This window comes from Talpa europaea (assembly GCF_964194135.1).
Source record: "Talpa europaea genome assembly, chromosome: 10".
In the NCBI taxonomy this organism is placed as follows: domain Eukaryota; kingdom Metazoa; phylum Chordata; class Mammalia; order Eulipotyphla; family Talpidae; genus Talpa; species Talpa europaea.
This window is the reverse complement of record NC_140077.1, coordinates 103,236,548-103,308,636: the sequence shown is the minus strand read 5'-3', so window position 1 is coordinate 103,308,636 and position 72,089 is coordinate 103,236,548. Positions and strand designations below refer to the sequence as shown.

Sequence of the window (72,089 nt, the reverse complement as noted above, 5' to 3'; positions counted from 1 at the left end):
TACAAGAACTGGGGTACAGTCAGAGGCACGGGAGGGTGAGAGAATTCACCAGAGACAGAGCGGGGAGCAGAACAGGCAGATGGACCGAAGACACTGCTGAGGGGAGCAGCGGGCGAGACAGGAGAGGTCTGTCGTGCCATGTGGGAAATCGCCCTGGCTGGGGCTAGGAATCGAACCCATGCTGCGGAGGCTGTGGACAGCCTCACAGCACTGCGCTCAACCTGCTGTGCCACCAGGGAGGCCCAGCTTTTCATCTTTGGAAACATTGTAAGGTTATAAAGAAGTAGAGAAGTGTTTTTTAATTGCTGTGCTGCATAGCATCTCTTGTGAAACTGAGTTTTTGTCTTTTCAATGAATGGTCTAGCAATTTGGCCACAGAGTAGATTTCTGGGGGCAGGAGGGGGAGATGTCCTCCCTAATTTTCTAAGAACTGTTTTTTGAACTGGCTCTGAGAAAAGTAGGTCACTAACGGTGAAGGACAACTAGCTTCCACTTTTTTTAGGAATGTAAGGCATTCCCAGATTCTGGGTGTGATTGTTACATTCTTCATACATGCAACTGTTTATTATCAGCCTAACGTGAGAGATGCAAAGTTGCCTCATACTCAAATTTTAGTTTACAAAAACTCTCCCTCATTCATGAAACACATTCCCTCATGAAAACTCTACAGCTAATTTGAAAAGGAATTGGAAGAGAATCTTTTACTTCTGTGTTGTGAGGCTCTTTTTTTTTTTTTTTTTTACAAATTTAGAAATCATAGATGAAAGGATTTTTATATTGTGAATAACAGTTGCAGTGTTCTATAAACTGTAAGTCCATTTAATTAGTAGCTATTACTAGTTCTTATGCTTTTTCTTCTATGGTCTGTTTTGTTTTTTTATTTTGTTGATAATGTTTTTCTTTGCCAAAAATTAATGAAATGCCCCTTTTAATTTCTGGGATTCCAGTATTCAAACAGTTACCTAACCGGCTTTTTAACACTTTTTTTCTGGAAATGCAGGACATTTTCCTACTGTTGAACATCTCCTGAGATGCCTCCTGCCCTGAGGGGCAAGTGGAGAAGAACAGAACATTAGACAAGGAGCTGCCTGAGAAAATCTGCTTGGAGTGTGTGTGGTGTTTGGGGGTTAGGGGTAAGGGTGTGTGCGGAGGGAGATCCACAATGATTCTCTGTTTACCTTATTTGAAAATTACTGGGGGAAAAAGCAGCAGAACTATATCAAGACAACTTAACTCATTTACCTACATGTGTATTATGTTACGTGTATTGTTATGTGTCTGTTATGTGTTTGTGTATTATTATGTGTCTGTTATGTGTATGTGTATTCAATGAGAAGACAAAAACTCAGTTTCACAAGAGATGCTATGCAGCACAGTAATTAAACATAATACATGTGTATTATTATGATTTCTGTTATGGTCAAGCCACTTATTTCATTGGCCTGAAAATGTCTCAGTTTGATCTCTTACCACATTAAGATTGTGTGTTTGCTACCCAGTGTCTTACCAGTTTAGTAAAAAGACACAAATCATGTTTGACATAAAAAAATACCAACATCTGGAGTTTCATAATTGCTTAGATATTATATGAAAGTGTGGATAGAAATAATCTTATAGCCAAGGTGGTGTCTTAAAATACAGTGCCCTTGTTAAAAAAAAAAAAATACACTGCCCTTGTATACTCTATCCATTCAGAATTTAGAGATCTAGTTGTCCAGAACTATATAAGCCCTGTGAGGAGGTCCCAAAAAGCATATATATATATATAGTGTTATATCCAGAAAAGGAAGTTGAAACTAATATGTGTAATAAAACTCATGAAAAATGGAGTAGTTAATTGCTCATTCTAATCCTGACCAAGCTGAGGTAGAGAAAATTGTAGGCAGATGTAGCAGTAATAATAATCATCGTAATACCTTCCATTTATACAGCATGTATAAGAAAACAGAGTACTTTTGCATGAAAGACCTCATTAATGCTTACAAGCTGAGGATTCCCATGGAAGAGAAGTAGGTGGTCTGCAGAAGTTAAATGATATACTTGTGGGTCACCTAACTAATAAAAGATGGATCCAGGATTCAAACATAAATGATTACTTTTGAGTAAAATTAGTTTTCTAAGAAAAAAGCACATATCCAAAAGGCCAAACCTGTCTGTTAGCTCCCTGGTCAGGGACGGGATTGAACTCATGATGTCCCAGTGGCTGAGGATAGCTTGTTAAGTGCCAAGACTTTAACCTGTGTGCCATCAGGGAAGCCCTAGATTTTGACTCTTAAGAGAAGTTATCATTGGCAAACTTTATAATGGTGAATTGTAGGCACTGAATTCACCAATAATAAGCGCTAAATTCTGTTTGCCCAAGATTAGAGAGGTCTTTTTTCATCTAATTTTAGAATATGTTATTGTTATTGGTAGCGAGTTTAACACTGTTCTTGACCTTTAATCCTAGATGATTTTTATGAGGTTGCAATTCTCTGTGATTTTTCTCTGAAATGTTCTGTATCACAAAGATAACTGCTGTTATTAACTCAGTTGCTTAAAGTGTCATCTTTGCCACTATTGGATGAGGAATCAAGAAATGAACTATTAGCATCTTCAAGAAGCATCTTAGCATCTTCTAGTTCTTCTGAAGATGGAAGATAACTAGGAAAACGGTGCTTTGCTGTTTGGTATAGGTGACTCTTCTTAGGTTTATCTATGCTTTCTAACATTCTTAAATTTTATTTTACAGTTTTGTGAGAATGTGAAGATAATTATTCGTGATCAGAGAAGTGTTCTTGCTTCCGCAGTCTTGGGATTGGCGTCTATAGTCTGTCTGGGCCTGGCATCATATACTACACTTCCTGCGATTTTTATTCCATTCTGCTTATGGATGGTTGGGTAACTTCATATCCCTGTGTCAGTGTGTGGATTCTCTGTGTATATATGTTTATATTTATAGTGCACAAATCAGTATAAGCATTGTTGAGAAAAATATGACCTGTTACACTGTGTTCTAGATAAAATGTGATTAAGAATCACACAAAGTACTTATGTAAGCCCAAGAACAAGGCATTCTGAATCTTCTCAGGCAGTTCTATTTGAAAGCAGTGTGAAAATCTTGGGAACAGGATAACTTGTAATGCCTCATCATTACAGAAAACCAGTCCCTAGGAAGATGCCCATGCAAGGGTATGTGTGTTATTCTTTCTCCTGTAATTGCTTCTTTTCTTTGGGCCTGAATTTGAATTTTGGGCACTTAGCAAATGAGATCACAAATTTTATTGTCAATGTATCCTGTTCCATTGAAAAAATTATACTGAAAGAATTTCCCTCTTTCAGACAAAAACATGTTTCGTGATTGGCCCCCAAAAATCCACAATCTGTTTTTTTTTAATGATTTATACATAATTCTCGATAACAGAATTATTTTCATTATTTGAAACCATACTGACAAAGATTAAGGTTTGATACCTGACCAGAACAATAGAAATCTGTGTCTTCCTATAGAAATAGCTATTTTAGTATCAGTTGAACAATTTGTTTGGGTTTTACTTATTAGGAAGCCTGGCAATCATTTTTTTCTCCCTTTTATGTGGTTACTTTAAACGATTCTGGGAGTCAAGTGAATACAGGGTTAAAGTAAGTGAGGGAACCTGGAGTGTGTATGTGCAGTTAAATTTATGTATATCCATATACACATTGACTGATTTGTTCCTGATTGGATTATTATTTACCATGCCAGTGTGTTTTAATAGAGCATTTGTAGAGGTGAATGTAATAGCAGGTTCAATCCACTTTTTTTACACCCTTGCACCTGTGGAGTAACCTGCATATAGTCACTGGATGGTTTTTCTTTAAAGCACTTACTAATGTATACTTTTTGAAAGTTCTCAGATTTATTTCCTCCATTTCATTGCTCAGTAAATATAATCTTCATCCTTAAAGGGGCCATCACCACCGTATATAACCCCAAACAAACCCCAAAGATAATTGTTAGAAATCATTTGTAAGTGTCTTAGTACTGACAGGTAGATGCAGTCCCCAGGCTGTTACAATTCCAGAATTGACATGGAACGGTGCGAAGCAAGCATTTTGGTACTTTTGCAAAATGACCAAATTCTGAAAATCAAACCACAAGCTAGACTTGAATTTCAGGTATTAACATTACTTTTTTAAGCTTATCAAGAACCACAAAATAATATATCACATGAGTGGTATGAGGAGGGGTGGGGTTAGGCACTCAGATCCAATTAGAAAAATGTTAGGAGTAGATTTTAGTGTAACCAATGTTTTATCACCTCTAATTTACCTATAAGTTCTGTTGGAATTTAGTAATTTAAGCTTTGTGTTTACTCAAATGTTTTAAATAATTACAACCTGAAGTGGTAACTCCATAGAATATAGATGTTCTATGGGCCTATTCAACCACTACACATTACTCTAAGTCTGTATACATAAGAGCACCCAAGAGAACCCCATTGTATTAGTGGTTTTTCCCCTTACTGTGTATTACCCTTGTAGCAATTGTTTAAATAAATTCATTTTTTAAATTATGGTGTCCTCATAAATAATTAACATCTTTTTTGCAGACTTTAGTATTGCAGGGAGCAAAAACCACTGTCTGATGTTAAATCTGTGTTCAAAGATAATGATCCCCCATTAAATGCCAAGGAAGTACTTAGGTTGGAATTCACATAATTAGTCTTGACTCACCTCCTATCATTAAAACAAGATTCAATTCACCATTTGAGTGCTTATTATATGCCAGGCACTGACCTGTTATAATTTCATGTTCTCGAATTAATATAATCTCTTAAGTATTGATATTGGAGTATACACAGTGCCATGGGATCACAAGGGAAGAAGAAATTAAATCTTGCTGAAAGGCCAGAGAAATCCATCTCAAGGACACAATGCTAGCATTAACTGAGAAGTAGCAGGAAGTGATCTTATCACACTGATGAGTTCCACTAGGAGGAAGAGGGAGTCAGAAGAAGGAGTTATTAAATGTTCCACATTAGAATTTGTCAAACTTCTTAGAAGAGGAGGAGAGTTTTTGTTTTGTTGTGCTCAGGTAGAGCACCTTAACTAGGTAGAAGAGGGCCCTTATATTCCTAACGGTGGTTATGGAAAAACCCTGCACCATTAATGTGGCACTAATGCATTAGTTGAGATTCATGCTTATGATTCTGCAAGTCCTTTACATTCTGAATTTTTACTTTAACTTGTAAACTGACAAGTAGTGTCTGAGGCAGCATTTTGCTGCTTATCTTGTTCTTAAAAATGACCTAAATGAGAACAAATGGGATTGACTGTTGGAAATAACATGAAATAATGCAAGTGTCAGGTTCTACACAGATGTTATGGATGATTGAAGGCACAGAAAAAGAAGTGGTTGGTTTTAACTGATAGGGCCAACATTAGGGGGGTCATGTAATGAGACTTAGAAATATGGGGTGTTATCAGGGAGGTAGATTTTGGATAGGACATTCTATACATTGGGAACAGTGTGAGCAGATGTATGAAAACTACCTCAACATAACTGGCATTTAGATGAGGCACTGCACTACTTGTGGACTGACTTAAGCAACTGTAAGTGGTTGAGAGGTTAGAGGAGAGCAGAGCAAGGATGAGAGGGACAGATGCTGGAATAGCAAGCAACAATCAGGTGGTGCAAGTCTTATTTAGACAAAGAAGTTCAAACTTATGAATAGGCAGTGGAGATTTGGGGTTCAGAGAGGTAACTTCAAAAGCATGGAAGAAGGATGATGGTTAAAATAGGACAAAATAAGACAAAGGGTTGTATAAGGAAACTGGCGTTGACGTCAATCCTTTAAATAGGGGCCTGTTATTGTGAGTGACATGAATAACATGTCAAGGACGTATCAACAGACTTTAGCCAGATCCTTATATGTGACTCAAGAGTAACTCCTGGTGGGGTATCACCAGGAGTATCACTTCCTTTCCTAACAGAAAGTGGGTTCCTAAAAAATAAACCCCTCAACATCTGATGCCATTTCTAATGTGGCACAGAAGCTGAGATACTTTGTGATTCCACCAATAATCAGAACGAGACTGAGAATTTAACTTCAACTTTCCACTATATCAAGAAAATAAGTATGAATTTGTTACTTGGAAATGATTTTCTTTCATAATATAGATGTATTATTTTTCTATTTTCTCTTTCACTATTACTGCCAAATATCAAAAATGCTTTACAGGAATAGCAAACTTATGTCAATGGCAAAAGTGAGGTGCATAGACAAAATGATGGTTGTGAGTCTTCTGTTTTATATAATCTATTTAGAGTTTTACCAACCTAGATCTGTCGGCTTAACTAATTTTTTGTTATTTATGCATTTAAATAAAATCAATTACAGATACAGATCTCTCTTGTCTTTTAATTCGACATCCACAACAGTAGATCATGAAACATTTTTTCTGAGCATGGTAGACTAAATAATTCTGCCTCTGAAAGCTTCTTTTACTGAACATAATTTTATGTATTTGAAATTAAACCTTTATGTGGATCTGCCTTCAGACTGATAGGATCTATGTTATCTACATCTTGAAGCCTACCATGTTGATGGAGAAAGGATTCTCTGTAATGTAAAAGAACAAATAAAGCAATAATTAGAGCAATGGGGATGAACTCCATAACCAGCTGTGTAACCCAGGGCAGCCTGTACCTTTACTTTGGCAGTGGGTTGAATGGGGATAAGACATGAGTAGGAACATCTCTCAGCCCCAGTCTTGAAATGCAGCCACGCAATGCACAGGGATATAGAGGTTACTGGGTTGAACCCCTCAACATTTGACGCCATTTCTAATGTGGCAAAGAAGCTGAGATACTTTGTGATTCCACCAATAATCAGAACCAGATCAAGATCTTAACTGCAACTTTCCATTATATCACACCAGCTCCCAAAGGTCCCCCATGACTTGGACAAGCTTTCTTCCAATGACTGTATTAATGTCTTGAACATCTGTGTATTGCAAGCAGGTTCTCACAGAATGAACTAGGTAGAATCTTAGTTCTGTAGTTAGTCGAATGAGAAAGAATGGCTGGCAGAGAGATTTTGAACAAGTGATGTTTGTACCGGGTGTCAGGAGCACAGACACAGGCCCCATGCCTGCCTGCTAGGAGACAGTAAAGGAGAGGGATGTCAGGATGTTTTCTCGATACCTAATTGAGTTGTGAATATGCAAATATTTAAAGTGAAGGAGACCTCTCTTAGCAGGCCTTTGCAGGCACCTGGAGATTGTAAGCAGAAAGGTACAGTGTCATGAGAACCATAGCTCAGCTGGATCACTGCTGGCAATTAAGAACAATTACCTGTGCTCAAGTTGGTGCTTGGAGAGAAAGGTGCTCGGTACTCTCACAAAGCACTCACCATTTCTTTGAGGAACAACTGTGACTCACGTGATGCTGCAGACAAGAGGCAAGACAGTGGTAGACGTCACACGGTACATGCCAGCAGTGGCAAGAAAGCATCTCCTACATTCCAGTGGCTCTGGTGAGGCTTAGGAGTATGCAGTCTGGTACAACAAATGAACAGGGGTGGAATCGGGCTATGAGAGAAAGAAACATACGTTTTGTGGATGGAAGTTTATTTAAGAGCATGTGGAGAAGTGACAAGTACAGAGTCATTTCCCCCCCTTCAGCTCACACAGATTTTATGTTCCCTCCAAAATAACCCTAAGCAAACCTCTTCCTGACTCTAGATTCTACCTCGGATAATTCTACACTTAGGGCTGCGTACCCTTTGCTACTAACCTTCAGTGTCATTGCTTCTGCTGGGCGTGGCTCTCCTTACATCTTTGTAATTCTTTGACATCTGCTCCCCTCTACTGGGTCTCCAATTAAAATGGCCAGAGGAACTACTTAGGCTGATGAGTTATGCAATATTGGTGGACAGTGTGAACACAACTCTCTAGCCAGGCTACCTCGTGGCCCCTCTCAAATCCTTTAGGCCAAGTACCTTCCAATCAAGTGACATCCTTGGGTCAAGCGATTGTTGCCAAGTTGTACAACTGTGTTCTCTAGCGCTTGGGAATCTCTCAAGGAGTTACTTAGAATTGATTCTCTTTTGAAGATGACTATCAATTTTAGTTGAAATGGGTGAGTAACATCTCTATCATCTTATCTCTATCATCTTAGAGGGCTCATTCTGAAAAAATGAAGAGAATGTATTGGATAAGGAGATGACGCATAAAGCACAGAAGTTCTACCGATGTAGAAGTATTTCCTTATAAACGTAATTGATGTGAAAATGGAGATTTTGGGAGGCAATTTGAAAAGTTTTTGAGGTTTAGATTAGAGAGTCACCAGTTGAAAAGAGGGTCCCTAACTCTAGGCTATGCCGTGTAGATCATGAATTCTATAACCTGTAAGCAAATGCCCAGTTTTTGGTGGTTCTATGAGGTCACTGCCAGACCTGGAGAGAAAGCTCCAACACGGAAAACAAAGCAGGCCACTGCGGGAGGCTCTTTGGTATGAAACCACTCAGCATTCATTACTTTTGTTAAGACTAAAAGAGATTATAAACATTTATAAGGACTTGTCATTGCTTTTCTTTTGTGGGTTTGTCTTTTATAGAAGGTATCTAAAGGTAAGTTAAATCCAAAAGCCTGCATTTCATACAGGAAAAACACATTTGCATTATATCTAGATTACTTTAACCATTTCTATTTTGTATATGGCTTCTAAGTTTTATTCTGGCGCTTACAGATTTTTTATTTTCTCCCTTATCTTTTGCCTTCTTTTCAGTCAAAAACACCTCTTCATAGTTTATCTTTTTCTTTCAATTCATTTGGATCACCTTTTCCCATAAACTTGAAATAAACTTCTAACAAACTTTAATTTGGGATCTGCAAAAATAATTCTAGTTGGTAATAATGGTTTATATCCTCTTTTCCAGTAGTCTTGAGAAATAGAGCCATTCATTTAATTTTATATTCAGAGAATACAGCTTTTATGATATTTGAACACCCTATTAATAGACTGGATAACAAAAAGATTTAGCATCAATCTGACCAAAAGGACATACAATGCACATACTGAAGAGTCTTTAAACAACATTCTTTTATCTAAAACAAGGTTCTGGTGTACCTATTGACAAATCTTTATCTGGTTCTCCTTATACTAGGGAGGAAAAAAGAAAACTAGAAATACAAAGCCAAACTTAGGTCATTTCCAAGAACTTTCTTTTGCCCCTCACAAGAGAGGATCTCCACCTAGTGACATTTTAAGGATTCTGCAGCAACTCCCAAAACTTTGTTTACTTGTTTAAACTTTTTAGACTAATATGTCTAACACATTTTTGGCTAATTTAACTTTAAAAAGTGCATTTAAAATTAATTACTGGAAACTGAGAAGGCACTAAAATGAAGATGATGAATGTGGAGAACCTTCTCTAGAGATAAGAGTAGTCATAAAAATCAAATATGATAGGACAAAGACAACCATTGCAGTTGTTGAGGGAGAGAACTGAAATGTTTAAAAAAAAAAAAAATCAAGTAGGGGGCCTCCCCAGTGGCGCAGTGGTTGAGCGCTGGGTTGGGAAGCTGCCCGCGGCCTCTGTGGCACCGGTTCGATCCCCGGCTGCTCCCCGGCCAACGGAGGAGGGTCCCACATGGCGCGCAGACCTCCCCTGCCGCCCGCTGCTCCCCTCAGCAGTGTACTTCGGTCCTTCTGCCTGCTCTGCTCCCCGCTCTGGTGAATTCTCTCACCCTCCCGTGCTTCTGACTGTACCCAGTGCTTGCATAAGTAAATAAATAAATAAATCTTTAAAAAAAAAAATCAAGTAGGTATATTCTATCAGTCTAGGTTTTGTAGTTGCTTTGAGTACACACAATCTAAATAAGACTCATCTCACTGACTGAAGAGCAAAGAGTTTAGAGAAAGAAAATTTGTTGAGCTTCCAGTGTTTCTTACTTATCATATCACCTGTTTCTGAACTCAGTTTGAGACAGCATAGCAGGGTGGTTATGTCTGCAAGTTGGGAGCCAATCTGGAGCTATTTGCTGCCTCTCTGACCTTGAGCCAACTCCCTAAATTCTGCAAGTCTGGGAGCTGTAATCCGGATCAACATGGGGATACTATTTTTGCAAAAGTTACTGGAAGAAGCAAATGAACAAATATTCGAAAATTCTTAGGAGCGGTTTCAGGCACATATTAAGTGTTTGACATTTGTTAACATTAGTTATCATTTAATCCTCACAATGCCTACTTAATTGGATCTCAAGGGAAGTTAATTTGCTAAAGGTGTCACAAACACAAAATGGATACATGAGATTTTTGATCTGAGCCCAGATCAAAAATAGTGTCAGACTCCAGTCCTTGCTAATTCCTTAGTGTTGGAGTATGTTAAAATGCACACACGAACACTTGACTTGTTAATGTGCACAATGCACACAATCATACTGGTGAAACTTGGTTTTACATCAGCACAAAACCCGGTTCTTCAGCTCTGCTACCGCCAAACTTAAACTCAAACTGATTAATGGTAGAGTTAAGTCTATTAATAGGTCTCTTGATTGTGCCCAGTTTCGAAGGCAGCTAAACCATGGAACTTTTTTTTTTTAATGTAAGTTTTATTCATTTTATTTAGGCAAACTGGCTTACATTGCTGTCTAGAATCAAAGAGGATAGAAGCACACCATTTTCAGGCTCATTTTGCCACCTCACACCCACCATCAACACCCACACCTCTGCACCACCGTCCGCCGTGCACCACCCACTCTGCTCGCCCCACTCTGCTCGCCACTGTTCCCTTCTGGTAACCTCAATTCTAGGTAGATTTCTAGGTAAACAACATAACTTTTATAAGTCTCGTCCTATTCGCAAATCTTGTAGTGGTATGCATCTCCCCATCCCAGTCCTTATTTTTAAAGGTCCACAGTATGCACAGTTGTTGGGGCTGAACTAGCAGAATACTTTTTTTTTAAAGATTTATTTATGTATGCATACAAGAACTGGGGTACAGGCCAGAGGTGTGGGCAATGAGAGGATTCACCAGAGACAGCGTGGGGAACAGAAAAGGCGGATCAATTGAAATATACACTACTGAAGGGAAGTAGGGGGCAAGTCAGGTGAGGTCTGCTGCGCCATGTGGGTAGCTCCCTGGCCTGCCGAGGATCGAACTCGTGCTGCAGAGGCTGCGGACAGCTTCACAGGTTGTCTCTGAACCCCTTACGCCCCCAGGGAAGTCCCTGAACTAGTAGATTTTAAGACTTAAAAACCTCGTCAACTCCAAATAAGAACCTTAACAGCCAGAACACAAACCTTCGCAAGGACTACCTCTCGCCTCCGCTAAGAGAAGCACGGACGACCACACCAGTGCCCCGTCCTCAAATGTCTCACCCAAACCGCCATGGACCTTCTTTCGGCGTCACTCCACGCTTAGTAACCCACAACTTTCTCCTCGCCCCCATTGGCCGACGTGCCTGCCACTCCAAGCACTTCTGCAGCCCTGCCAAGCAGCTCCTTTGGATTTAAACCTTAGCCCGCCCACCCTGGCTCGCCCCGCCCCTGGGCTGCTCACCGATTGGCCGAGAGGCCGGCCCGCGTGGGGCTGCGAGGCCACCGCGCGGCGCCCGCTGGGAGCCGAGCCCAGGCGCGAGGACAGCGCGAGCTCGTCCGGGTGGCGCCCCTCCCCCCGCGGCGACCCCCCGCTCAGACTGACTGGGCCCCGAAACGGTGGCGGCGGTTTGTGGTCGTTGGTCCCAGGGATTTAGGACCAACATTTGAAGACCTGAAGGGGTGAGGAGAGGATGGGGGCCGAGGGGCCACTGCCGACTCGCTGGTAACGGCTGGAGACCCGGCCTCCCGGGGGCGGCGGGCACCCACGGCCCGCGGGGGCGCCGTCTGGGGGGCTCGTCCTCCGCGGGGTCGCCGCCCGCGCCCGTCGAGCGGGGAGCGCAGGTGTCCAGGGCGCTGCTCCGCGGGCCCGGGGCCATCTTTGGGGGGACAGCCCCTCCGTCCAGCCCCTCGCGCCGCGCGGCCGGCCGCCCCCCACACCTCCCCGTCGGGGCTCTGGGCGGCCGCTTCCGCCCCGCGGCGCCTGCCCGCCCCCCCCCCCCCCCCCCCCGCCTGATTTCCGCCCCCCGCCGCCTTCCGGCCCTGCCACCTGCCGCCCTCCATGTTCCTCGCTCCGCCCGCGCCGGCCGCCCTGCCGCGGGGCCTCGGCCGTTGTGGGCGCCGCGCGTCCCGTCTAGAGGCCTTGGGGCGACGCCCCGGGTACCCCGGCTGCAGGGTGAGGCTGAGCGGGCACGTCGCGGTGTTTCGTTGGAGCTCCGAGGGGGCCGAACCTCGAACTGGAGCCTGCCCTGGACGCTTGTTTCTACCCCAAGTCCTCCCTCGCGTGTGGGGGTGCGAGGGGTGGGAGACTGGGGGTGCGCGGGGAACACGACCCGACGGGCAGCGGGCAGCTGCGGGCGCTGGTGCGAGCCCCCGGGGCCGGCTCGGTGTCCTGCCGTCGGGTCGTCCTGGTTACGAACTTCAGCGCTTTACTTGGGGGTGGTGGCCGAGGACCCCCTGAGCCTGGAATCAGGGTACCTGGCAGCTTGCCCCGGCCTTGATAGTAACTCTGAGGTGGTCGTCGAAGTCCCTGGATGTGTGTGGCCGCCCTTTCTTCGTATATGACGTTAACTTAGTGCGTGGGGATGTTTCTTTGGGTCCTCCCTCTGCTTGCCCCGAGTCGGGCTCTGGGCTTCGTGTTTTATGGGGATCCTAATGCAGGTGACTCCCCGAGGCCTGGCTGCAGAAGCTGGGACAGACGTGGCTTCTCTGACTCGTCTGTCGCCCTTGGTGTTGGCCGATGGCATTAGAGCCAAGAGGCTGGGTCTGCTTGTGTGTGTCAGCGGCCGACAGACAGACCACAGGTTCTTTTGTCTAAATAAGCGGGCTTGCTTAGTTTAGGTAAGGGTTAGGTGGTTTCGTTTCAAGGATTCCTGCAGCGTGTCGTGGAGTTGAACGTGCTTGTGGTGCTTCTGGGCTTGTTTAAGGTGCTGATGGACTTGTTTCCAGGGTTCCCCTTGCAAACTTTCTTTTCAGAAGTTAGCTTGCTGCTTGCAACGCTCCGTCGGGGTAGAGGTGACTGGTAGTGCTGTCACTGCTGATTATTGGTAGGGAATGCCCTGGTGTCTGCTTAGGGCGCTGCTCGGATGCCTGGTTTTCACATACGCGGGGCGAGTATCGAGCTTGAATGTTATTGCTAAAGAATATAATACATATCGGCACTTGAAATATGAATGTATTATTGAATAGTATGAAGAATTATTAATAACAAGAATATACCCAATTTACTGGTGTCATTTTTGCTAGAAGTATTAGACATGTTTAAGGGGGTTTTGTGAACGGACATTAAATAATTGGTCCGGATTTGCATATTATTGCTGGGTGTTTCCCATTTTTTTTTAAACTTCTTTTTTTTTTTTTGACTCTGGCTTTTATTTATTATTTATTTTTATTTATTTTTACCTTTTTTTTTTTAAAGATTTATTTATAAAAGCACTAGGTACAGTCAGAAGCGCGGGAGAGCGAGAGAATTCACCAGAGCAGGGAGCAGAACAGGCAGACTGACGAAGTACACTGCTGAGGGGAGCAATGGGCGTGGCAGGAGAGGTCTGCGCGCCATGTGGGACCCTCGCCGGTGGCCTGGGATCGAACCGGCACTGCAGAAACTGTGGGCGGCTTCGCTCAATCGCTGCGCCTCCGGGGAGGCCCTTTATTTATTTTTTAAATTTTATTTTTATATTCCCCATACAATTGCAACCCCCTTATTTTGACCCCATTTATTTTACTTCTTGATGGCTGGGAAAGGGAAAGCATGAAAGTGAGAGAAGGAGGTACTGATTTTCTATGACCAAATTGTAATAGATTTCAAATGACAGATTACAGGAGCCCTATGTAAGGAGTAGTTGTGCAAGAATTTTGGTTCTATTGTGGATAACTTAAGTTCAAGGAGACTATTATACTTTTGAGTTTAAGTCTTTCTAGATTTAAACCTGCCCTCCACAGTATATCTGCAGGTTGTGGAACATCTACTAATAAAACTGTAGTGGTATATTTAACTATTGGAAATAAAATTGTGCTCTCCTTCTTTAATAAAAATAATGAAAAATGGAATTGCACTGATTCATCTATATCTTCATTTTGAAATAATTTTAAACTTACATATTCATGAACTATGGATCAGTCCTTTTCATTTTCCATCCAAGTTGGTATAATGAAGTTTGTCATAAAATGAGTTGCCACTACAAAAACTCCATTGATCTGGCAACTATGGCCTCAGTGTACCATACTCAAAATAACAACTGCATGAACAAATGAAGAATATAAGACCTGTAAGTTAAGGAATTCCATAATGATCTACTTTGCTTTCCCTAAGAGTAGTTTGATGCCTTAGAGTTTTTTTTCCCAAATATTTAGTTTTTAAAAATCATCTTAAAGTTTATAAAATGTTTTTCACAACTTCATAATTTTACAGTATAATTAGCCCTCATTTAATGTAAGCTCTTGGAAACTGACTTTTAGTGAAACATAAAGGAAAGCATTTCCTCTGATATTGAAGTGGTATTTCTTTTTCTCATCATTGTTATAATGAAACAGTTGAATGGAGTGACATTATTCAAGGACCTGCTGTAATTCAGAACATCCAGTCAATTTAAGTAGTTTGAATATAGATGACACAAATTCCTTTAGATAGATGATTTAATTTTCACTTATAGTTGGCTAAAATTAACTTGTTTTTTATTAATATTTTCTATTATGAAAGGCAATACGAATTTGAAATTCTGTATTGTATAATTATTTGTTAGATTTTTAAAGAAAGATTTTACTTATTTTTGTGTAGAAGAACTGGGGTGTAGGCCAGAGGTGGGGGGTGGGTGAGACAGGAAGGGTGTGTGACAGCATGCACCAGAGAGAGAGTGGGGAGCAGAACAGGCAGATACACCGAAATATACTGCTGAGGGTAACAGCGGGTGAGACAGGAGAAGTCTGCTGCACCATATGTGGGTTAGTTCCCTGGCGGGAGATCAGACTCGGTGATGGCACTTAGACAATAGGCCACTAGAGAGGCCCTGTTTTGTTAGATTCTGATGCTTAAAATTGATGAAGATATAGCTAGCATTTAAAGCTCAAGGTCTGATTCAAACATTGCTATTTGAATATCCTGTGATTGGCTATGCTGTCTTTTAAAACTGAACTGGAATGAAATCTTTGAAAGGCCAAAGTGTAGGATAAAAAGATTTATGCAAGCTAGAGCTTATGTATGGTACGACAACTCTTAGTTTTTTCTTTTTTGGATAAATTATGTCATTCTCTTGCCCAACACCCTCATCCCCTTGCATGGATTCCTTGGGTCAGCAGGGTAAGGAATAAGGTTTGTAGAACACTTGGGCATATGAATGCGCAACTGAGAGTGACAGAAACTAACTTGGCTGGAAGCCTCAGTTCGTATGTCGGCTTTTTCATCATGAGTATGCTATACTTCCTTGGAATTGTGCTGATTTTCAGATTGATTTTGAAACATTTTAGAATGAATGTTTTGCTTTATATGTGACTTACAAATCTCTGGTTGAAGTTCTTGAATTCTGGCTTTTTCAGAAATGTGTCTTGGTTAAATTAAGAAAAAGATATATATATATTTAAACTTTATTAATTGTGAATTAGATACGTGTATATGTTACTTTTATTTTGGAGTCTTTGAGAACGCATTCCCTTCTAAAGAGCAGATGACATTGGGTGACTGTGCAGTATGTCTTATATTTCTGTAGTTTCAAGTTTTTATAGTATTTTGATTGAGATTTCTTAAAATGTACTAAGTCTAGCATATGTTTCTTAGTCAGTCTCTGGTCATAAGACTCTGATGTGGAGATTGGTTGATGTTAATCTGAGATTCTATATGATGTCTTTGAAAATACAATTGCAGGAATAGGTTGGATTGCAGAAATGAGCCATGTAGAGCTAGCTATTATGCTATAAGCAATCAGCAAGAAATAATAACTAATAAATAAGAAATAATAGAATAAGAGCTCCTTTTTATTATATTCTACATTTTGGATTTCATGGAAGCAGAAGCTGTTTATTGCTTTCATAGGCAGTAAATAGCAAATACATGGTTGCTCATTAGACTAGAGTCTTATATTTTCCTCATTCTTTTTCCTGCAGCATGTTTGAAAAATAGAAATCTCACTCATTACTTCTCTTCACATTGTACCGACGTGATGTTTTGAGTGTAATGGGCCTGACGTGTCTGTGTGAGGTTCAGGCCATCTTGGGTCTAATTATGGGCTAATTATGAAGAAGTCAGAGTTTTTAGCTATCTGTGGGTTTGAGCCCCCGTTTTTTCAGTGATTAAATTTGTGACCTTAAGCAAGTCCTTTTACCTTATTTGTCTTTGGTCTTCCTATGTAAAATTGGAGGTGGTCTAAAGGTTCACTTGCAGTTTTCATAATTTCTTACTACAAAATCCTCAGTGATCTATGTCAGTAAAAACCTGGAGAAAAGTTGTTACATTATTTCAAATGCTTCTAATTTTAAATGAATAATAGGGAAACTGCATTTTTTGGAATGACAGTCTGAAAGTTTTCACTAATCTTTTTCTCATAGTGGTTATGATTGTCAATGAGTAATTATACCATTTTATCAAAACCTATTAAACTATATTGTTTTGTTTTATGTATTTACTTAAAATACATGATGGAATTAGCTGTTACATTAATAAAATTGTTCCTGAAGTCTAGTGGAAGGTTCACAGCTGATAATACAAACTAAAGACTTTTACCTGGCTGGGACTTCTTTCTTGCTTCCTAATTCTGCCATTTGATAAATATGTAAGGCCAGTAACTTAGAAGATTCTAAAAATGGTTAAGTAATTTGCCCAAAGTCACAGCTAGTAAGGAAGGAGAAACCAGGATTCACATTTAAGCTGTCATTCAGGTACCTGGGTCTTAACTATTACTCCATGTTGCTCTTTTATTTTAAGGAAATTAACCTGTGGTCATGAGTGTTGCAGAACATTTTCCCGTTTGTCATTTTCTATCCTAGTTTTGTGGTATTGTTTGGCTTTCAAAAATAGTTACATTTAAAAATCTGGTAATATTTTGAGACTTATTTTTCAGATGGATCCTTTTGATTCTAAAATTAAAAAGATAAACTTATTTTTTACCCTTAGTTTTCATTTTTAGTGGAAGCTTAAGATAAAAAGATACCTGTTTTAAATCACCTTCATAGCATTGTGGAAATTTTGTTTGAAGGAGACAAGACTAAACCTGAACAACAGTAGGAACCTGGCTCTAATTCATTAGGAAATAATTATGTGAGAACAGGCTGTGGAGATGAACAGGAAAAGATTGATTTAAAGATATATTTAGAAGGTAAAATATGCAGGTAGTTGTGCTTGATTAATTCTGAATCAAAGGAGGGACTCTGGGTTCCAGCCCCTTTCTGGTTGTGATGATTTGGAGAAGGGAGTATGTTTGTTGTCATGACATTTTTTTTGGTGAATGTATGAATTGTTGGGGATAAGGTAAAACAGGAAGGAATAGGTTTGGAGGATAAAATGACATTCAGATTTGGGTATGTTGAATTCAGGATATTTACTGAACATCTTGTCTTCAGCACACTCACTTCAACACACTCAGGTATTTGATAAGTGAATCTCAGTGTAAAGAAAGGTAAAGGGGCTGCTCAGTTTAGGGAAGTGAGGTGGATGGCAGGTAGAGACTGGGGGCATGAGCTACTTTCCTTTTTTCTTCAGATTTTTTCCCTGGGGACAACGTAATAATGCAGAAGGAGCTTTAAAGACTAAAAAGATTGTATATGTATGTTGTGTTCCATGTGAATTGTTCTAGCACAGTTCATTGTCATCAGAAAAATTAATAATTGAGAAAGCTCTATTGAAAGCCAAAATAGCTTTCTCAGTGCATTTTTCTTGTGGGTTTTAATTTTTGTATTTGCTTATGGTAACACCTAATGAGAGAAATATAAAATTAAGAAACAGAATAAACACAGTATCAACCATTAGGGTCAGTTTTTCTGACAGCCTTAGTGGCTAGTCAGTAGGTTTATTAAAAAAAAAATTAACAGGCACATTTTGATGGACAGTGATGGTCAACATAGATTTTGGCTCCTTTTCCTTAACTCCTGCCAACCCATTGATATGTTTCTTATATCAATTTATATATATATAAAATTATTTATAAGCTGCCTTATATCAATTTATATATAAACAATAAAAGTTTCTAGATTTCACTGTAGAGAACAACTTTGGGATAGAACTGCAGTGATGACTAAATGTACAACCACAACTTCCTTTAGAATCTTGAAACCCAAAGAAACTTTTCATAGATTCCTGATGATTCATGTCATAAACTTAAACACTTTTTTAATAAAAAAACCTTGATTTTAGGAACTGCAACCATGAACGAAGAAAATATAGATGGAACAAATGGATGCAGTAAAGTTCGCACTGGTACTCAGAATGAAGCTGCTTTACTTGCGTTGATGGAAAAGACTGGTTACAACATGGTTCAAGAAAATGGACAAAGGAAATTTGGTGGTCCTCCTCCAGGTCTGTATTTGTTTTATGTTCTATTAAATTGGATCATTTAATGTGGTCATTTACATGAAGTTTATATCTCCATAAGTATCCAAACAATAATTCCTTGTAATTGCTTTAGACCTTGCAATCATTTTTATCTTGAGGGAAAAGATGTAGATTATATATGTTATGCATGTCTTCTTACATTTTTTAACCTTTTTTTTTTTTAAATTATGTTAACATTGGTTTACAACACTGTGATTCAGAGGTACTCACCTCTGCAGATGTATATTACCACACCACACCCACCATTGCGCCCCTTCTCCTCTTCCCCTTTGCTCTCCACCTGCCCCTTCCTCCTCTGGTATTCTCAGTTTTACAGTCAGATTTCTGGGCAGTTCAGAAAGAAGTTGAGTTGAGTTTAGAAAGAAATTGGGGTTGGGTCAGTGGGAAAAATGGCCCTAGCTATAAAGTGGAGATTGTTTTAAAAGGAATTTGAAAAGAGCTGTGAGTGGTAACTAGTGTTTATATTAGAAAACCAGGTTAATAAAATTAGGTTAATATTAATAAGGGCCTCCTTGGTGGCACAGGCGGTTGAGCGCAGCATGGTGAAGCTGTCCACAGCCTCTGCAGTGCCGGTTAGATCCCCACTGAACTTGGAGCAACCCACATGGCGAGCAAACCTCTCCTGTCTCACCCGCTGCTCCCCTCAACAGTGTATTTTGTCAGTCTGCCTGTTCTGTTCCCCACTCTGTCTCTGGTGAATCCCTCTCACCGCCCCGCGTGTCTGGACTGTACCCCGGCTCTTGTATAAATAAAATAAATCTTTTTAAAAAATTATAATGTTTAATCTTTAATGTTTAACCAGTGTAATACTTTGCTTAAAACCTTTCAGTCAACTTTCACACTTAAAATCTTGGCCACTAGTTATGACAATGGTTGATGCCTACTGCTTTACTTCTCCCTCAGCTACACAGTAGCCATATAGGTCTCTGTGTTGTGTGCCAACATATAAAGCCTTTGCTTTTTCTTCTTCCTCTTGTATCCTCAAGGCTCATTCCCTCATTTCATTTAGGTCTCTGCTTAAATCTCATGTGTTTCAAGAAGGTTTATGTAACTACCAAAGATATCAGCCCTTCACTGCCTTTATTTTTCTTCATAGCAGTTATCTCATTGTCTGCTTTATTAACTAATAACTTCATGAGGGAAGGAGATTTTATTTTGTTCACTGTTGCATCACCAACACATAGAAGAGTGCATGGCACATATAGAAGGCTTACACTAAATTTGTGGAATGGATGAATGATTGGGTAATGAATATAACTAACTTAGTAGACTTTACCTGACTATTTATTTTTGTCTTTCAGGTTGGGAAGGTCCACCTCCACCAAGAGGCTGTGAAGTTTTTGTAGGAAAAATACCTCGTGATATGTATGAAGATGAGTTAGTTCCTGTATTTGAAAGAGCTGGCAAGATATATGAATTTCGACTTATGATGGAATTTAGTGGTGAAAATCGAGGTTATGCTTTTGTGATGTACACTACAAAAGAAGAAGCACAGTTAGCCATCAGAATTCTTAATAATTATGAGATTCGACCAGGGAAGTTTATTGGTGTGTGTGTAAGCTTGGATAATTGCAGATTATTTATTGGAGCTATTCCTAAGGAAAAGAAGAAAGAGGAAATTTTGGATGAAATGAAGAAAGTTACAGAAGGAGTTGTAGATGTCATTGTTTATCCAAGTGCAACCGATAAGACCAAAAATCGTGGGTTTGCATTTGTTGAATATGAATCTCACAGAGCTGCTGCTATGGCTAGGAGAAAACTAATTCCAGGTAAATTTGTCCTTTTAAAGATTATTTTCCCATATTAACTATATTATAAATAGGGAAAAATGACAGGACCTGGCAGATTAGTATTATGATAATATGTGAAGCCCTTAAAGAGGAAGAAAGATTGAATAAAATCTAAAAAGAAATAGTTCTTAGAAAGTGAGTCATTCTCTATACTGATAAGTTCAGAGGATAATTTAAAATTTTAATTCTTTTTAAAGTCCATTTTGAAGTACATTTGTTCTTTTGACTTTTAAAATTGATTCTGCTGTAAGTTTTGGCTACATTTGCCTTAGTTAAAACTTTCACATGATAGGAAACTAATGATTATATATACTGATAAGTATTTGAGGCTTCTGCTTCTTTGGAGAAAGTTTTACTTGAGATTTTTTACTTTTTAAAAAAATTGTCTTGAAATTATTCTTTTTTTTACAGGAACATTTCAGCTGTGGGGTCATACCATTCAAGTAGATTGGGCTGATCCAGAGAAAGAGGTTGATGAGGAAACCATGCAGAGAGTTAAAGTTCTCTATGTCAGAAATTTAATGATCTCCACTACAGAGGAAACAATTAAAGCAGAATTCAATAAATTCAAACCTGGTGCAGTTGAACGAGTGAAGAAACTTAGAGATTATGCTTTTGTTCACTTTTTCAATCGAGAAGATGCAGTAGCTGCTATGTCTGTTATGAATGGAAAATGCATTGATGGAGCAAGTATTGAGGTAACACTGGCAAAACCAGTAAACAAAGAAAACACTTGGCGACAACATCTTAATGGTCAGATTAGCCCCAATTCTGAAAACCTGATTGTGTTTGCTAACAAAGAAGAGAGCCATCCAAAAACTCTAGGCAAGGCACCAACTCTTCCAGCTCGTCTCAATGGTCAGCATAGCCCAAGTCCCCCTGAAATCGAAAGATGCACATACCCATTTTTTCCTGGAACAAAGCTTACTCCAATTAGTATGTATTCTTTAAAATCCAGTCATTTCAATTCTGCAGTAATGCATTTGGATTATTACTGCAACAAAAATAATTGGGCACCACCTGAATATTATTTATATTCAACAACAAGTCAAGATGGGAAAGTACTCTTGGTCTATAAAATTGTTATTCCTGCTATTGCGAATGGATCCCAGAGTTATTTCATGCCAGACAAGCTATGCACGACATTAGAAGATGCAAAGGAACTGGCAGCCCACTTTACATTACTTCATTTGGGTAAGTTTAAAACTATTTTCAATAGTATTGTAGAATATGAAATTAGGAAATACTATAGATTATTAATAAATTCACTTATTTTGAATTCAATATTAGTGGTGAGTATTTAACGTAAGTTTGAACTCCATTTGATGACTTTAAGGTAAATTTTGCTGAGACTTTTCCCCTATGTAATCTTTCTGCATTTAGCTTTGTAAATATCACTTAGGGAAAAATTGGGTTTGATTTACTTTAGAGTTCATGATCCTGTTAATTAGTTTCTGTGTTGGGTAATATTCATTTGAAATAAAAATTCTTTGTAAGTTAAGGATTTGTTATTTAAGCCAATTTATAAGAGAACCCTTGCATCTTTGGTGAAGTCTCCACAGTAATCTTGGGGGGTGGGGCAGAGACAGGGAATTGGTAAAATCAGAGGCAGTTTTAGATGGGCCATATGTGGACAGAGCAATTTGTCATTAATACTCATGAAAGATAAAAAACATCCTTAACATCATTTAAGTTAGGTTTTGCTTTCTGTTACCAGGGGTAACTTGTTTAAAAATGTTGTAAAATGGAAGAGAGAGAAAAGATGAAGGTATTCTCTTTTGAAAAGTTTGAAAAATAATTGATGCTTTTTCTCTTATGAGTCATTATTTGCAGACTGATGGACAAAATGCAAAAATAAAATTTCAGTTAAAAAAATTTGCCAATAAAGTGAGAAGTACTTTTTTTTAGCTTTTTTTAGTTTAAGAAATAATTTTAAGAGATACTTAAGTACCATATAATGATTATATTATATTATGGTGAAATCTTCATTGCAACTAGAAGAAACATAATTTTTAGAAAATTGTTCTTTTCAGTTTTAATTACAGCTCTGATTTTGATGATACTATTTCAAACTGATGTTTAAAAAATATATAATTTACTTTATAATCCATCAATACTTATTTAAGAAGTAGGGTCAACATAAACATTTTATGCATTTATTTGTTTTCATATGATCAAGTGGTAAGATGAACATTCCACTAACTCAACTATGTGTCTTTGGCCCTCTGAGAGGGTTCAGTGCTCATGAGAATGTTTTTCTAGAAACTGTATTTTTCTAAAAGACCATTGTCTGGTATTATTCATAATTCTTACCTTAAGACATACATTAAGACATACATTAAGACATACATTAGCAAACCATAATTGTTATGGACTTAGTACTGTGGGAGATGTAATTGCGTAGTATAACGAGTAACCGTGTGTAAGTGTAAGAACCTGTAGTCTTTACCAGCAACACACTGACCTTGGAATGGCAAATAAGCCATTTGCTCATTGTGGACCTCAAGGCCTCCACCTCTAAGATATCAGGATTTTATTTTTTGAATTTTAAGGACTCCTGATCACAAAAAGTTTTGATTTTGTTTGAAATATGGTCAGAAATCTTACTAGGAAGGACCAGAAATAAAACTTGAGATTTATTTATAAATACCAGGATAGGTCTTTTAGTTCAAATAGTTTAAAACCAAGAACTTGCTTTGCAACAATTAGCTTTGTCAATTTAATATCCCTTTCTTTATACAATTCAAAGCATCTGTCTAGCTAGCTCACAGCAGAATAACTGGATAGAAAAATAAAAGATCAACTGCTTTATTTACATGGAGAAGTAATATCTTTTTATTAATTTCCTCACTGAATTTATCAATTAACTGTCAAAACCAAGATTTTAAGAAACAATTACTTTTGGAAATTAGTTTTCTTTATTTATTGTATCAGAGAATCTAGGGGAAAAATGATGTGTTTAAACAGACCATATGGAAATATATGCCCCCTGCTTTTAGTTATTAACTGGCTAATATCATTATAATTTCATTTAATTTATAACTTTATTTAATCAAAACTGACCCTTTATTCTTTAATTTTTCAGACTCTTTGGCTAATACATTCCTAACATGTATGATTTGTTTATTTCATGGTTTATACTACAAACAAGGAGTTGCTGCATTAGTGAACAAGGATTGGGGAGGGAGATTGGCAGGCTTTTTCATCAATCCTGTAAAGCCTCAGAAAGTAGATTGATGATATCAGGTGTACTTTCCTTTGAATTGTTAAATAAGGAAATTATTTCATTGCCTTGCTCTCATCTGAACCTCCTGGTAATAATGGTTTTTGCCGTTATTTCAGTCTGATATTCTGTACTGAGAGTTTCTTTCCGACACAGGTTTATATATTTAACTCCCCAATACTTATATTTAGATGAGGTATGAATGAGTTGAAACAAAATAATCCAAATGGGTAATTCTTATAAATGACTTATTTATTTATGTTTATTTATGCTCTTTAAATATGTGGTTCCTCAATTCATGGAATTTAGACAGATTCTAAAGCTCTAGTATAATAGCCAACTTAGGAAAAGATGGAAGCTCAGTTTCTTATTGAGGATAGATGGTATTGTTTCATATTGATGGAGCAGAGCACACTGACTTAGAGTATTAATCTTCCCTCTGTCTTTATCTTTTTTGCTGATAATGAATGGGTAATTCTTATTTACTCCTGCTTCTTTCCATGAGAGACTTGAGATGGTTTATTGAAAATTGTAAAATACAGAATGATTCAAATTTTTAGTTGAAGGAGTTGAGGCAGTATGAAACTATGAGTAGGAAATTTCCAAGCAAAACTAAACAACATATTGTGTAGGGATGTTTGCCTAAATGACAAAATTGTAGAAAAAAGCAGCAGAGTGATTAACACATAACATGTGAACCACAATTATTTTAAGGATTAGAAGGAGAAAGTAGACAAGGTGCAAGAGAAACTTCTGTGATGTTGATAATTTTCCATTTCTCAGCCTGGGTGACAAGTAATATGTCTCTATTTTTAAGTTACATAATCTATACATACTTGTATTTTATATAATCTAAATTTGTGACTTATATAATCTAAACATTCTTCTGTTTGTATTATTTTATAATTAAATAAGCTGGCAAAGAAAGTCAGCCAGTTTTAAGAACTTTTTTTGTCAAAACCAGAATAAGTCATTTTGTTCTAGAGATTCTCAAATTAATATATAATTCAAAACAAAATAGGAAAGTTATTACTATCCACACCAAATAATTTTGTTCTGCTCAGAGTGTATCTGGAATGTTTTGTTTGCTACACCAGAGTTTGTTTAAACCTTGACTACTTGGAAACTGTAATATGAAGTGGGAGAGAGAACAGCTGAAGTATTTGGGGCTGTTTAATCTGTAAATGCCAAAAATAGGGGGGATATGATCACTGTCTTCAAATGTTCAAAAAGCTGGCACATTCAAGAAAGACTTTAAATGAAGTTCCAGCGGTTGGAATTAAGTCTAATAGATGAAGATCTCAGGGAAATAGAATATGATTTAATACCCAAAAACAATGTAAGCTTTTAAACTACTAAAAGTTTTGTATCTGTCAGTTTAAAAAAAAAATTACATTTATTGTGAATCTCCTTAAGTTCATTAAGTAAATGTATATAAGAAGGAATGATTCTTTACCAGACCATTGTAGCTCAGAATTATCTATCCTAACACCACTCAAAGTTTGAAGCCCTCTGAAAAATGTGCCTGTTGCAAACTTTGATTTAACAAAACTTACTTTTGACATTCTTATTCACATATGAATCTCTAATTATTACTCATTCCTTTAAGCTTTCCATTCCCATTTTCAGTTTATTAACTGGCAGCTAACTGGTCATTAATCCTTGTTAACATATATATGTTCTTTCAACAGAGACTTACTGAACTCTGTACTTTGTAAATTCCTGAGGATCACAGCAGTGAATATGACACAATTGCTACTTTCATTGAGTTTGCATTCTATTGAAGGAGATGGTTATCCATTTACAGTCCTGATAACACTCTAAAGAAGCACAGGGTGCTGTGAGGATTGTAAGCTGAGATGAGAGGGTCAGGAAACAGTATATTGCGATTGAGAAGAAAATTCAGCAAAAAAAGGAATTTAGAACTTTAAATTTAGCATATGGCATATAAGCAACATAGAATAAAAATGGCTGACGTTTGGAGCCACATTTTCTGGATTGGTTCACACCCCAGCTTCATTGCTAACTTGGAAAAGCTACTCTAACTTTCTCTGTCCTTCATTTTCTTCATCTGTAAAATGGGAATGCTAACAGTATTTATCTCATAGGATAGTTATATGAATTAAGTAAGTTAAAATTGTGAAGGATGCAGAACAGTGTCTTTTATATATTAAAATGTTCTTTTTAAGTATTAAAGAATAATAACTACACAGAAAACAATCCAAAGACAAATCCAGACTGCTCATATATATTATTATCAGTAGTAATAATATTCTTTGAGTACTTGCTATATGTTAGATACTATGCTGAATGCCTTTATACAATGCATTATTTTGACCATTCTTTGAAGTAGATTTAATGTCTGTATTTTTTTTAACAAATGAATAAACTGATAATTTACTAGATTAAATAATTTTCCCAGGATTCCCTCCTTAGCTAAGAGGCTGTGCTCTTAACTGCTAAACTTTCTAACTTCATGATCCCACCCACCCCCAAAAAATATGACCATTGTCTAATGTTCAGCTTTTGGTCAATGCTTTACCTCCTTTTCAAAAGACAATTTTGGCTTTGTCAGCTCTACCTGCCCATATACCTGACCACTTCAGTGTAGTATGGACCTAAGATATCTGGCCAAATCCTTAATAAATCATTCTAAGGCACAGAAATCTTATGAACATATTTTGTTTGCAAGGTGGCTTTGGGAGTTTTAAATGTATTCTTTGACAAGCATTGCCCACAGATGACTTGTGTGTCAAGGTGGTTGATGATACATGTTTTTCCCCCATAAGATGTTAGAATTCATTCTCATCAGTGTAAATATTACATTGAAATGATGTCATTAATGTGCTATTTCTATTAATAGAAACTTCAGGTGCTTTCAGATTGAGCTGTTTGGATAATGATTCAATGAGATTCCTGTACTTTTTTTTTTAAATAATAAATTTTATTTTTATATTCCCCCATACAATTGCAAACGCCCCATTCTGACCCCAATCCTTCCCCTCCCGCCCCCCACCCCCCAAAAAGTGTCTCTGGTTCATAGTTTTTTGTTGATTTTGATTTTCACTTTCTTATATTCATTTTCCTGGTCCCTTATTTAAGTTTTCTAGATTCCTGCTATGAGTGAGACCATCCGGTATTTTTCTTTTTCTTTCTGGCTTATTTCGCTGAGCATGATCCCTTCCAGCGCCATCCATGTTGCTGCAAATTGCATGTGTTTATCTTTTTTGAATGCTGAGTAATATTCCATGGTATATATGTACCACATCTTCTTGATCCAGTCATCTATTTTTGGGCATTTGGGTTGTTTCCAAAGCTTAGCTATTGTAAACAGTGCTGCTATAAACATAGGGGTGCAGGTGCTCTTTCGAATTGATGTTTCTGTGTCCTTTGGGTAAATACCTAGGAGTGGAATTGCTGGATCATATGGAAGCTCTATGTTTAGTAGGTCCAGAAATCTCCACACAGCTCTCCATAGTGGTTGGACCAGTTTGCACTCCCACCAACAGTGCAGGAGAGTTCCTTTTTCTCCACACCCTCGCCAACATTTGTTGTTGCTAGTTTTTTTAATATGTGCCATTCTCACTGGTGTGAGATGGTATCTCATGGTAGTTTTGATTTGCATTTCCCTGATTACAAGTGATGTTGAACATTTTTTCATATGTCTGTTGGCCATTTGCATTTCCTCTTCCGAGAAGTTTCTTTTTAGCTCTTCTGCCCATTTTTTGACTGGATTATTTTCTTTGTTGTTGCTGAGTCTCATCAGCTCTTTGCAGATTTTTGTGATCAGTCCTTTATCATTAGTGTTGGGTGCAAAAATGTTCTCCCAGTTGGTGGGGTTTCTCTTTGTTTTTGTTATTGTCTCTTTTGCTGTGCAGAAGCTCTTTAATTTGATGTAGTCCCAGCTGTTTATCTTTGTCTTCACTATCACTGCTTTGGGTGATGTGTCTGTAAAGATGTCTTTGATGTGCAAATCCCGTAGTGTTTTGCCTATATTTCCTTCTATGTATTTTATGGTTTCAGGTCTTATGTCTAGTTCTTTAATCCATTTTGAGTTGATTTTTGTGTATGGTGTGAGGTAGTGGTCAAGCTTCATTCTTTTGCATGTAGCGACCCAGTTTTCCCAGCACCATTTATTGAACAAACTTTCTTTGCTCCAATGCATAGTCTTTGCTCCTTTGTCAAAGATTAGTTGACCATAAATCTGTGGGTTTATTTCTGGATTTTCTATTCAATTCCATTGGTCTGTATGTCAGTTCTTGTTCCAATACCATGCAGTTTTGATGATTATGGCTTTGTAGTATAGTTAGGAGTCTGGGAGTGTGATGCCTCCATTTCCTTCTTTTTTTTTCAGTAGAGCTTTGGCTATTCGGGGTTTTTGATGATTCCATTGAATTTCATCAATAATTGTTCTATTTCTTTGAAGAATGCCATTGAGATTTTGATTGGAATAGCATTGAATCTGTATATTGCTTTTGGTAGGATGGCCATTTTAATAATGTTTATTCTTCCAATCCATGAGCAGGGGATGTCTTTCCATTTCTTTGTGTCTTCTTCTATTTCTTTTAACAGTGTTTTATAGTTTTCTTTGTATAGGTCCTTTACCTCTTTTGTTAGATTTATTCCCAAATATTTGATTTTTTTTGTTTTGATAATAAAAGGGATGGTTTTTTTGATTTCTTCTTCTTCAGATTTATTGTTTGTGTATAGGAAGGCTACTGACTTTTGCGTGTTGATTTTGTATCCTGCCACTTTACTGAATTGATTGATGAGTTGAATTAGTTTTTCTGTGGAGATTTTGGGGTTCTCTATGTATATTATCATATCATCTGCAAATAGTGATAGTTTGACTTCTTCTTTTCCTATTTGGATTCCTTGGATGTCTTTCTCTTGTCTTATTGCTCTGGCTAGGACTTCCAGTATTATATTGAAAAGCAGTGGTGAGAGTGGACATCCTTGTCTTGTTCCAGATCTTAATGGAATTGCTTTCAGCTTTTCACCATTGAGAATGATACTGGCTGTTGGCTTGTCATAGATGGCCTTTATGATGTTGAGGTATGTTCCTTGTATCCCAAGAATTTCAAGGGCTTTTATCATGAATGGGTGTTGCACTTTGTCGAAAGCTTTCTCAGCATCTATTGATATTATCATATGGTTTTTATATTTCTTTTTGTTGATGTGTTGGATAACGTTGATTGATTTTCGGATGTTAAACCATCCTTGTGCCCCTGGAATGAATCCAACTTGGTCGTGGTGAATTATCTTATGGATACATTGTTGGATTCTGATAGCTAAAATTTTATTGAGGATTTTTGCATCAGTGTTCATTAGGGAGATTGGCCTATAGTTTTCCTTTTGTGTGTTGTCCTTATTCGGTCTTGGTATTAGTGTAATATTGGCTTCATAGAACGTGTTTGGTATTGTCCCTTCCTTCTCAATTTTTTGGAAGAGTTTGTGAAGGATAGGCACTAATTCGTCTCTGAATGTTTGGTAGAATTCATTTGTAAATCCATCAGGTCCTGGGCTTTTGTTTTTGGGGAGGTTTTTGATTACCATTTCAATTTCGCTGCTTGTAATTGGTCTGTTTAGGTGTTCTATTTCTTCTTGATCTAGCTTTGGGTGATTGTAGAGTTGTAGGAATTTGTCCATCTCCTCTAGATTGTTGAACTTGTTTCCATATAACTGTTCATAGTAGTTACTGATTATTCTTTTGATTTCTGCTGTGTCCGTTGTGATTTCTCCTCTTTCATTTATGATCCTGTGTATTTGTGCTTTCTCCCTTTTTTCCTTTGTGAGCCTGGCTAGGGGTTTGTCTATTTTATTTATTTTTTCAAAGAACCAGCTCTTGGTTTCATTGATCTTTTGGACTGTTTTTTTAGTTTCAATTTCATTTATTTCTGCTTTGGTTTTTATTATTTCTTTTCTTCTACTGGTTTTGGGGTTTTTTTGTTGTTCTTTTTCTAGATCTTTGAGCTTCGAGATTAGGTTGTTTCTTTGAGTTCTTTCTTGTTTTTTGATGTGTGCTTCTATTGCTATATATTTTCCTTTTATTACTGCTTTTGCTGCATCCCATACGTTTAGGATATTGGTGTCCTCCTTGTCATTCAATTCAAAGAATTTTTTAATTTCTTCTTTGATCTCCTCGTTAGTCCAGTGGTCTTCCAGTAGTGTGGCTTTTAATCTCCATGAGGTATGATAGTTCCTTGCCTTCTCTTTATGATTTAATTCTAGTTTGATGCCTTCGTGGTCAGAAAAGATGGTTGGTATGATTTCAATCTTGGTGTATCTGTTGATGTTTGTCTTGTGCCCCAGTATGTGATCGATCCTGGAGAATGATCCGTGTGCTCTTGAGAAAAATGTGTACTCCGTTTTTTTTGGGTTTAGTGTTCTATAGATGTCTGTTAAGCCCAAATGCTCTAGGTCCTTATTTAGAGCTTTAGTTTCTTTACTTATTTTTTGTCTTGTTGATCTATCCATTGTTGATAGTGGTGTGTTGAAGTCTCCCACTACGTATGTGTTTTCTCTGATGTCTGTTTTCAGAGAGGACAACAGTTGTCTGATATAATTTGGTGCTCTTTCGTTTGGTGAGTATATGTTAATGAGTGTTATTTCTTCTTGAAGTATTGTCCCCTTAATCATAATGTAGTGACCATTGGGGTCTCTTTTTATTTTTTTGAGTTTGAAGTCTGTTTTATCTCATATAAGTATAGCTGTTCCTGCTTTCTTTTTTGGCCCATTTGCTTGTAGGATTGTTTTCCATCCTTTGACTTTGAGCCTATTTTTATCTTTTGTAGCTAAATGTGTTTCCTGGAGACAGCAAAAGGTTGGGTTTTGTTTCTTAATCCAGGCTGCAACTCTGTGTCTTTTTATTGAAGAGTTTAGTCCATTTACATTTAGAGTTAATATTGATATGTTAGCATCTGTATTTGCCATTATGTTTGTCTTTCCTTTGATTTTATTTATTTATTCTTTTAATAACTTTTTTTTTTTTTTTTTTTGGTCTTCTTTCGTTGTTATTCGTCCCTCTGAGGTTCTGGCTTTAGGATTCCTTGTAGTATTTTTTGGAGTGGGGGTTTAGTCGTAATGAAATTCCGGAGTTTCTCTTTGTCTGGGAAGGTCCATATTCTTTCTTCATGGAGGAAAGAGAGCTTTGCGGGATAGGGTATTCTTGGTTGGCATCTGTTTTCTTGGAGTCTGTTGACTATGTCCCTCCACTCTCTCCTTGCCCGTAGTGTTTCTTCAGAGAAGTCTGATGTCAGCCTGATTGGTTTTCCTTTGAATGTTATCTGTTTCTTCCCTCTTGTCAGCTTCATTATTTTTTCCTTGTCCTGGATTCTTGGGAGCTTTACTATTATGTGTCTTGCTGTGTTTTTCCTTTTGTCGTGGAAGTTTGGTGTTCTTCTTGCTTCTTGTATATCAATTTTCAGCTCGTTCTTTGCATTTGGGAAGTTCTCTTCAATTATATCCATGAATATTTTCTCTGTTCCTACATCTCTCTCCTCTCCTTCTGGAATTCCTATAACTCTTATATTTCCTTTCCTCATGGAGTCAGATAGTTCCCGAAGTGTTTCTTCATTCTTTTTCCTTCGTACTTCTCTTTCCTTTTCTGTTTTGGTTCTTTTTATTTCTGTGTCTTCAAGAGTACTTATTCGCTCTTCCATTTCACCTATTCTGCTTTCATTGCTTTTCCCAGAGTTCTTTAGTTCCTCCATTAATTCTTTGATCTCCTGCATTTCTTTTACTTCCCTCTTTAGGGACTCAATTTCCTTCTTCTGATCTATCACTTTTTTAATCATGGCAATTTTAAATTCTCTTTCTGGAAGGCTCAGAAGTTCTTCCAAGTTGCTGTCGTTGCAATCTGGGGAGTGGTTTTCTTTTTGTGGTGTGCTGCTTTCCTGAGGAGTTGTTAGGTTGCGTGTGGTTCTTCTACTCCGTACTGTCTGTTTTCTAATTTGTCGTATGCGTTGGGACACTGTGTTGCTCAGACTGACTGGCATCTTGGGTGAACTTCTCCGCTCCCCTCTGACTCTTCCAGGAGCCATCTCTGTCTTCTGGGGGAGCTTTCTGCTGGTTTTAGGCAGTTTTTACTGAAGAAATGTCCCTGTTCTAAAATGGCGAAGCGGGATGCGGTCCCTGCGCCTCCGGTTTCAGGCACACTCTTCTGCGCACCCGGTCTGCCCCGGACGTGGGTGCCTGCTCCCTCTGTGGGCTCAGACTGCTGGTCGGAAGGGGCCTGGCGTGGGCTAACTTCCCGGCTGGCCACTGGGTCCTCCAGAAGCCTTCTGCCCTTTTCAAGAAGTCTTAAGAAATTTCCTGTTCTATGGGGTGTTAGTGACTTTTTTTTCCTGGTCGCTAGGTGGCGCCAGAGATCTCTCCTATTGTCCTTGGGGGGCTGTTTTTCGCCTCCCCCTACCCCGTGGGACAGGGAACAGAGCGGTAATGGTAGGGTACACCTCAACAGCTTTGGGGTGCTGTGTCTGCCTTGTGCCCCACCGTTGTGGAGAACCCACGCCCTGAATTTTCGTGCCCCGGGTCTCAGTTCAAAGCCCTCAGTTCCAGGACGCGGGCTGTAGCCCAGTTCAGTGGCACGGGAATGGCGCCTTTTGCACCGCTCCTGTGCTTGGGCGCCTGATTCCTGCTTACTCAGGGAGGGACCTTCACCTCAGTGAGGACCTCCGCGCGTCTCCCCGCAAGCCTAGGTCGCAGGCGCGGGTACCTGGGCAGCCGTGATCCAGGTCTGCATTTGCTTTTCAAGCGCGCCCCGCGTGCCGCTTTTCCACACAAGCTTACCGGCAGCCCGGGCTGTGTGCCTGTCTCCCGGGGTCTTTGTTCTTCTCTAATGGCGCCCGGAGCCGTTCGCTCACCGCTGAATCCTGCAGGGTTCGCCTCAGCTCCCGTTCACGGGGTGTGGTGGCTGCAATAGTTCCTTTCCACTCCCAGTCCCGCTTGCTGCATCGTTTGTTCTTGTTGGCCGTTTTGGTTTGTTGTTTTCCTCCTCTCTGCTGGTGGGAGAGTGCCGCCTCTGTGGGCGGGGGAGGGGAGCAGGGTTCTGCGCTTCCCTCCCTTCTAGTCCTCTTTTATGGCCACTTTCTTCTTCGGGTAGTTTGCTGGAGTCACCCGTTTATCTTCCGTGTCCCAGTTCTCACTGGGACCTGCCGCTTTTCCTCCCTATTAACTTTTTTTAATGGGAGATCTTACTGGCAGCGTCTCCTCGCCGCCGTGTTGCTCCGCCCCCCTCCTGTACATTTTTTTTGGTGTGTGTTTACAGGAGTAAAAGTGGTGGGTCATCATGTTTTTAAAACTTCAGTAGATGATGCCAACAGTTTTCCATAGTGATTATACTGATGGGTTTCAGCTATACCTTATTTGTGCTGACACTTGGGTATTACCCGTCTTTCAAAATTCTGAATAGTATGTTTTGCTTAACCATTGAAATGATAGCTTTTATATCACTGTTCACTAATGACATTGAACAGCTCTTAGTGGGATTATAAGTATTAAGATACTCTCTTGATGAAGTATCTTTCTTGTTTTACGCCTTTGTCCCTTTATTGAATAGTCATACATTGATTAACAATAGGGATATGTTCTGAGAAATGTGTTGCAGGCAATCCTGTAATTGTGTGGACATCAGGTGTAATGACACAAACCTTGATGGTATAGCCTACTACACACTGAGCCTGCATGGTGTGTTCTATTGGGACCTCTGTGCAGTTCAAATGGAGTGAATTGTCATATAACACATGGCTTTATAGAGTTTTGTTTTTTCTTTATTATTTAAGGTACAAACTTTTTGTTGATTGTATTTTACAAAAATCTTTCCTTCGGTATAACTTACCTTTCTAGTCTCTTCATTATATGCTTTGAAAGATGAGAAGTTCTTAATTTTAATATGGCTCAGTTAAAAGTTTTCAATCTTTTAAAGTTAGTCCTGTTTCCTGCTCTAAGAAATCTTTGCTTACCTTGAAGTCATAAAGTATTTTCCTATGACTGCATTAGCACTATAGAATAGTGTTAATAGCTGGCAGAGACTATCTTACCACTTATTTTTTTCTTCTTCATAACAATCTCAACTTCTCAGCCCTGTATTTCCATATGAATTTTGGAATCAAACTGTAAATATATACCAAAAAAGTTCCTACTGGAAATTGTATTGGAATTGAATTGAATCTATGCATCATTTTGGGAAGAAATGACATTTTTATATCAGACCTTTTAATCCATCAACAGTATAGATCGCTCCATTTATTTAGACTTTCATTAATTTCTCTCAGACATTCAGTTAACTGTATAAATATATCTTACACATCTTTCAGATTTAGGTTTATTACAAATTTACTCATAGGTGTTTAAATTTTTCAATAACATAAAAGATGTCTTAATTTTGATTTCTAATTGTTAATGTTACATAGACAATTTTATGTGTGTTTGTTGAATGGAACTTACTTGATTCTTTTGGTTTGACTTAGGTTATTTAAATTTTTCTATATGTACAATCATACAAACTGCAAATACTGAGCTTTCTTCTTCCTTTTCACCCTTATACTTTTGTTTTTTCTCTTGCCTCTTTGCTCTGGCTAGCACTGCTTGTGCAACATTGGATGCAAATGATGATTGAAGGCATTCTTGTAAAATTTCAATATTTCTTCATTTAGGTATGATGTTTGTTGGAACTTTTATTACAGAAGCCCTTTTATCACATTAAGGATATTCCCTTCTATTCCTAGGTTGCTTAGAGTTTGGTTTTTTTAAAAAAAAAGATTATTTTATGCATACAAGAACTGGGGTGTAGGCCAGAGGTGCAGGGGGTGAGAGGATTCGCCAGAGACAGAGTGGGGAGCACATCAGGCAGATCCACTGAAATACACTGCTGAGGGCAAGGCAGGAGGGGTCTGCTGCGCCATGTGGGTCAGTTCCCTGACTGGGGATTGAACTTGTGCTGCAGTGGCTGCAGATAGCTTTATAATTTTTTTTTAAAGATTTATTTATCTATACAAGCACTGGGTACAGTCAGAAGTGTGGGAGGGTGAGAGAATTCACCAGAGTCAGAGTGGAGAGCAGAGCAGGCAGACTGACTAAGTACACTGCTGAGGGGAGCAGTAGGCAGCGGGAGAGGTCTGTGTGCCATGTGGGACCCTCACCTGGTGGTGGCCAGGGATCAAACTGGTGCTGCAGAGGCTGCGGGCAGCTTCGCAACCCAGGGCTCAACCACTGCGCCACCAAGGAGGCCTGATAGCTTTATAATGCTGAGACTTAATCCCTTGTTCCACCAGAGAGGCCCCCTGCTTAGAGTTTTTACTGTGAATGGGTGATGAATTTTATCAAGTGCTTTTACGCATTTATCTAGACAATTATATCTTTTTTGTTTTGTTTTGTTTAATGTAGAGTATTGCATTGATTGATGTTTGGGTGTTACATGAATGTTATATTTTTGAAATAAACCCAGCTTGGTGAAAGTACATTATCCTTTCTGTGTCTTATTAAATTAGGTCTTTAATACTTTATCTAAAATTTTTACATCTGTGATTTTTAGTGAGATGGGTCATACTTTCCTATCAATATCAGTTGGGGATATTTTTACTTTTGCTGTTCCATGGAAGACTTTGTGTAAAATTGGCATTATATTTTCCTGAATATGTGGAATATCATTTAAGAAATCATCTTAGAGTTTTCAGCCTTTTTAAAATTAGAGTATTATGGCTCATTTCCCTCTTAAGTACCGTTCTAACTACATCACATTTTAATGTGTTTTATGTATTAATTTCCAAATATTTTGTGTGTTGACTTTTTGAACATGTGTTCACACATTCACCTTGAATACAAGAAACATTTCTAGGCATACAGAAATTTTTGTAGTTATATTTTGTTTTTGATATTATTGTGATCAGAAAGTGTATATCATTTCAGTCCTTTTATTTTTTGATTTTTTAAATTACCAATCAAAGTAAATAATTTAGTGCCTGCTTAAAAAGACTGTGTGTGAATTAGATAATTGCAGTATATTTATTGGCTAGGGTTGCTGTATCCAAGCTGGGCTACTCAAGAACAGAAAGAAGTTTGTTGTCCTATCGTTTTGGAGGTTAGAAGTGAGAAATCAGGTTGTCGGCTTATGTTTCCTCTGAAGCCCCTATGAGAGAAGCCTTTCTTGTTTCTTTCAGTATCTAGTGTTTGCCAGCAGTTCTTGGGTTGGGTGGTTTGTACAGCATTACTCCACACTTTGCCTCTGTGTAACGTAATCATGTTCTCCCTGCTTGTTTCTTCACTCTACCACATCTAGCCATTTGATAGAGGGCAGTGAGTACTTTGCATATCATAGCCCCTCACCAGGCTGACTCTTTTTTATTTATTTATTTATATATTTTTTACATCATTGTTCATTTTTGTGCAGTGTATGCTTTCTTCTCTCAGGTATAGTCCACGTAAAATTCCCACCACCATCGATTCACCTGGGAGCCATCACCCACAGTCTCTTGTGCTCTTCCCTCCCTTGTTTTGATCCCGTTCCATCCCCCTCCCCTGCTGAATATCTCTGATTTATAGTTGCCTTATCTGTTTTTATTATTATTTATTTTTCCTGATCCCTTATTTGGGTCCTCTATAATTCTTCCAATAAGTGAAACCATCTGATAATTTTCTTTTTCCTTCTGGCTTATTTCACTGAGCATAACCCCTGCTAGTTCCACCCATGTTTCTGCGAATGGCATGAATTTACCTTTTTTGATTGCTGAGTAGTATTCCATTGTGCTGACTCATTCATTATTTACATTTTTCCTCCAAAGTTTTCTCTCTTGTCTCTTATTTTCTTGAGTATAAGAGGCATAACTATTCTTTTTTTTTTTTAAGATTATTTATTTATACAAGCACTGGGTACAGTCAGAAGCGCGGGAGGGTGAGAGAATTCACCAGAGCAGGGAGCAGAGCAGGCAGAAGGACCGAAGCACACTGCTGAGGGGAGCAGCGGGCGGCAGGAGAGGTCCGCGCGCCATGTGGGACCCTCCTCTGGTGGCCGGGGAGCAGCCGGGGATCGAACCGGCGCTGCAGAGGCTGCGGGCAGCTTCGCAACCCAGCGCTCAACCGCTGCTCCACCGGGGAGGCCCAAGAGGCGTAACTATTCTAATGTCCATTTTTGAAAACTATTATCAAATTCTTTATGTATCTATTACTAATGACTTGATTTTTCAGTCACATTGTTTTATATCTTTACATGATTCATTGTTTTTGTTTGAATGCTAGATAGTGTATATGAAAAATATGTAAAGAAATTTGAAAAGCTACATGCTGTTATCTAGAGGGGATTTAGTTTTGCTGCAGAAAGTGGCCAGGGGGCTGGCAAACCTCGACTGCATTAATCCAGACAGGAATTAAAAAGATTTAAAGTTGAATTTAATCTCTGTTAAAGTTGGTCTAATTCTTACTCACTTTTACTCATTTCCAGACATGCCTCATCTGCTCTTCAGCTCCAACTTTTGTCAGACATGCCTCATCCACTCCTTAGCTCCAACTTTTGCTCTCCTATCCTTAGAAGTTTTATCTTTTATCATCTTTCCATGGCTCATATCCTTCTTCAGAATTAGCCAATGTTTTTAGGGGAAATACACATACCTCTTTGAGTTTCCTTTGATTTGAGATCACTCTTCACTGTTAGTCATTCTCATGCTTTCAGATAAATACTTTTGCTTTAAATAGTCATCTGTCTCTTCTAATTCCAAGAGAATTGATTAAAGTTACCTATTTTATCATGTAAGTACAAATCAGAAAATGTAACTTTTTTCCTGAGTTACAATCTTTAAAATGGTTATATAAAAGCTACGGCTTTATGTGGACCATCAAACATTTCATTTGTTCAGACTTTATGCAAGTTTCTTAGCATGGAGTCAGATATACCTATCTACCAGAAAAGTTTAAGTCATATATAGAGATAACATCAAAATGACTGGATGTCCAGAGTTGTACTATATATAGTTAAATTAGACTTCATAAAGTTTAGGTGTTAGCAACCAAAATGATTTTCAAGAGTAGTAGTATTTTATCCATCTAGCTCTTGTTAAGACAGAATCACTTAGATTCTTTGGCTATTTACTTTTAGAAATTTTTTAAAAATCTTCATCAGTGCAGTACTTCTTGGAGAAACAAACAAATAAGGACTGTTTTGTACAGAAAAATCAATGTGTTTTTTTCTGATAATTTATTAACTTATATTTTTTTATTTAAGTATCAAAATGCTGCTCTCTTGGTTGAGCTTCACAGAACTTCAGAAATAACTATTTGTCACTTGCTTTTTTCCCCTCTAAATTTATTTTCCTGTTTACTGATCAGAAGGATTCCATGCACTTCCAAGATAGGGTTAACATCAATCTAAAGTCTCAATTCTTTTCTGTCTTCACTGCTTACAGACAGGGAACACAATCTCTTCAGCCTGGACCTATGTAGAAGAATTTGGAGAAAATGAGCAGGTAAGAAAATTATCTTAGGAATATTAAGTGATACAGTTAGTATCAGAAAGCCAGTTACAAATTTTCCAGTGATACTTTGTGAAATATTTTGGTTATCACAGCTTTGTTAATCGTAGACTCACTAAGCAAAGTTCTAAAAAATTAAACTGGTTTCCATATTTCATGTAAACAATATTTTAAGGTATGGAGTGACTATGTTATATGTAGGTTTTTCAGCATTTCTCAAACTTATCTGAAATTGGAATGCTTAATTTTTTTCGAACTTACTAAACCAAAATTACTATTGATATAATTTGAACCAGGATTCACTGTTTAGTTTTTTCAGCATGGTACTGAAAAGGATAAACTTTAGTAGGAAATTAAAAGTAGATAGTAGTGTGAGTAAAGATGATTACTATCCAAACTCTTTACATGTGGAGGCAAAAAGAATGTTGTGATTTTTTTTTTGGTAGCAAATCATGAACTACTTCTGTGTTCTTGAGTAACTTCTGTTTCTTCACCTTTCTGTGTCTCAGTTTTCATCGTGATAAAGAGGAAAATACTACTTGCCTTGTGAGGCCATATAAGGAGTAAATAGTACTGATCTTATATGGTTATTTTTGGCTCTTAAGTGCATGCTCAGTAAATACTAGCTGTTATCTATGTTACTCATATTTCAGATAAAGACATATTTGTTATGTTTGACATATAATTGTTTTATTACAGATTTTAATCTTAGCATAAAAATTCAGGTACGTGATTGTGATGCTCTTTTCGGAACTATCTTCTCTATACACTTTTGTAATTCAAATTTTGAATTAAAGGGACTCGTTTTACTGATAGAAAGGAAGCTTGAAAAGAGTTGTTAATCACTTCTAAGACTTTTATCTTCTCTTTTGCTCAAATATTTTTTCTAAGTGAGCTAAGGTTTTCAAGCTCTACTGAAGCCTAGATTGCTGCAGCTCAGGTCATAAATTTCGCTCTCCTACTCTGCTGTCGTAGTATTTCTTTGCAAATGATTAGAAACTAGCATTAAGAAGAGTTTGACCTAATGAATCTCTTAGTACAAAGGTAGCAAACTGGAAGCCCTGGTTGTGGTTGGTTGGTTCTCTTCCAATTTTTTTAAAGAAAAGCAATGAGGCTTAATTTCAGTACATGTAACTGGACCTCTGTTGTTTTTGTTCCTCTCAGTTCTTTTTTTGCTTTGTTGCATCTTGGCATTTTGAAGACATTTGAGTTTATAATCTCTGCATCTAGCATATTTCAAGGATTTTCTTATTTTGTTTTTAATGTTTTCCTAGTACATATTATCCCCATTAAAAGTTCCATCCAAAATAATCAAAGATTTTCAGCGAAATAATTGTTTCTAATATCAAACAAGTTTAGGAAACTGTACTATCTTTTCCCCTTGGAAAATCATAAGGCATGGTGGAATCTTGACTAGTTGTAGTAGCAACTTGTTTAACTGTTGTACCCGTCTTTCCTAAAATTTTCCCAAGACTTTTTGGTGGAGGGTTAAGTCTTGTTTTGAGGCACTTTTATGAGATGTAATTTGTGAAACACTGAAACTGACCCAAAGACACACTTAGGGTTTTGTCTCTAACTTTATTGAGGTACAATCAAAGTACAATAAAATATATATATTTAGGTCTGCACTTTGATCAGTTTTGACATCTGTATACATCTGTGAAATGCTAGAGTCAAGGAAGAAAATAATGACATCACCCTGCAATAGCACCTCTACCCCGCTGTAATCTAACCCTTCCTGCCCTCTGTGCTGGGCCCCACATATCTGGTTGCTGTCACCATAGATGAATTTGCATTTTCTAGAGTTTTAGACCCTTGTTTTTGAAAGTTCAAATTCTGATCTTTAGCTAAGTTAGAGTGAAGATCTCTGATAGTCTATGCTGATGATCATTGTCACACACTTAGTTTCACAGAAATCATTTAAAACCCCAATTATTCAATATTTGGGGAAATGCCCCCCCCCCCCCGTGGCACAGGGGTGAGTCTCAGTGGTGACACCACATCCCCGGCCCCGGGGGCTGCCCACAGGGCGGCGGCAGACTTCTCCTGTCTTGCCCGCTGCTCCCTTCAGCCGTGTGTTTCATCAGTCTGCCTGTTCTGCTCCCGGAACTGTCTCTGGTGGATCCTCTCACCCTCCAGCACCTCTGGCCTGCATCCCAGTTCTTCTACACAAAAATAAATAAGTAAATCTTACCAAAAAATGAAATGATTTTCCCCCTAAAACTGCATAAAAGATAACAGTGAAAATAGAGAACGTAGCGACTACAGCTCTGTAAGGAAGCAGTTACGGACAATGATTTCATTCTTTCCAGCCATCCATTGCTAAAGTTACTATGCTCATAGCCTGCTGCATCATGCTGACACAGAAGTACTGACCTCTGCTACTCTCTGGGCCTAGTTTTGGGGAAACATCAGTCACTTCTGTCTCCTCCTTGCCCTTTGCCGTCAGTTACCTGATAGAAAAAATAGGTAGAGGATAAAAATACCTCTCTGGGAGTATTTTCATTTGGGAGTTGTGACTTTTACCTTGCTTATAAGAGAGAGAGTAAGTGAAGTAAAAATGCCAATACATTTTATGATACTGATGTGGTCCAGCCAAAAATGCAATTGCTACTTTTGATTGGAACACATTACAGAATTATCACATTTATGGGCACTACTTTTCTAGTTAATGATTTTTAAGTATCTTTAAAATTTCATAGATAAGTTGCTTAATGACTAACAATTCTGAAAAGTCTTTACTTTGCTGTAAAGTTGTGCTTGATTTACTGTACTAGGATAGAAAGTACAAAATAATAAATGATGACTTTTGTTTACATTCTAATACAGATGATCTTTTATCTCTCTGTTTGAACCCAGCCATACTTTATGCTCTGAGGATATATAGTGCTGTTAAAGTTTTTTTTTAACAGATAAAATTCATTCAATGAAAGAAAGTTATTGAGTTATTTCAATTATAGCTATTGAATGTTAGAAATTAAAATAATAAAATGACAAAATGATGAAATTTTTTCAAAAATTTTAACAACTCCATAAAAATCTAAAGAAATAGTTAAAATATGCATTAAAGATTTGAGAAATGTGTTTCATAGATCAAAATATCCTGTGCTTTACCCTCATAAACACTGCTGGTGGGAGTATAAATGGTGTAGCTGCCTTGGAAAATAGTTTAGCAACACCTCAAAAATGCTAAGCATAGAGTTACTATATAACCCAGCGATTCCATTCCTAGGTATTTACCAAGAGAAGCAAAAACATATATCTGTACGAAATCTTAGATGTATATTACTTAGCAGCATTATGTGTTATATCCAAAAGGTAGAACATGGGCCTCCCCGGTGGCGCAGCAGTTGGGCGCTGGGCTGTGAAGCTGCCCAAAGCCTTTGCAGCGCCGGTTTGATCCCTGGCCACCGGTGAGGGTCCCACATGACATGACAGACCTCTCCTGTCTCACCCGCTGCTCCCCTCAGCAGTGTATTTCGTCGGTCTGCCTGTTCTGTTCCCCACTCTGGCTCGGGTGAATTCTCTCACCCTCCCGCACTTCTGACTGTACCCAGTGCTTGTATGTATAAATAAATAAATAAATAAATAAATCTTTTAAAGAAATACATGAAAAACCATGGTCTGGACATAAAGGTAGAACTCTCATAGCTAACAAGGAAAAGAAAAATACCAGTTATAAAGAATGTACTTCTTAGTGGAAAATAGGGAGTATTTGTTCAGAAATAAATTAGAAGAAAAAGAAAATTAATATGAGAACTAAATTCACCTTAAAGTCTTTATTAAGGATTTTCATCTTTTTATATGAAGCAGAAAAGCAGCTGGAGGACCCCAGGATATTTGGTCTGATGTGAAATTAGAAACCAAAAATGAGACACAGAGTAATTCAATCTGTATCCATTGCTTAGATTTTCAGGGAGAGTCACATTGGTGATATTCACCACCAGGTTGCCTGTTGTGGGCAGAGAGAGGGAAACCAGATTCTGCTCACTCTGGAAGCAGGACTGACGGCAGGTGGAGAGTGCATAGTCCAGAGCAGCAAGTCTCTGCTCTGTCTGATGTGCAGTTACCACTCACTCTCCCTGCCCATTCCAGACAGTGTCAGAGCCTTTAGGATCCAGAGATCCTTTTAGACATTATTTCTTGATTAGAATTGATTTGCACTTAACATGCAGCTATTTGTTAGTCTTTGTATAGATCAGAGTGATTCTATGAAAATGTTTGTATTCATTCAAGATGTGTGACATTGTTGAAAAGTTGATCAAATGCTTTCTCTGATAATCCATTATGCTGTATTAGAGCAGGTAAATCTCACACTTTCGTTTGCTTTGTCAGGGGCCTTTTCTATGAAATAATTACATAAACATTTAGTATATAAAACCAGGGAATGCAGAGTTCTGTGGGTTAAAACAGGAAGTGGGGGCAGCTAGGTACAAGAAGCAGCAGGCAGTGGAGAGCTCTGTCTACTTTATTTCTGTTCTATTCCCACAGCACTGAGATACTTTCTCTCAAATTAGTTTTGAGAAATAGGGTGAAAAATCTTGGTCAAGTGAAAATAATGCTGTCACACTTTAATGACCTTTTGGTGAACAATGGGCCACATGTGTGTTTTCTGGATAGTGTGTGGTGGACTATCATGTCTAGGTTTCTCTGAGTACGGTCTAGGATATTCATACAATGACAACAAAGTCACCTTTTGACTTATTTCTCAGAACATAGCCCTCTTATTAATGAGTGATGACTGTACTTTCTTAGGAATTAAAAGGTCTTATTTGTAACTTGTTCATTCAATCAGTGCTGTAGATGTATGCTACAGTCACTAATCAACCATGGCTTCTCCGTGTCATTCTTCAGTTGAAAGTGATAGTTTGAACGAATAGGCTTTTGAGAGCTCAACCTGTTCCTGCTTTAAGATTTTTTTTTTTATTTGTGGGACCCTTGCCGGTGGCCGGGGAACGAACTGGCGCTGCAGAGGCTGCGGGCAGCCTCGCAGCCCAGCACTCAACCGCTATGCCACCAGGGGAGGCCCCCTGCTTTAAGATTTTTAGAGAATTTTAGTTAAAAATTCATATCCACAATGAAAAGACAAAACCAATAAAATGCTCAAAAAGCTTGAGCAGATGCTTTACTATAGATGATGCTCAAATGAGCAATAATAAACACATTCTTAGTCATAGGGGAAATATGAGTTAAAACCTAAAGGACATGCCATTTCACATCACTGGAATAGCTGTGATTAAAGACACAAGAAATTCCAATGTTTGGAGACTGTGGAGCAACAGAAGTTCTAAGTTTTACCACTGGAGAGCTGTTCCATGACCTAGTTCCATTCCTAGTGATTTCCCGAAAGAAATGTGAAAACATACTCAGCAAAAGACTTGAGTAAGAGTGTTTATAACAACTTTTTCATAATAGTCAAAATTTGGAGACAACCCCAAATATCTATCGATAAATTATAACGGAATACTACTGAACAATAAAAAGGAACCACCATGAATAATTCCAGAAGTTGTGTTGAAAGACAGAAGCTAGACACTAGAAAGAGTTTTAAATATGCATTTTCTACAAAGTCCAAGAACAGTCAAAGCTAAATTGTAGTGCTAGAAATCAGAAAGTGGTTGTCTCCCGTAAAAGGGCTGTTGGAACACAAGCAGCTTGGGGTTGATGGAGCTCGCTTGGGTGCTGGTTACATGGGCTTTTAAAATTACCGAATCTCACTGATGTGAGCGCATTGGATATATGCATTTTATTGTACGTAAGTTACTTGTACTTGGATTTGAGAAGTGTTAAGCCATTTAAATGATAGTGTAAAACTGAAATTCTGCAATGAGCTCTATCATTCTTTCCCTTGGACGGGGAAAGGGGAGTGAAGATCCCAGTCTGAGGCAGAAACAGTGGGATTGATTGAAGAGCTAAGGATATCCATTGGGAAGAAAAGCCAGGGGTAGGCAAGTAAGTGTGTCCTAGGAATTTCAACTTATTAGTTCTCTCATAGAAAGCAGTCATTTTCTGATATTTATTTTCTACGATCTATAAATTATAAGTTAGAGCTAGGAAAACATGGTATGTCTAGGTTTAGCTCACTGGTTATTTTAAGTTTGGTGGTATTTTTTAATCACCTAGTTATCTTTCCAAATACACTTAGAGTCTTAGGCTGTAATAAAAATATTATTGAAATGCTTGTAAAGTCTTCTAAACATCTGAAGCTTTTATTTCTTAGTCTTTGTAGTATTTGAGGCAAAATTTTCCCCCGATTTATCCTGTATCAAACTCATGTAAGGCAATTTTTAGTTAATGTAACCTACTTTAAAATGTGAGAATATAGTAGTTGATTAGTTTCTTTTTAAATTTAATATTTACAGTAGGGATCAGAAGTGCAGATTTTTAGACCTATGTACATGCCAATAGCCAGTTGTTTGCCTCTCTCCTTTCTAAATCTGCCCCTTGGAGATATCCCTAGTTCATAAACAGTAGACTGATTAGCTCTTGAATGGAAATAAACCAAGTGAAAGGGATTTCTCTTTGAAAACTGCATGTCCCCCTACAGAAGTGTAATTATTTAAAGATCTGCTCTTCTAAATAATGTAGTATACGATCACAATGTTAAAGTTTAAAAGAGGTAGTTGAATCCTGGGTACATGGCTAATAAGGAATTGACAGTATTTGAGCAATAATGTGTAGGAGGAGAGGGTAGGAAAGTTTTTTGAAGCAAAGATTTCTGTTTATACTCCATACCGTAATCCATCAAGCAAAGTGGCTCTTTTAGGAGGAGAAAAACATAAAAAAGGTGGACCAGGAGTTATTTTATTTTGGACTTTAGAAAAACAAATGACATCAAAGTAATTCCTTATCCAATTTCAATTTGAAATGGATGTCAGTAGTTGAAATTGGATAAGGAATAATTTGAACTGCATGTCATTTAAATGTATTTATGTCTTTCGGCGCAAGCTGATTTTGTTAATCACATGCTACTAGTCATAAAAATAAAAAGTGTATTAAATTACTTTAATTAGAGTTTTACAATGCTTAGAATTAAGCCTATATTTAACTGATTTTTATTTTTTCCATTTTTTTCTTAACTAGGTCCTTTCTGATGTTGCTTGAGCTTATTCTCCTGCAGTTGATCTCATTCCTGTTGGCTAAATATTAAGTCCCATCACAACATAAAGTTAATGCTCAAATGTTTTAGGCTTAACTTATAATACCAGAAAATATGGAAAAAAACTTTGCCTGTACATCAGATGACCTAATTCCTTTTCTTCTATTCCTAGAAACACCATCACATTTATAAATGATCATATTCTTTTGTCACATCTTTGGCTTATTCTACACTGAAGAACATAGTTGAGTTTTTGGAAAGTACAGGATTTATAGATTTGGTCTTTAATATTCATACACTTATATTAATATTGCAATTAATGAAGCAGGAAATTATTGGTGTATAACATGAATGTTTATTGTGTAACAGTAATATTTCAATTATAAATATTTTTTAAAAAATAATTTGGTTTAGTACATGTCTTTTTCTACTGTAAGTTGATAATGGTTTCCTAAAGTTTATTTTATAAAGATGATTCATTTTAGTTTTGTGGTACTAGTAGGATGCTAATGTTAAATTGGTGTGTTGAGTTGTATAAATGTTTATATTAGTATTTAAATAATGAAATATTGGACAGTTAGTTTACACCAAGTATTTTTGCAGTCCAGGGGTGAATGTTTCTGCTGGTTTCATGCCTAGTGCAGTTTCAAAAAAGCGAATATGAATTCACTGATTTTTATCTTTTCTTCATGGACTCTTTCTTAGTGTCAGAACCAAATTTGAAAAAAGCTTCATGTGGAGCAAGAGAAATCAGAGGTTCTCATTTTCTGTAATCAGAAAAAAAAGACAAAACAATAGCTATCCAAGAATGCATTCTAGTAAGATCTTTGAAGCATTGTGTCAGTGAGAGGAACTGACTGATTTGCAGTACAGTTAATGCTGAAACAATCTTTACCAGCAATATAGTATTATCAGGATTTTGAATGTTTAGAACATTATGTTAAATTGTGATTATAGTTTTAATGCTTTGTCTCTTTGAATTCAATCTGTATCCACAAAGATGTGCAGCATAATTGTTCATGTATTTATTTACAGACTACAATTTTCGTCGCAGCTCAATAAATAGTCTTTCCCCTATTAGTGCTACCCTCTCTTCTGGGACTCCCAGCGTGCTTCCTTATACTTCAAGGCCTTATTCTTATCCAAGCTATCCCTTGTCACCAACAATATCACTTGCTAATGGCAGCCATGTTGGACAGCGACTATATATCTCCAATCAGGCCTCATTCTTCTGAAAGAAAATACTGTAAACATTGATATGAAAGTTTCTTTGTAAAGCATGCAAATTAAAATGCTGTTTTATTTTAGAATCGGGTTTGCATATTTGGTTTTAAAGTGATAAATATATATATTTATTTCAACACAGTAAACATAACTCAGAACAGTAATTCATTTGTTGAACTTGTAAAAATGCTAAGTTTAAAAAGTTATTCAGTGGTTTCACTTGATAAAGGTATAACAAACTACTGTTCTTTTAAAACTTTTGGGATTTTAAATATTTCTAATTCCTGAGTGAGCAGTAGAACCCAGTAGTTTATGTTAAATTTTTTTCATAATAACTTTGCTAAGTAGCATTTCACAAATAGTAAAAACATCTGCAGACAATTGTCCACTAGATTTGCTTACCAAGGATCACTATCTGTACTAGAGATTAAGAGTTATTTACCTGGAAGCATCTATTATGTAAAAGAAATGAAGGGCAAAAAAGATTAACAGGCAGATTCTATGCAGTACTGAAGAAAAGCACTCTACCATTGTGGTCCTTGAAAATAACTATAAATATTTTAGTTCATAATTATTTGTTCTAGGAATAAATTATAATTTTGATGTTGATGTATTTAAAGTTTTTATAGTTATGCTTCATTTGTGTTTTTGATATTCACTGTATAGTTGTTTGAATAATAATTGTTATGGTTTTTTAATGTTGAAATCATGTGTTAATTTTTGTACTTGAATTCAAATTCTTTGACATTAAATATGATGCTTCTAATGTGCGTGTGTTTGATTTTTATTAGTATGCACAAAAATATTAACTCACAGTTTGACTTTACTTGAGAACAATTTCCCATTCTAGTTACGCCATCGTACTTTAAGTGGCTTCCAAAACAGGATGTTGCAGACAGAAAATTGTTAGTTGCGTAAAACACTAACAGAAGGGCCTCCCTGGTTAAGTCTCAGCACTATAAAGCTATTCGCAGCCACTACAGCGAGTTCCATACCCGGACAGGACAGGGAGGTGACCTACATGGCGCATCAGAACTCTCCTGTCTCACCTGCTGCTCCCTTCAGCAGTGTATTTCAGTCAATCCACCTGTTCTGCTCTCCACTCTGTCTCTGGTGTATCCTTTCACCCCCCGCACCTCTAACCTACACCCTAGCTCTTGTATGCATAAATAAAAAAATCTTTTTTTAAAAAAAGGGAGTAACAAAAGACCTTTTTAGGGACCAATAGAAATATGAAGCCAGTGAGGTTTCCAACCCTTTCATTTATGAATGATTAATGGATCCAGGTGATTTGACTATTAATAGTTTTTTTAGTATTCATTTATAATGAGTTTCTAATGATGGCTCACATAATTGATAATCAGAGACAGAAATATTTCCACTCTTAGAAACCAGACATTAACTTTGTTAATCAACTCATTGTGTAATTGTATGGGGACGAAGGATTTGCATACATTGAATTGGAAATGATTGCAGTTATTTCTCTTTAACTTTCCAGCAAAAGTTATATGTAAATTAGTCTCAGATTTTGTACTCTAAAGAAGGTTCATTCCATATGACCATGTGCAGTAGTTAACTTTCCAGGTTGCTGCCTTAGATTTTGTACTTTAAATGAACATAGACACTATATCCAGCATTAATTTTTCCCTGACATAACTGTTTAAATTACATAGATTTTTCAAATTTAATTACCATGACTTACAGGTTCATTATCTCTCCTTCAGCAAACATATAATGAGTGTTTGTTTTGTCAACTACTATGGTAATACCCCTTGGGATATAGAAGTGACTCAGACTCCAGATGAAAAATAAACACATGTAATTTTTTTTTTTATAGAAACATTTGGAATGGCCCAAATCATCATAGTTAGTTTCCATGTAGCTTTTTCACTTTGAAAAAAAAAAAAGCAGTGTGTTTGGAGGTTCATAATAATATAATGAGAAACAGGAAGGTTTGGTTTTAGGTTTGATTATTGCTTCTGCCAAGTAACAGCTCCTTGAAACTTGATGCTGAATCATAGTTTTCACATCTATAAATGGTGATACATACTGTATAATATGAAAGGCATAATACCTAGCAAAGAGAAGGTATACAGATGGTAGCTGTTATTATTTGGGTATCATTATATAAAAAATGCAGTGTTTATACCAGTTTTTCATCTCTTCTGCTTCCTTTAACCAGAACTACAGAAATCAGTATATTTATATCATCACTTTCTATAACATTAATGGATGAGCAGTTAATTTTATTCATAGTGCATTGCGGCTTGTGAAGATGGCATACTCATTTGCTGCTTTTATTCTTAGAGCATAGGCTGTATAAGGTCTTTAGGTTGAATGAGGTCTTACCATGTCACTTGATTATAAACCCTTATTAATAAGTCTCGTAGCTATGTGACAGAGTTCAATGGCCAGAGAAACCATTTTAAAGAGAGCTCTTTGTCAAATCCTCCCCAACTTTGTGCAAGAGACAATGGCTGAGATATACAGTATGTCCCATTTGGCCATGATCCATCTTGCATAAAATCCCTTGTAAGCAGATCAAGAAGTCTACCTAGAATATTTAACCTTATTTATGTAATTCTTTAAGTGTTAGAATGGAAATGATTTCACTAACATTGCCATGAAATCTAGAGGCCGTAATAGAAAAGGTAGCTGTAGGGAAAAAGTACCATGGGTTATGTCAAAAGAAACAACTGAACAATAATTGCAAAGGGCTAATTAAGTGAATATTTCTAGGTAACAAGGGGGAAAGGACCATCCTCTCGAGAAAAGGGGGGATAAGATGTATGACCTAAGCAGAGACAGAGATTCCTTAAGTGTTCAAAACAGGGTTTATCTTACACATGCAAATTAAATGCAGAAATTCAGAAGTTTGACTTCTTAAGCTTTCAAGTAAATGACAATTCTTAGGCATTGCTGGTGGGATTATGTATTGGTATAATTCATATAAAGAATAATCTGGTGGCTATGATCAAATTTACAAATAGTTGATTCTTTTGCCCTAGTTGTTCTGGGATATATTTGCATGTGTGTGTAAAGTGATATATGTGAAAGGGCTGTTCATTGAAACATTGTTTGTAACACAAATACCCATTATGAGGAGGCTGATTAAATAAAATGTGTTGGTGGATGCTGTTGTACAAAAAGAATGAGGGTGCTCTTCTGATCTTAAAAGAGATGTTAGGTGAAAAAGAACAAGGTTTACAAATACGTGTCTAATACTGTATTTTGAGTATGTAATACTGTATTTTGAGTAAAGAGGGAGAAAACATTTGCTTATTTTTGCACATAACAACTGCAGGTGGATATGCAAAAAGCAATGATAAATTTTTCTTTGTTTTAAGTAAAAAAATGTTCTCAGAAACAAAACGATGCTCTCTAGTGAACCACAATCTGATTATTTACTCAATTCCCAGAAGCTTCAGTGGTTTCTGAGCAGGAATCCAGAACAAGATAAACCCAGGTGGTAAACACAGTAGTGCACGCAGATATGCAGTTAACCATCTGGACTTAGTGGGTCCAATGTACTTGAAATGTGTGTCTAATTATAATGTAAGAAGCATGTATAATCTCTGGTAGGAAAAACCCAGTGAAGGCCCTAAGGTTTGCAAAAAAGACATTATCTTAGGGCCTCCCTGGTGGCGCAGGGATTAAGAGGCAGCCTATGAAGCAATCCGCAGCCTCTGCAGCATGAGTTTGATTCCCGGCAGGCCAGGGAGAAACCCACAGGTGGGACAGACCTCTCCTGTCTTGCCCCCTGCTCCCCTCAGCAGTGTACTTTGGTCAATCTGCCTGTTCTGTTCCCCGCTGTCTTTGGGTGAATCCTCTCACCCCCTCATCCCTGGCCTGTACCCCAATTCTTTTATAAAAATAAGTATTTTTTTTAAAAAAAAGACATTATCTTAGGCAAATAATTCACGTCCTTCTAAGAAACCTCTAAGCTAGTGACTGGGTGAACTGGGTATTACTTGACACGTAAAGTTGAACGCGTCCAGTCTGGAGGTCTCTGTCGGTACTGCCATCCTTACTCAATCTCTTCTCTATGTAGACTTCCTAAGATCAATTGGCTGAGAGAAAAAATATTTGGAACCCTGTGTTCTAATGATAATGGAAGTCATGAAAGCTTGTCTGCTATACACCCTCCAGAAACTACACAGAACACTGACAAAAGAAACCCCCATAGGGACCACAACTTCAGCATAACTGGAGATCACTACAATTTGCAAACTCCTTGTGCCTAAAAATAAATATGGACATCAAGTTTCAGAAGTTATTTTTTTTTTTTAGTTTTTGATACAAACCTTTGTGGACAGCAAAGGGTGTCTTGAGGGATCTGGAAAACTAGAAAGCAGGATGGAGGGCCTAGGGCTGAGCTAGCAGAAAGTCTACCCTGACTGAAAGGAAAGAAAAAATCCTGGCATATGCAAGCAGCCCTGGAAAGGCTGTACTTCCGGGAGGGAAGTGATGGGACCTGGACAGGTCCTCTGGATTCTAGGTGGCAAAGGAGGGGGAAAAAGCAAGAGGAAAATTCAGAATCTTGCAGTACAAATGAAGCTAGAAAATAAGGGCATACAACTCTTAGCAACCCCTCTCCACTTGGGGAATCTGATTATTCTTCTCAGCCTTCTTGAGGAATCTGGAGGATGAGCTTTTTTTTTTAAAATTAATATTTTATTTTATATAATTCTTACATCATTTTTCATCTTTGCACAATGTATGCATTATCATTTTGGTTATATTCCCCATACAACTGCACCCCCTCTTATTTTGACCCTAGTCCTTCCTCTCCCCTTCCCTCACCCCCCCCCCTTGTGTCTTTGGTTTATAGTCGCTTGTTGATTTTGATTTTTACTTTGTATTAATTAGTCTTTTTCCTGGTCCCTTATTTAAGTTTTCTAAATTCCTGCTATGAGTGAGACCATCCGGTATTTTTCTTTTTCTTTCTGACTTACTTGGCTGAGCATGATCCCTTCTAGCTTTTAACCAAGATCTGCGGGAGATTCAGGTCTTGGCTAAAAGCATCTGCGTGGGCCCCTCTCACCCACCATCCTGTCGCCTGGGGTGGGCGATGAACCCTTGCTCCCCGGTGTAGCGGTCCTGGCTCTGGGAGTGCTTTTCCAGTATCGCTCCCCCCACCCCCACCCAGAGTGGGCTGGAACCCTTCGGTCAACAACAGCAGAGCTCCCCAGCCAGCATCTCTCCCAAAAGAGCTGGATGGCGATTCCCCCTTTTCCTTCTGCCATGTGGACAGGGCACTAAGGCATCCAGGTGTCATTCGAGGCCACTGCCCTAGTGTAGCTGTACTTCGGGTGTACCTGGGCGTCAGGCGGGCCACATCTTCCCCCTTCCCCAGATGGCTGCATTGTAGGAATTATTCACAAGCTACTTACCTCACCGTCTCCTTGGGGATCACCGACCCCTCGGACCCCTAGCTATCTATGGGAACAGGAGGATATGGCCTGCTTCGTGCTACTTACTGTTTGAGGCATGTGGGAAGGAGAAAACAATGAACATGCCCTCTTCACCTACTCTGGTGAAGATTTATGCAAAAGGATGCACGTTAGTTCCTTCTCTCCCAAGTTGTCCTCAGGGGAGACCAGTGCCACCCTCCACCCCTCCAACCCGGGCAAAAATGACTTGTTCCAAAAATGACTTGTTCCTCCCAACAGCTCGAGACATTACCTCAATTATCCTGCAGGGGGAGACATCTTCCAGCTTATGAGGGAAAAAAACCTGCAATGTCAGCAACCTGGCTTCGTAAATGCAATTGCTTTTACAAATGAAAAGTTGAAAATATATCACCCGCTTGAGTCCTTATTCTAGTTTTCTTGGGTAGAGGATAATTCTATCTTTTTTTAATTGAAAAAGGAATTCAAAAGAGTAAATCTTAGTTGAGCATTGTATAATATGTATGTAGAATGTAAAATGGACTATAATTTCTGCTGTATTTTAATCTTGTTCATTATCAGATCGATAATGTAGAATTGAATTTTAAAAGATCCATCATCCTCAGTGAACATGCACGCACTTACAGGCATAAATTACCCCAGTTTATTTTTATTTTCAATTTTATTTTATATTTTAAAAGGACAGGCTTATTAGGAAAAAGATAAAGGAAAAATAGAAACACCTGCATAGGCACTGGTGGGCAGACAGGTGCCCTCAGAGCTTAAAACTGTCAATATAGAAAATGAAAAATCCTGTAAGTTTCACATCTTATTATTTGAAAGTTAGAATGTTTCCTACTGGGCACTGAGTGGCAGAGAACAACAATTTGCCCTGCTTTCAGAAGGTTCCTAAATGTAGCTAGCCATGTAAAAGGCCAATGTGCACATTTTTTCTTCAGTAAAACCATCTCTGTTCATCCACGATTTAAAAAAAAAAAGTGTTACCATCAGTCAACCTTAGTTGAGGATTGTATGCTGTTTATTGCAGAGCTAGTTCTTGGTGGTCCACAGAATCAAAAAAGAATAACTGGGCACCTGCTTTAATTTGTTGGTATGTCTAAAGAGTTAGCAAGATACACCAGGTCATAAGCAAAGGCCATGAGAATACGTGAGATATTCAGTCCATAATTTTGCCATATGCTGTGTTCGCAGTCTGAACATGTTATTCCATGTTAAGTTCATACCAGAAGATTTTTACACTCCAGGCCTTGTTGACTTCATAAAATTGTAACCTGTTGTTTTTGATAGAGCCAGTGTCACCTCTAAATAACGAGAATTCCATTTGGGGGATTTTTGCAGTGCCACCAGGTACAGGGCCTAATTCAATTCTGCAAATTCAATTCCATGCATAATCAGGAATGTTGGGGGGCGGGGATAAAGGGTAGGGAGAAAATAAGTAACTATTATTGTCTGAATGGCAAGGAGTCACGCACATTAATACTAGGGTCCAACTTAGTGCTGTCTTATTTATATCCTACATCCACACCCTCGTTTATACCCTGTTTCCTTGTGTGAGTAGCTAACATTTATTCACTCCTTACTAGTGCCAGTTATTTGTTCAATAAATTTTTGTTGAGGTAACTTTTTAAATATTACACAGCTGTGAAGAAAGATAAAGGTAACATCTGGGACAAAATAGATGGGCTCTGAAGTAATTGTATTGAGTGAAAACCCTCAAAAAGTGAAAGACAAGATATCAGATGGTTTCACTCATCTGTTGAATATAAATACCATAAAAACACTAATAAACAAAGAATAGAAGGAATAAAACTTGAACTTAGCAAAAAAAAAAAAGAAAAAGAAAAAGATAATGGTTATTGGAGGGAATAGGGGGAAGGGAGGATGGTGTGGGAGGGAGGCAGATGGGGTACTGGCCATATGTGGTTTGGTGGAGGGGAAAAAACTGTGTAAAAATGTTTCCTTAGCATCTAGAACACAGTAAAAAGACTCAACATAAAAACAGCTTCTCTCTGAAGTAACAACTACAACTATCTTCTTTTGCAGGGTTTTGGAAATCCCTCGGGTGAATACTGACAGGTGAATGAGTTTATTTTTGCCATTACCAGTCAGAGCCAGTACACACTAAGAATTGAGTTAATGGGCTGGGAAGGGAACTGAACATAATAATAATAATAATAATAATAATAATAATAATAATAATAAAAACAACTGTGATAGTTACAAATAGCTATACATTCCAGGCTTACTTCTCTTTTAAATTCTTCTCATAAGTATCATTTCCCATTGAGATACTGTTCCTGTTATCATAGAACATTTCATCTTTTCATTTCAGGGCCCAAGTCAAAATTCCACACTCCCACATTCCCCTTGCTGATGGTTGGGATGGACTCTAAGCACTTACGTATGGAACCCATGAAAAAGCTTTTGATTATACATTCATATCCCAGACAGGGTTCATTATGTAATTTAGGTACAAGTTAATTAAGGAACAAGATTTGCATTAAGCACATCCCAGTTGATGAAATGCCAATTGGGGCTCCATTTCTTTGCAAATGGAAGCCCTGATGCTGTTTTGCTCTCTGGCATCTTTGTTTTTCCATCCCCTGGTGCTTTGCTTATCTTTGTTCTTTTGTCTTCTTATTTACTTTGGAGATTTTAAAATTCTAAATTTTATAAAATATATATATTATAATTTATATATATTATATATTATATATGTATTTTAAAAATATATATTTTTTACATCACTGTTCATTTTTGTACAATGTTTGATTTCTCCTCTCAGGGGTTGTCCCTATAAAATTCCCACCACCAAGTAACCCGCACCCCATCACCTTAGTCTCTCGTGCTCTTCTCTCCCATGCTTTTATACTCCCTCCCCCTCCCCTGCTGAATAGCTCTCATTTATAGTTTCCTGCAAGTTCTGTCTCTTTTTTTCCCCATCCCTTATTTGTTTCCCTATATTCCTCCTAAAGGTGAAACCATCCGATATTTTTCTTTTCCTTCTGACTTATTTCACTGAGCCTAATTCCTTCCAGCTCCATCACATTGCGTGAATGGCATGTGTTTATCTATTTTGATTGCTGAATAGTGTTCCGTGTGTATATGTGATTTTGAACTTTGATAGAAGCAAAATAACAAAGGTCAAAGGTGATAAAGAAAAAATAGCTACTGAGTGCATGGATTAAAGATCAAAAGATTAAGCTTTAACATCTGTTTTAATCCCTTGATTTATTAGTTTTACCTTGGCAATAGCAGTGTGCATGTGTATTCTGCTGTAAACATCATGTTTATTACTGAAGTTCTTGTAAGGAGAACAATTTCGTAAAGTGAATCTGAAGTTTCATAGCTTCACCTCCTTTTATTTAAATTAATAGTTTGGGGCTTCCCCAGTGGTGCAGCGGTTGAGCGCTGGGCTGCGAAGCTGCCTGCAGCCTCTGTAACAGCCTCTGTAGCAGCCTCTGTAGCACCGGTTCGATCCCCGGCTGTGGGCGAGGGTCCCACATGGCTCACAGACCTCTCCTGCCGCCTGCTGCTCCCCTCAGCAGTGTACTTCGGTCCTTCTGCCTGTTCTGCTCCCCGCTCTGGCTCTGGTGAATTCTCTCACCCTCCCGCGCTTCTGACTGTACCCAGTGCTTGTATAAATAAATAAATAAATCTTTAAAAAAAAAACTCTTAAAAAATTAATAGTTTGAATACATTTTTTGATAATTGATGGTTTTCTGATAACCATATATATGTATGTACATTTCAAACTATCAAATGCTTAATAACAACGGTGTGTTGGTCTGTTCTAATGCAATTTTATATATGTAATTTTATATATTAAAAATTTATATATATATTTATCTATTATACTATATATTACATAAATGTGTCATATATAATATTGAAATATTATTTATATACTAATATATGTAATATTTATGTATATTTTATATATGTGCACTCTAAATATTATACACTATAAATAACAGATATATAATATAAATATATATTATATTTATATGACTTATATGCATATATAAGTTTTTATAATTGCATTAGAAGAGACCACTTGATGTTGTGATGAATATTTAATTATTTAATGTTTGAAATGTTGTCTATTCAATGGATAGGATAGGAGATTTTAAACTTTTAATATATATATACACGTACACATATATATACACATATATGTATAGACACACACACACACACACACACACACATATATATATATATATATATATATATATATATATATATCCTCAAAGGATAGGAACCTATTGAACACTTCTGTGAATTTTCCTTATGCCTAAAACAACCCCATGCTCATGCTCATGTTTGGAATAGACAGGAGGCATTAGGAGGGTAAGGAATCTAGTATCAAGTTTTGATGGACATAAAGTTCATCTAGCATTTTATGTAGTCATTGTTGAAGGAAATCATCTTTGTAGATGTAATTGTTCATTTCATAAACCTAAGAATGCCTAGCAAGATACCTCACATCAATGCATACAAACACTGAAACTTGAGAACGTAAGATTTGCTGTAAGGTAGACCCTGGTCAAACAGTAGATTCAGGTAATTGAATTTCTACAAAATCCAAATCGACGACAGGTTTTCCAAGACAGGGTCAAGTACTTTATCAGAAAGAGCTCATCTAATTTGCTTTACCTGGTTTCATAAATGATTGTGGTATTCCTTTGTTTAGCTTAAAAATGAAAAGCAAACAATCAAGCAAAAAAAGACATAGCCTGATTACTGACCAGCTGGGTGATATAAGCTAATTCACTTAATAACTTCAGGTTTCACTTATCACATTTATAAAATATGGAAAACCAGTGTTCCTTGGGCATATATTTCAGCACTGTGCCTGGCACGTAACAGTCAACAATACCAGTTTACTGGGGAGCCAGCTGAAATAAGTTGTTCAGAGAGCTGTCCTTAGAGACCACAATGCATGATGGCAAAGAGTGTGAGCTTGACGACGTGCACACAGTAGTTCCTGTGACCTTGGGCAATGTACTTAAGTTTTCTGTGCCTCAGTTTCATCATTTATAAAATGGAGATAATAAGACCTCCCTTGTGTAGCAGAGTAAATTATTGGATGTATGGGAAGCATTTCCAACAGTGCTTGGCAGCAGCAAGCACTCAATAAATTCCAGTGAATACTAATTTACATTCAAAGGACTGTGTTTAAGAGTTATCGAGGATAATAACTCAGTTCTTTTTTAAGGGGTTCTAATATATTGCACATGATAGAAGGAGGGAAGCTAGCTTTTAGTCAAATATTAAATAACGTGTAATATGAGATGCAGAGTAAAAAGAAGACTAAACACACTACTAAGAGATATAGAATAAGGAGTTTGTGGTTTTGCCAAGGCAGAGCCATGAGAGCTTCAAATGAGGTGGTAGCATTTAAGTAAGCCTGAAAGGGTAAAAAGAATTTTAACAGAATGGAAAAGGTGTTTGAGTATGACATAAACTTGTGAGCAAATGCTTGAGTGTGCTTGGAAAGTTTGGGAAACATATGGCGAAAGGTAGGAGGCATTGGGAAATGCAAGAATGGAAGAGGGTGGGAATTCATTTGGGAATTAGTTGAGGGCAATCTTGCATGCGATAACAATTCATTCATGTAGAATGAAGACTAATGCCGTTCCCTCCTAAAATACGATGCAATATATTATTAACCCTGTAATTGTCAAGCTTGAAAGCAACCAAGAGGTCTTTGAGTAGTTGAGGAGAAACAGTGGCGTATCAGACTGCAAAACACAGTGGCCTATCGATACTGCAAAAACACCTGTCGACCTAGAATTCTAAATCCAGGAAAATATCCTTCAAAAAAACAAAATGAAATCATTGTGAGCCCCTCCCCATCTGCTTACTTTTACCTTTTCCTTTTCCACATCTCCCTCTTGCTCACTTTCTGTGATTTTGTGTGTGCAAGTAGGTACATGTGTATGTAACTTTCTGCATCCGTCCACCAGCAACATCAACCTTGATGTGCTCTTAGTCATTCCTCAGAAAAATAGATGGTTGTTGAGTTTTCATTTGGTAACTGAAGGAGACCACTTGTTTTTCTCTAAACTATGGGAGAGTATGTTCCAAAGGCAAATCCAGTCTCTATTTAAGATGCTGGCAAATGTATTCTAAGTTTTTACCTGGAAGTGTTCTTAGATCAAAAGCAAGTTCTTTTCTGAACTGGCCCTTGGTTTGCTTGCCCTATTTCTCAGTTCTGCTTTATCTCCCTTAACATGGTTTCTCTCTATCATTGCACTGTCTCTGTCCATCTTTCTGCCCAATTGTTGGAACATCTTGTTCTAGCATCTGGCTTCATGCTACCATGTTTTTGTCTTCCTTCAATTCATAGATTCACAAGTACTTATATTATTTGTGTAGATCGTTAAGTTCTCAAGACTTTTTTAAATTATAAGGAAGGAATGCACTTGATAGGCTGGGAACCAAGGGCACCGCAGACATTTCTTCCTGCCCCTCTGGAATCAGGTAAGTCACATTTCAGTAGATATTTGTTTGGTTTCCTTGATCCTTCAGTTACTTGTGGTGAGTGCATTTATTTTATAATACCAAGGATAAAACATCATTCTTCAAAGGATTTGAGTTAGCATAAGAATGAATCAGTCTAAATGTGTGTGTATGTGTACATACAGTTTTATTTCTTTCTCAAGTTTTATTTGTTTTATTTATTTCTCACGTTTTATTTATTTATGCTATTTCCCCTTCAATAATGCCCTTTTTTGAAGCAGGAAATTTCTTGGCTTATTGAACTTTGATTTTACATTATTTTTTCCTACTTTGATAAGGACTATTAACTTCTGGAATAGGAGTTCTGAGCCACCATCTCACAGACTCACTCCCAAAGCCTCGCTTCATTTTTCTCTCCTCTCTTTGCTCCTAAGGCTTCAGTTTGCCAACAGAATGGAATGTGTAATGTTCTTTTTGTGTTGGAAACAAGAAACTAGAGGCGACTTGCAACACTTGATTCAAATTAGCCAAGAACCTGTGAAGACAAAAACCCTCAAGGACCACATTTTCACTATGAATTTTTATGTTAGACATATCTGGATTAAGCATCAACTGCCAGTTGTAAGTAACATCTCTGCTTATGTATATTAGATTATACTCAACCTACATTTAATTGAATACAGTTGCATAGATTATGTAGCTAATAGGAAGAAAGAATAATGCATGCCTCTATTTTTTATCATGTATGGATTTCTCTGCCTTATTTATTTGTGAACTTTCTGGATAGTGCCTTGCATAATGTCTGGAAAATAGTAAATGCTAAATAAATGTTTGGTTTTTTTGTTTTGTTTTGTTTTTTTGGTTTTTTTTTTTTTAATTTTTAATGGAGGCATGTTTTATTTATTTATTTGTTTGTTTGTTTGTTTTGTTTATACATGCACTGGGTACAGTCAGAAGCAGCGCGGGAGGGTGAGAGAATTCACCAGAGCCAGAGCGGGGAGCAGAGCAGGCAGAAGGACCGAAGTACACTGCTGAGGGGAGCAGCGGGCGGCAGGAGAGGTCTGCGCGCCATGTGGGACCCTCCTCTGGTGGCTGGGGAGCAGCTGGGGATCGAGCCAGCGCCGCAGAGGCCCTGGGCAGCTTCCCAACCCAGCGCTCAACCACTGCGCCACCAGGGAGGCCCTAAATAAATGTTTGTTGAATGACAATGAACAGGCCATAGGAATTTGAGCAAAGGGATTTTTCAGAACTTGTGTATGGGATTTCCACCTACATTTTTCAGTTTGTTAAGTTTAAATGTCAGTTTGTCATTTAAAAGTGACATTCTATGCCTGACTTTCCTTATTTCCTATGTTGGCTTATATATAAACTCTTATTCTTTTCAAGCATTGATTGCATTTTCCCCTTGCTTTTGCTTTAAAATAATGCTTCATGATTTTTCAGCAATTCTAGGAGTAGAAGCCCATTCAATTCCAGGAACAATATGCGTCTAATGGCAACACTATTTACAGGTCCTTTTCTGCCACAGCGACTTAGGTGAATTGTAGGAAAACTGAAGTAGAGTGATTCACATGAAGTCTTTTCTATGGAATTTGTTAACTGTATATGCATAGATGAAGACAGTTCCATTTTTAGCAAACTTCAGTGACTCAGTATATATAACAATCTGAATGGCAAAAACAAACATAAAACCCTGCTTTCTCTTGCATCCACATTTTCTTAGTTCTCATAGCTCAACACTTAAGAAGCTAGACTGTCAATGTCAATCATTCAGTCATTTACTTATCTACTCATTCAGGACTGGAAATATAAAGGATGAGTGAGACAAGAGTTCTTGCTTTTTTTTTTTTTAAGATTTATTTATTTATGCATACAAGAACTGGGGTACAGGCCAGAGGTGTGGGGGATGAGAGGATTCACCAGAGACAGAGTGGGGAACAGATTGGGCAGAATGACCGAAATCCACTGCTAAGGGGGCAGCGGGTGAGTCAGGAGAGGCCTGCTGCACCATATGGGTAACTCCCTGGCCGGGGATCGAACTTGTGCTGCAGTGGCTGTAGATAGCTTCATAGAGTGTGTCTTAACCCCCTGTGCCACCAGGCCCAAGAGTTCTTGTTCTTGAAGCATTTTATAATTAGTTCTTGTATTTCAAAATTAATTTTAATTATTTCATTTAAAAATAAGTCTTCTATAACTGCATTTTAATTACAAAATGTGAAAGTCCTTTCCATTGGCAAATAATAGCGTATTCATGAGATATTTGATTGGAGTAACTCCAGAATGAAATTATTCTAATGAGGTACACCTTTGAATTCCGCATTTGAGAACCTGCAGGTTATCTCCCTGACTTCCAGTTTCATCATAAAGGACACCCTGCTGGCCTGTCCTTCTGAAAACAATAAAAAATACTTGGTGAAATATTTCAGACTCATCTTTTCAAGTGCATCAATGATTTGTTTAGTAGGAAGATAATCAATAACGATAAAGACCAACTAAAGTTTGCATGTAGAGGGTAAATATTATAGACCTTGACTTTTGTTTTTATAATATGAAGGGACCTGACACTTACCCAAGATGGGAATCTGGCTGTTTGGATCAAAATCCCTTTCTAGGAGATAACGAAATTGAATGTTGCTTTTTTAGACACAATGGTTTTGAGCAGTTAATGGTGATAACATTTGAAGCAATACACCTGCCAAAGCTGATAAATGGTTAAGAATTTATAGTACCTTCCAAAAGCCTGACTGGAAATGGTTCCCCGAATACACAAAGGAAATAAACTGGCAACATTTTATAGACTTTTCTAACTAAAATCAGGGCACAAACTTCATCCATAATTAACATGACTGCAGTGAGCTTTCTAGAACATACAAATTTTAAACTTTCATCTCTCATAGAATCACTCAGTGAACCTTTTCACTGGCCATAGTTTGCAAAATTTTCAGGTAAAATAAACTCAGCACTTCTTTTGTTGGTATTTGCTTTTTTTTTAACATAAGTGACCTCACACATAGAGCTGGGGTGTTGGAAAGCAAAGCTAATAAGCAAGTAAACTAGAAATCAATGTGTATGCAAACCCCTTTCCAAATTAAGATGGGAAAGATTGCCTGTCTCAAACTTAACTGCTGCATGGGTGTAGGGTAAGGAAAAATGTCAGGCTTTTCTGCCCTCCTGCCATCAGGATAGATGATGTATCCTTGAGGTCCTGAATGCATGCCTGATGGCGGGCACCTGGCGTAGGGTGTGGGCATAAGTAGATGGGATTCACCTGGGCTAAGACTGTGTTTTTAAGGGCGGCGTCACGGAGATGCTAGCAGTAGCAGAAGCCGAAAGAGAAGCCAAAAGAGAAGAAGCCCGAAGCAGAAGCAGAGAATGCCAGAGAGCCCAGATAGAGTGAAGACTTGCTGGGGGCTGGGAGGCTGCCAGCCTCCCAGCCCCCCAGCCAGCACCCCTGCCTGCCATATGCCTGGTGAACCCCAATAAAAGACCTGCAAAAAACCACTGAGGACTCTGACTCCTCCTTTACCTGGTCTGCATGGGATCAGAGAACCTGCCCTGTGTCCAGTCCTGCCCCTTACAATGGGGTTACAACAGTCTTCCCTGAGAATTTATAAGCACACATTGGCCTCCCCGTGAGCACATTGCTTGGTTAGTCTACCTGTCCACAAGGTATACATTAAAGTGGTTCCAGTTTGGTCTGGTTGTAGGTATTTAGCAGAAGCAAACACAAATCCTCTGTAGTAGAATAGTGTCCTCAAATAATTTCCATGGATAAAGTTACAAAGAGCATAAGCTAATACAACCTCTTCAGAAAATGCAATAAAGAAAAAAACAAAACAAAACAGGATACCCAAGGATTATGACATCATGAGATTCAGAAACAAATTAGACAGCAGAAGACACAAAAAGATTCTCATATATATTTAAAACTAGAATATAAGTATGATCCATATATTTAAAGAAATAAAAGAGAGGATTGACAATATGAACAAGGAGAAAAGATTACAGAAATGACAAGCAAATTGAAAAAAAATCTAGAAATAACCATAGATTATATTTAAGAACTCAATGAATAGGCTTCAGAGTAATTTAGATTATTCAGCAAAGGAATTATTCAGACAGCAGTAGGCATGGAAAACTCAACTGAAAATATAAACTAGAAACTGAGAGACAGGACAGAGTTGTAACTTTACGTGGCTTCAGGGGACAGTCCTAATCTTTTTTAGTCCTGATCTCTCTTTAAGTCTAATTGGCTCAACCTTTCCCGTGTCAGTTGCCCTCTGGATGTAATTGGCTACTTCAAGTTCTCACTCTTTCCCATCAGGTCAGGGGCATGGCACCAAATCTTTCCCCTGGCAATCTTTGCCTTAATTCATATTTTAACCTTACGAAAAATGTTATTTATCTCTCACTTTTACTTGTACTTATTTCAGAAGTGGGCAGGAGGGCAGGAAAATGTGTTTTCATTTGCTCTGTTAATTCTAACAACTCTGAACAAACCCTACTTTTTCCTGCAGACTGCTGAACGGGTGAGGCTGACGACCTGATCATGTTTGTCTAGAACAGCTGGCAAGGTAAGTGCTCATTGGCCCTCCTCCATTCCCTCTTTTCTTCCCCGTTTGGATTCCAGCACTAAAGAGACCTATATCCTTTGTCTTAAACAAGCTCCACAATGAAAGCATTCCTCCATTTCTTTTATTTTAAAAAATGTTTCTCCTGTTGCACCTATAATGCATGTTTAGCCTAGAAATCTTAGAATATAAATATACTCCAAAGGGCAATTCAAATCAACTGCAGCCCTGCCTCCCAGAGACAGGTACAACCCACATATTGGTGTTTATTATTCCAGTTTTTTCTCTAAGTACATATATGCCAATAATATACTTCTTTATTTTTCACAAATATCTTTTTATAGTTTGTCTTTTTTCCTTGTATATTTTATGATTATCTTTTATATTATAACTTTCTTCTACCAATCACTTTTTTTTTTTTTTAATAGAGGCATGCTTTATTTATTTGTTTGCTGGTTTGTTTGTTTATTTTGTTTATACATGCACTGGGTACAGTCAGAAGCGCGGGAGGGTGAGAGAATTCACCAGAGCCAGAGTGGGGAGCAGAGCAGGCAGAAGGACCGAAGTACACTGCTGAGGGGAGCAGCGGGCGGCAGGAGAGGTCTGCACGCCATGTGGGACCCTCCTCCGGTGGCCGGGGAGCAGCCGGGGAACGAACCGGCCGCGGGCAGCTTCGCAACCCAGCGCTCAACCGCTGCGCCACCGGGGAGGCCCCCAATCACTTTTAATAGCCGTAGTCTATTTCATTAAAAGTAAGTGTGATAGAATCTAGATCCCCTAAGTATCTACTGTCCTCAGACATGCCAATGATGTCTTTCTGCAAACACCTGCTATCCCTGATTTCTTAGATGGCAAGACTGTACCTGACCTTGTGGGTCAGGCAGGAAAAGGAATGCCCTGGGAACAAACTTCAGTCCATGATGGAAGAGAAGCTGGTTGGTAAGCATCTCAGATTGCCCCACTTCTGTTGGGGCAACTCTGAGGTAGGGTCTACCCATTTCCCAGAGCAGTCACGTGCTCATGGATGCGTCGTGGGTTGACTGTCTCCATCCTCAGTCTCACCTCCTAGTACTTGCTGAATAAACCCAGATAAACTACCCATCCTGGTGTGACTGGGGGAATCCAAACCCAGACAGCATTTAAGTAGTCCCCCATGATTATTGACTATTTTCCTTAAAAACAGTATTTTTGCCATTTATTTAGTGGCCTTGACATTTGGAGTTTAAGTCTGAAAATACCAATTCTAGCATCCCTACTGAGTTTTAGTTGGGTGTCAGTAGGAAATCCTAAAATCAATATAAAAAGCAAAATCCACATGGTTCCTGTTCATTTTTGCACTATTGCATCCCAGGTCCTGTGTAGAAAGAAGGCCACACATGGGGCCCCTGGCCTTGGAGCTGGAAGACCTCACCTACTAATAACCAGCTGACCTTGGCAAGCACTGCACCTTTTAGTTCCAATCTAATCATTTGTAAAACAAGCCATTGAAACTTTACAAAATGATCTCTAAGGCCCCTGAAACTTCAAGTTTATGAAGCAAAGCAAATGTTTCTCAAAGAGTGGTCTGGAGGAAAATCAGCTTCATTAAAACTATCCAGAGAGCTTGTTAAAAATACAAATGCAATTGCTGGGCCTCATCCTGGATTTAATGAATCTGAGTTTCCTGGGTTAGGGTCCCAGTGTCTGTATTTTTGTTAAGTATGGGGAAAGAATATTTCAAGTCCTATATTTTTTACTCAATTTTGACTATAAAATGTAATTGGAACCAACCTTAATGAACCATTTAATCAGGAAACTTGTAAGCAGTGTGAATATTCTTAACAATGTTCTTTGGAAGGCAAAACCATGACTAGCTGTTGTCTCATTAAGTGGATGTGGAAAATACTAATGAATTTTTACATTGCCATTACTATAAAAGTATACTTAATATTGTGTCATTATAAATATTTTTGGTTTAAAATCTTTTACCTAAAAGGACTAATAGTCTTATTTAATAATGAAAGATTAGTTTTAATGGGTTCATGGGCTATTGGTTTATCATCTTTGGAAAAATATAACTCACACGAACTGAAGATTCACTCCACAAGGGGAAAAACCCTCCATTTGCCAAAATCAAAACAAACAAAATAACCCTCTCCCCCAAAACCCATTGGTCTGTTCTTACTGCCTCCTGCCTCCAAGTGAATCATTGACCTTTCTTCTTAATTGCATTCCACAGACAATTACTATTTTCTCACAGATCGAGTTGACAAATGTTTGCATCTATCTCTCAGACAGTGGGTTTGCTAGTCCTCAAACCCCACCTCTTACCATTCTATCTGTCATTCTGTGCTGGCTAAATGGACCTCATTTCTGGTCCTTGAATATGCCATGCTTATTCCTACCTGAGGGACTGCATTTGCTGTTCTGTTAGCCTGGAATGATCTCTTTCCAGATTGTTGTTTGGCTGACTCTGCTTTCTCCTTGAATTCTGAATTCTATTAGCTGTCAGCCATTCACTCTGTCTCCCATCATCTTTCTTAATCATCTCATAGTGTTTGCGAGGGTGAAATTGTTCTCTATTATTTGCTTGCTTATTTTCTATCTCCCTTAAATAAAATGTGACCTTTATATTTTCTATCTCCCTTGAATAAAATGTGACATTCATAAGAGTTGTGATTTTCCAAAACTACCATGAGATACCATCTTACACCAGTGAGAATGGCACATATTAAAAAAAATAGCAACAACAAATGTTGGCAAGGTTGTGGAGAAAAAAGGAACTCTCCTGCACTGCTGGTGGGAGTGCAAACTGGTCCAACCACTATGGAGAGCTGTGTGGAGATTTCTGGACCTACTAAACATAGAGCTTCCATATGATCCAGCGATTCCACTCCTAGGTATTTACCCAAAGGACACAGAAACATCAATTCCAAAGAGCACCTGTACCCCTATGTTTACAGCAGCACTATTTACAATAGCTAAGCTTTGGAAACAGCCCAAATGCCCAAAAATAGATGACTGTATCAAGAAGATGTGGTACATACACACCATGGAATATTACTCAGCATTCAAAAAAGATGAACACATGCAGTTTGCAGCAACATGGATGGGCTGGAAGGGATCATGCTCAGCGAAATAAGCCAGAAAGAAAAAGAGAAATACCGGATGGTCTCACTCATAGCAGGAATCTAGAAAACTTAAATAAAGGACCAGGAAAAAGAATAACTATAAGAAAGTAAAAGTCAAAATCAACAAACAATTATGAACCAGAGACACTCAATAGGGGGTGGGGGGCGGGGAGGGGAGGGATTGGGGTCAAAATAAGGGGGTTGCAATTGTATGGGTAATATAAAAATAAAATTTATAATTAAAAAAAATATATGAGTTGTGATTTTCCCTGCTAGTCTCCACCATACCCTGGCATTAAGAACAGCGTAGACAAAGGACACAGAAACATTAATTCAAAAGGGCATCTGCACCCCTATGTTTATAACAGCGCTATTTACAATAGATAAGCTGTGGAAACAACCCAAATGCCCAAAAATAGATGACTGGATCAAGAAGATGTGGTGCATATACACAATGGAATATTACTCAGCAATCAAAAAAGATAAACTCTTGCAATTTGCAGCAACATGGATGGAGCTGGAAGGGATCATGCTCAGTGAAATAAGCCAGAAAGAATAAGAAAAATACCGGATGGTCTCACTCATAGCAGGAATCTAGAAAACTGAAATAAGATAAGAGACCAGGGAAAAGACTAATTATAATGAAGTAAAAATCAAAATCAACAAACAAGTATAAACCAGAGACATACTACGGGGGCGGGGGGAGGGATTAGGATCAAAACAAGGGGCGGGGGTGGGAATTGTATGGGGCCTATAACCAAGGTGAAAATACATACATTGTGCAAAAGTGAAAAATGATGTAAAAAATATATAAAATAAAAAGAACACGGTAGATCACTTATTGGGTTCTCAATGAATATTTATAGAATGATCTCTCTCAGCATATTAAAACTAGGAAGAATATATTGGTTTTGGGATAGTAAATATAATGATGTAAATAAAGAATTTCACCATTATTGCATGGTATTCCTAAACCAAACATGCGATTTAATTTTATTTTTACATAGTCTCATCACATGAGAAATATTTTTAAAGTATGGTAAGAGAGAATGTGGGAAGAAGAAAAATGATATTTTAAATACTTATTTTCCCTTTCTGTACTTTTTGTAATTGAACACTTAGGCAATCATTATCTGATTCATCTCTAAAATAGATGATTAATATGGAAAATATTCTTATAGATATTTTTCTAACAAAGCAGTAATTTACAGATTCACTGTTATTTACCTTTCCTTTCTTTTCAAAGAGCTCCTACACAACTCCTACACAAATCTGATGGTGTTGGAAGCATTAGATTAAAACATACTTTTAAGATTATTCTTGTTGATCTAAGGAAAAGAACAGGCAATATAATAATATTTCATGTACTACATTGTACTAAGTTTCTCTAAACCAGTGCTACATTTACCAGACAGGCCACCTTTACATCAATCAGAAAATAAATTCAGTGGCTAGATATTTGCCAACAATTTAAGAAATTGTCCAAGTCCTACCCAAATTGTGCAAGTGCTGTTTTGGTTTACATTTCGTGATTCTATTTCTGTAATATTATGAAATGCTCTCTGTAGAGTAAATGAAGTTGGTCAGGCTTTTACGCCATTGGCCTCTGTGGCAATCACCTGCGGCCTTGATCTTGCAAAAGTGGAGGGTGTGTGGGTATGGGGCACATGTGCCTGACTATGGACACCTGAACACAGGTGTGTGTGTGCATGTGCGAGTGTGCACAGCTGAGCCTAGACTCCAGGGCTATAAGAGCAGCTTTACTCAGAGACCACAGAGCGGCTCCGATTGTGCCTACGAGAGGAGGAGGCCATGAGACGACATTGGAGAGAGCCCAGAAAAAAGAGCTAAAGAGATTCGCAGGGGGCCGAGTTGCTGTCTCCCTGCTGGCTTGTTTCCCTGCTTGCCATTAAAACCTGTGAAGATGATGCTGAGGGCTCCAAAATTCTCTTTCAAATTTCTGGAAGCGAGGGTGAACCTACGGGCCCAGGATGATTGCAAAACATTCTCCTACTTAGATTCAGGTTGTGGGGTGGACTCTCTTTACAGCAGTGACTTTCTGTAGGGAAGTTGTGAGGCAGAGAAGGGAATCAGAGATAAAAATCAGCCTTCATCTTGAACTGAGAGTAAGTGTGTGCAGCAGTAACGCTACCCCAAAGGATGATGGCTCACCCCATAATAGGGGCGTGGAAAGGTCCCATGAGGTTGTTTCTGGCTGGGAGAAGGAAGACTAACGAGATTAACCCTTTGGGCAACTTGTTCTTACAAAGCAGAGGGGAGGGAAATGCCAGTGAGAAATCCTTTAGCCTGAGGTGTTTGAAAGGAAGGTGGGCTGTTAGGAGGTAAGGACTGAGGCTAGATTGGGGGGCGGATGGTTGGGGGTGAGGGAGACTGGAGGATCACAGAGAAGAGTCTCGATTTTGGTAGTTTGAAAGGAACTGCTGAGGTGAGCAGCATGGTCAAAATCATGATAATGGCAGCTGGGTGGGAGGAGAAAAGAAACTCGGATGTGCTGTATGTTGATATTGTGATGGCACTGATGGGTAGAAAGGTGGGATGAGATGGAGGGGCTTGATTTATCAATTAAGAGCAATGCTTGTTTATGAAGACACGATAATCAGATGTAGGAGAGCAAGCGCAGATAAGAACCCAACAGTGGAGAACCCCTACTGAGTAAAAACTAACAGGTGGTGCTGATGCCATGTCTCAAAGAAGTGGCATCAATATAGGCACAGAAGTTGAGGCAATTTGAGAGTGTGCACTCTATGCCTGTGGTTCTGGAATCTTCTCCTGAGTTTACTGAGAGCCACCAGGGATTCTGTTGCTGAGAAATGGCCTGCAGGAGCTCTTGGGACAAGGTCCCATGCATTCTGCATCGCCAGTCTCCAAACTTTGCCAAGAGGTTCAGTACCATCTCCCCTTTTTGCTGCCAATTTAATTATATGCTTATACTATTGGGGTACAGGTTCACTCCAATAAATTCATATTGTGGTTCTACACATTTGGCTTGATTCCTGAGTGAACTCTTCCCACTTCTGGGACATTAGCATTCTAGAGATCCCGAACCTGAGAAAACAGGGCAGGACTGGTTAGAAAACTGGGCAGTAGACCAGGTACTGGGTGGTCATTCAAGGGAAGACCTGAGATATGTAGCAAAGGCTGAAGTTGAGGATGGGAAAACAAATTTGATGTGGAGAAGGAACATAACTTCAGTTTAGAAATGTTGAATTTAGCCCTCAGGGAGATCCTGAGGGGCAGTCAGTCAATGGAATTGCAGAATCAAACCTGTTTGAAAATTCAGAGATGGAAATGGAGGGTTGGGAGTGATTCGAGACTAACTGGGATGTCAGATCTGGGTCTCTAGGGCTTCTTCACTCACAAAAGTCCACTCTCAGCAATTCTTCAAGTTGCTCCACTAAATTTCACCCACCTTTGTAGGGGGAATCCACCCCATACCTAAAGAGCAGGATCCATTCTTTTTCCCTCCTTGTAAGACCAACCCAGAGGCCTTCATTTTGGAGAACAAGTAAGGCTCTGAGCTAAGAAATCAATGAAAGAGAAAATCCTTTGAACGTATAGACGTGCAGCTTTTACATTTTGATCTGCTACTTCCCGTGACTCCCTCCGGCTGTGACACTCTCTGGAACTGCTGAGCAAAAACACAGGCTTGAGGCAATTCCAAAGCACGCCCTTCAGGCGAAGCTTGAAGCAGCAAGCGTAAAATGCAGGGTTAAAACACAGAACCTTGAATGTCAGAGCAGCGAGTTCATGTGCTTTATTCTGTGGTGAAAGAGACTGAGATCTAGAGAAGGTGAGAGATTACTTAAGGTCGGAGAACTAGTTACTGTCACACCCTGGACAACAATACTCAATAGGCTTCCTCACAGCAGTGGTGCTGATCTGCCAGGCTTTTTATTATGAAAAAAAGAAATGGGTCTGTATCCACAAAGCAAGAAATCATATGTGTATGCCCACTCTTATTTTTGAGGCATTGATTTATATTGTTATAATGAAGACAAGTAGACATGTGTGGGGGAGATTGGCAGTAGAATACACCTTTCCTGCCATCCACTCCGTCAGGGAGAAATAAAGGCTGTTTTTTGTAATCCCATAGGTTTGGTGACTTCAGAGTAAAATGTGGTTTTCAAAGCACTCCCAGTGAAAAGGGCCCTGAAATGATATATATTCCCTCTGCCTCTGACCACGGGACTTGGTGGGCCATGGAGGGCTGCTTCTGTGGTCTCCTTCATTGTTCTGGCCAGAGCTGAGGACAATGGACAATTCTCCACAGCAGCTATTCTGGCTCTGATGGAGACGTGTTCATGTGTTCAATAGTTCTCCCTGCGAAATCCAACTAAAATGTTGGGAAAAACATAGTGGAAAGTGCCCAGGGCTCTTGACTCCTGCCAGTAGCTCAGGCCTGAGCTCTGGAGTAATAGATGCATTTCCCACTCAGTCCCGCTTCTTGGCAGTCGTGGCTGGGGCCATAGGACTCATTAGCATTATGTGCCATGTTTTCCACGGCAAACTTGCTTTTCTATTATAGTCAAAAGATTGAGTTTTTGAAATTAAATTCGTATCAGTGTAACCCTGAAATCTTTGTGTCTGATTTGACTTTGTCTCCTTTAAGAATGAGAGAATCAGAAACTGAAATTTTAACTGAAACTTTAACAACTACAAACCACACCTGGGGTGGGTTTATTATACTTAAGAAATAGTTCATTGGCATTTTGGTGGGAGATTCGTGTTCTATATCATTTTTTTTTTCTGCAAATCACTTCTATTTTTTAAGTGTTTTCAAATGCATACTTCCTCTGAGGAGGGTAGGCACAATAGATTATTAAAAAAGATAACACTTTTTTAATCAATGAAAGAGAAAATCCTTTGAATGTATAGACGTGCAGCTTTTACATTTTGCGCCACGCTGTGTGAAGCTGTCTGCAGCCTCTGCAGCACCAGTTTGATCCCAGCCGGCCGGCGAGAGTCCCACATGTTGCTGCAGGCCTTTCCTGTTGTGCCCGCTGCTACCCTCAGCTGTGTATTTCGGTCATCTGCCTGTTCTGCTCCCTGCTCTGTCTCTGGTGAATCCTCTCACCCTCCCGCACCTCTGGCCTGTACCCCAGCTCTTGTATAAATAAATAAAATCTTAAAAAAAAAAAAAGATAACAACAGGTGAACATCTGCATTTTTCCCACCTTTGGTTATTTGAGTCCTGTTTTTCAAGGAGAACTGCTGGACGGATGAGCACCTCTCCATCAGAAACAAAACCGTAATCTTGGGAGAACTGCCCATTGTCCTCAATTGTGGTCCAAAATCAGCCCTCCATGTCCCTTCAAGTACATGCAGCACCACTCCATCTTTCTATATTATATAAATAATTGGTTCTTGTTGTCATGACCATCCATGTACAAGTTTTTGTGTGGATGAGGTAAGGGGATGATGCTCAGAACCCAATAACCAAGCGTGGGGTTCAGAGGAGCAGCTGCATGGTTTCATTTGTGGACCCACCTGCTGCTGGCTTTGTCACTGACTCCATCACCCCTTTGTGACTATTACTGGAGCATAGTAAGCACATAGATATTAGGGGTCTAGCTCAGCATTTTTTCATTCTTGTTTCTAGAGTATGAATAAATTGGAGGTTTGGATATCTGAACTCAGGTATCAGATCTGTGATTCTAAGACACAGTTACTGTATCTTAAATTGTGACAGATTTACTGTGATTTTTTTAAAGCTTTATATATATATATTTACATCATTTTTCATTTTTGCACAATGTATGCATTTTCATCTTGGTTATATTCCCCATACAATTCCCACCACCTGTATTTTGACCCTAATCCCTCCTCCCTTACCCCCCCCCCCGCCCCGCCCTGTAGTGTGTCTCTAAACTCATGCAATTTGCAGCAACATGGATGGAGCTGGAAGGGATCATGCTCAGTGAAGTAAGCCAGAAAGAAAAAGAAAACTACCGGATGGTCTCACTCATAGCAGGAATCTAGAAAACCTAAATAAGGGACCAGGAAAAAGACTAATTATAATGAAGTAAAAATCAAAATAAACAAGCAACTATAAACCAGAGATTTACTGTGATTTTAAGAGTGTCACAACTTTCTTTATTCAAGCAAAGAATGCTA

General features: G+C 38.3%; 2 protein-coding genes across 3 annotated transcripts in view; both read left to right on the top strand.

Annotated features, from left to right (window-relative positions):
- The window catches only part of LRAT (lecithin retinol acyltransferase), a gene marked incomplete at its 3' end in the record, with an annotated part of 6,024 nt that extends 3,140 nt beyond the window's left edge, over window positions 1–2,884 (top strand). The window contains exon 2 of the mRNA XM_084245229.1: window positions 2,732–2,884. Within this exon, the coding sequence (XP_084101355.1) occupies window positions 2,732–2,884 (153 nt within the window). The remainder of the gene's footprint in view (window positions 1–2,731) is intronic.
- A 15,393-nt stretch (window positions 2,885–18,277) lies between these two features.
- Window positions 18,278–46,405, top strand: RBM46 (RNA binding motif protein 46; the record flags this gene model as incomplete). Of its 2 annotated transcripts, none has more annotated exons than XM_084245836.1 (4): window positions 18,278–18,563; window positions 19,901–20,368; window positions 20,801–21,583; window positions 46,206–46,405. In XM_084245836.1, the coding sequence occupies exons 1-4, from the start codon at window positions 18,413–18,415 to the stop codon at window positions 46,403–46,405; spliced, it is 1,602 nt and encodes a 533-aa protein (XP_084101962.1). In that variant the 5' UTR covers window positions 18,278–18,412. The 2 variants fall into 2 exon arrangements, with proteins under 2 accessions (XP_084101962.1, XP_084101963.1); XM_084245837.1 differs by lacking the exon at window positions 46,206–46,405 and adding an exon at window positions 38,006–38,061.
- Between the last annotated feature and the right edge of the window lie 25,684 nt (window positions 46,406–72,089).